The sequence below is a fragment of the Chanodichthys erythropterus genome, chromosome 14 (genome assembly GCF_024489055.1).
Source record: "Chanodichthys erythropterus isolate Z2021 chromosome 14, ASM2448905v1, whole genome shotgun sequence".
NCBI classification, from domain to species: Eukaryota; Metazoa; Chordata; class Actinopteri; order Cypriniformes; family Xenocyprididae; genus Chanodichthys; species Chanodichthys erythropterus.
Window position 1 is genome coordinate 22,496,068 of NC_090234.1, and position 72,089 is coordinate 22,568,156.

The following is a 72,089-nucleotide window of genomic DNA, read 5'->3' on the forward strand; positions in this document are numbered from 1 at the left end:
AATCATCACATGCAGTCATTTGAATCCCAGTAATATGAAATGATTGAGTTCGTATTAAAATCTTGCCGATTTTAAAACATTTCTGTTAGATTTTAAAACATTTGTCATTGATTTAATGATCCATTTTCAACATTGAAGGTATTTAGACCACTTTGTAAATGCTCATCACAGTAATTTGGATCTGCATACCAAAATGTAGCTTTTTTTTTTAATTTATTTATTTTTATAACTTTCCAAATTTTGTATATTTGCAGATAAGCAACAGAGATAAGAACTTCTGAGAATTTCAATACGTGAAACATGTATGTCAATTTACAGTTAAAAACCAAAGAAGCATTTCGTTTCTCACTTGATAGTGTAACCTTTATCCTCTCTACCATGAATGGATTGAACAGCATCTTGATCTGTGGCTAACTGGAGGAGGATCGTGACTCAGTACTAAACTAGCAGTCCAAACCAAGTAATGAGCCAAACTGTTCGAAGCCGATTACCTTTAACACAAAGAAACCCACCTCTATGAAAACAATAGGATTTCTGTGAATAGTCTTACAATGAATGCACCGAGCTTTCAGGGATTCCTGTAAACTTCATTAGTGGCCACATTTAATGTTGGAAAGTCCATCTGTAGTGTAATATGTGTGTGCGCGCACGTGTGTGTGTGTGTGTGTGTGTGTGTGTGTGTGTGTGTGTGTGTGTGTGTGTGTGTGTGTGTGTGTGTGTGTGTTTTTCCACGACTAAGACAGTGAAAAAAATGATGTGTTTGAAGTCTAAAAGTATGATGGAGTCAATTCGCAGAAATATAGACTGTGACCACTATGATTCATAATGTTTCACTTTACTGAAACTAGCTGTAATATGTGCAATTTCAGTCCTTTACCCCTTTTCCTTAGCCCCTGAGAGACAAAGATTCACATATAAATGAGAAAGAAAAAAAACACACACATACCAGGTTTTCATTCAATTTAACTTCAATACAAAATTGTGATTTGCCATTCAATCAATGAATAAAGGTGGCAGGTGGCAAAGACTAGACTGAAAAAAAGCATTTTTATCTCATCAACAACAGTTTCCTGAATTCCACATGTCACAGCTGGACCTGCATTTCATTACACACTGTAATATCAAGAAAAAATATGAGTGTCAAGTCTTTCCTTTGGGGTGTGAGACCTTTAGCCTCAATAAATGTACTGACATGTTGCAGAAAGCTTATAATGCTGTTAGTAGGATTAAAATATCATAGCCTCTTCACCACCATAGCTGTACAGCACATTTAAGTTAGTTAACATGCTCACTTGAACTCACTTTAGGAGATTTTACAGAGAAAGGGAGCACTCACCTGGGAGTAATTCCTTCTTTTGCCATTGCCAGTATACAAAAATGAAGAGTGCTGACCTTGAGAAAAGCTGCCCTTGTTTTAAAGATTGTGTCAGTTTGCTACCTACTGAGCACATGTATTTGCCAATTACCCTGAAGGGAGAAGTCATGATTTCAATCACTTTTTGATGCTTGTAATGTTCTAATTATTACCACACATTTAAAGAAAAAGTTCAGCTTGTAAATAAAAGTTGTACGTATGACTTGTGTGCTGAATTCCGAGTCTTCTGAAGCCATATGGTAGCTAGACTGAAAGGTAAGTAATTATTCACTTATAGTCATAACTAGTCCCTCCAGTGAGCTGTTAACCACTGCGACTGAGTCAATGAGTCAGTGAGTTGTCAAGTCAAGTCAACCTTTATTTTTATAGCACATTTAAAAACAACAAAAGTTGACCCAAAGTGCTTTACAGAGCAAGCAAGAATAAATAAAAATAAAATAGAGAATAATAAAAATAATCTAAAATAATAAATATGACATTCTTCCAGCTTCAGAACTTACTCAGAGAACCAGATCTGTGAACACGAATCGGACATTGCTGATTGTTTGCAGTCAGTTTCTCATATAAAACTATTATATATAACATATATATTATATTATATATAACTATATATATATATATACAGTGCCCTCTGTAAGTATTGGGACAGTAAAGAAAAAATTGCTCTGTTAGCTGTGATGTCAAGACATCTATAAATTATTAAAAGATTATTATGAGGAAGAAGTACAGAATGTCACATTTTATTCGTGACTGTTTCAACACAAAATGTTTTACCAACTAAGAAGTACAGCACTTTTAGAATTGCCTAATCTGCCTAATGTGAGCATAAGTATTGGGACGGTTTAACTTAAAGCAAATTTAAGCTAATATTTAAATGTAAATCCCTTGCAAGCAATCACAGGAGCGAGTCTGTGACATTCCCAGACTCTTAATGCAGCCATTTTCAACGGTTGCTTGTTTTGGGGAGTTTCTGCCTTTAGTCTCCTCTTCAGCTGGTGAAATGCTTGTTCGATAGTATTTAAATCTGGAGAATGACTTGGAATGTCCGGTTTGGAATGTCCTGAATAAGATAGATACCACAAGGGCTATGAAAAAAACTCTAAAATAACTGTCAGTAAAATCACCAGCAACCTCCAGAAAGTCTCACAATCTGCTGTTCTCAGGAGACTTCACCAACAGAATTACAGGATACACAGCAAGATCAAACATCTGTACCAAAAAGAGGAAAGCCAATTTGAATTTGCAAAAACACACAGAGATGAGCCAGTAGAGTTTTAGAACAGAGTTTTATGGACAGATGAGATAAAGATCAACCTTTATCAAAGTGGGAAAGCAAAAGTGTGGAGAAAAAAAGAAACTGCACGATTATGCATTAGGGCTGCACGATTATGACAAAAATCATAATTATCGATTATTTTCTTGAAATTGTAATTGCATTATTAATTACTATTATAACAATTACATTGAATGATGTTTTGAATAGCTTTATATCATTGTTTGAAGCAACTGCATGCCGTACATTTATGTAAAAATAAAAAACAAGCTGAAAACACTCTTCCTGAATTTTTTATTGCTTTTCTATAGCATTAAGCCTCAAATGTCAACTATACATTGGTTTGGTTTCTTCTTTTAAAAAAAAAAAAGTAAACATACACATGTAATAATAATAGGGGATTTGGCACCATGTTGTTTTAGGAACTTAGTTATAGGAAATAATAGCCATCAGGGTGATTACCCAAAAACTAATGTTCCACTATGGCCATTTTCACCCTCAGTAGGAACTTTAAACTGCGCTTGTTGTTGTGACTTTTATTTTGACGGCACTGAGAACAGCTCAGCCAGAGCACAGAGTGCTCGCATTCTCCATCTTCATTAGTTTACGATCTGTTTAACAGTCCTGTCTAATATGTTATTAGATAGAACTGTTATACAAAGAAAGTAGACAGTAAGTCATATGAAAGTTAGCAGATTTTGCCGTGTGGTTGGTGCCCAATGTGGCAAGTTGAGCAGAAATACATAATCATGTTTCGCTTGTTCTGCTCAAAGTCGTGCTGGATTTTCTCCTGAGTGTAAGATTGAAAGGTCCATCTATCACTGTTTTGCATGTTTGTAGAGTTAGTTCGTGGAGTAAATATATTACATATAAATATAGGCTGTGTGAACGGCTTTTTAAAAATGGCAAGTGCTGCTTGTTTCGCGTTCGTTCGACCAATCAGCGTACACTTGCGTCACTGGCAAAGTTTCTTTTTTCTCATCTGGAAAGTAGGTGGAGGTAGTGTCATGTCATGCGTGTGCATTTCTGCCTCTGGAACAGGCTCACTCATCTTTATTGATGACTTATTAAATGATGGCAGCAGAAGAATGAATTCAGAAGTGTACAAAAGAATCTTGCCTACCAGTGTTCAAGAAAATGCCACCGACTCACTGGGAAGTGCTTCATATGGCAACAGGACAATGACCCAAAACACTAGTACTGCCAACTCAATCAAGGAGATATGGTAAAGAAATTTTGGTTCTAACATTGGCCAAATCTCCAGATTTAAATTCTATTGAACAATCATTTCACCAGCTGAAGTGGAGACTAAAGGGAGAAACTCCACAAAACAAGCAACCGTTGAAAAAGGCCTGGAAAAGCATTTCAAAGTGTAAAACCAAGAGTCTGGGAATGTCTATAGGTCACAGACTCGCTCCTGTGATTGCTTGCAAAGTATTTACAATTAAATATTAGCTTAAATTTACTTTATCTTATTACTTTATTAAATTTACATCTAAGTCCCAATACTTATGCTCACATTAGGCAGAGGGATGAAATTCTAAAAGTGCTGTACTTCTTAGTTTGTAAAACATTTTGTGTTGAAACAGTCACTAATAAAATGTGACATTCTGTACTTCTTCCTCATATTAATCTTTTTATCATTTATAGATGTCTTGACACCACAGCTAACAGAGCAATTTTGTCTTTACTGTCCCAATACTTATTTATACATTTAAATACATCCAGCACTCAAATCTATCATATGGTTCCACAAGTTTTGGAATGTAGTCAAATGGTAGAATTAATATCCAATACATCTGCTTCTTATTTGATGTTTCAGTCCTCATTCATCGTAATTGGATGCTTCAGAATCAAATTTTTGTATTTCATGAAGAAAGTCATATGGGTTTTAAACGACATAATAGTAAATAATGACAGAATTTTTGTTTTTGTGTGAACTATTCCTTCAAAATATCTTTACAATTTGAAAACAACTAGTCACACCATATGCAAACCTATCATGTGCAATCTTAGTATTTATTTTTATCTGTCGATCAATGTTTATCGCCATAAAATGAGTGGTCTAATTTCGTGCGCTCCATCCTGGTGTTGTGTAGCGAGCTGAAAATGATCTTGGTGTAGGTCTCAGGGGCAGTTGCTCTAAATGTGGTGCTGATAAAGTCAGCAGGCGATGGTAATCATATTTTTTGTGGTCCCAATGACTCAGTGCAGTGCCTGTGGGTCAACTCATGACTCCTACGTATGATCTAATAGAAGTGTAGGTAACCCACTTCAGGCTCATGCTGTGACAAATGCTTGACTTAATTGTATCAATAGCATACTGAAAAGAATGGTTTATAATTTTTACTCCTTTTATGCAGTGAACTCTATTGTAACAATAGACCCACGCTCAAAACCGCTCACACTATTTGGAGCTCATTTACAACAGTGGGAAGAAGTTAACTAAAAGTAGCCATGCTACGAATGCAAATTATCAATAGCATTACAGCTGTTTTTAAAATAGTATAACTTTTCTCTTAACAAGCTGCTTTATCCAGTGAGTACTGACATAGCGTTGCAAAACGCTGCAACATCATTGTTTTTGGTTGCATTGTGTTTCATGCTTGTCTTTACAGAAAAGCAAACTGATTTAATAAGCATGTCCTTTCTCGCTTGTACACAGTGTTGGATTGCGGAATTTGTTTGACCAATTCATGTCAATGGACCTTGCACAGCATTGTCCATTTTGTTATGCTAGCCTAGCAGATCAATTTTAAATGTTGAAGACTGTGCAGCTTTGTTTCTAAAAACCATGATACATTTTTTTGGGGATTCTTTGTTGAATAGAACATTTAAAAGAACAGAAAAATCTTTTTTTTTTTTTTTTAAAGATGCATTTACTGTCACTTTTGGTCAATTTAGAGCATCCTTGCTGAATTTTTATTCAGATATTAATTTCTTTAAAAAATACAAATTGCTCTGATCCCAAACTCATATACTTCTTCTCAACACTGCTCATTTGTAATTGCTTGCACAGAGCACTGCCAAAAAAATGGTTTCCTCTGCCACTTGACCTGAGCTCGTCAATAACTCTGTCATGACCCTGGTCCTCCTTACCAATATGATCAATGAAGTTACATTTGCATAAGTTAAGAGCCAAAAATATTGGCAGCTGCATATATTTGATATTTTGTAACATCCTGGCTGTAAATACGCTTTCCCTTGCTTTTGCATACATTATGTTCATCTTGTTATCTGTGTCTGCAAGTTGTTGACTGTAGAATCCATCCAGATTGTTCAGTCTCTTACATGCCTTCGGGCGTAATGCCAGCCACGATGCAATGTATGATTTGGGTTTTCTTAACCAACTATTTCTTCTTCTTCCCGCACTTAAGTAGGGCAGATATATGAAGGGTGCATGGGGGGAGGGGGTGTTGTGGGGTTGATATCTGGCTTGAAATCTGGTTTGAAATCGCAGGGGCCACTATCGTCACCGCCCCCGGCCAGCGACAGCCCTGGATGCATGCTGCTGTGGCACAGGTTGTAGCGTGCAATTCACAATTCTATACATCATTGTTCATTGCTGTAACAAGGTTCTAAGGAGCAACTTATTGTAGGCACTTTTTTCTGGTGTCTTGTTTTATTATATGATTTTCAAACAGACATATTCAGCCCCCTCCACTCACAGACATTAGGAAACCTGGGATGGAGGAGGCTTCTGGGAAATACGTCTAGATCAATAAGGCAGCTATGAGAAGTCAGGACACATGACAGTCATGAACAAATATCACTGTGAATTACAGTGCAATCCCTATTGCTCCCTAAATTAAATAAAAAGTTATATTATTTTGTGCTTTGATACCTGGTTTCTGCTTTGAATTTGTGAAATTATGAGGGGAAAAATTGTTTATTTCATCAGCATGTGTTGGATCTATATTTCTCTGCCTTGGGCAAAATGACAGGAAACATTAACGTAAGATTGAGCAAGGTTTATGTTATATTTTAAAATCAAGTGTGCAAGCATTAGTTTAATGTTAATGTTTAATTTTTTTTTTTTTTTTTTTTTTTTTTTTTCATCATATCTATGGTTCAGTCGTGTTTTAAGAAGAGAAAGAGGGTCAATTAATTAATTTATCTGATGAAATCTGTAAGATGTGATGAGATTGAGTTAGAAAAACAGGCTTATTGCATAACATGTTGTGCGAATATTGAATTTTGCTCAGCTGGAAAATCTGGAAGACCAATAGTGCCATCTAGTAGCTAACAAAAGATACATATCCTTATCCTAATGGAAAGTACAGTGGATATAAATAGTCTACACACCCCTGTTAAAACAAACTGTTAGGTTAAGTTTTTCTTTTTTTTCTCTGAAATGTGTCGCTTTGATTTTTAGTGGCATTGCATATGTTGTAATTTTTATATCAAAAGGCACATGTTGTGATATGATTTATCACAAAAACTTTTTATATCCAATGTATATGAAGCCTCCACTCACTTTGAAAATGGTTTTACGAAATGAAGACATTTTGATGGAATATTCTCCACTTCAGAGGTTTTCAAAGGAGATCTCAAGGGCGTGTGTGTGTGTGTATGTGTGAAAAAAAAGTATTTTCTTTCTTTTGTTTGTGATGTTAGGGTTAATGTGTGAATTTTAGATTAAAATGTAGCTGCCTTTATATTTCAAAGGATGTCACTTGCACGAGGTACATCATATTTGGAGGACCTAGGCATCAAAAAGAAGTTCTAAATTTTTAACCTTAGTGTCACACAAGTAAATTAACCCTACATATTCTTTACATCACATTTTTGAAACCTGTGTCAGGAGCTGTACAACCCAAACTGAGGGGAGCATAGATGGAGCAAGTTAGTGATGGGAAGTCTGATTCTTCAGTTCACAAAATTATTTTGTTAAAGCACCTAATAATGATGTAAAACATCTATCTTTTGCATGTCTAAAACATATGTGAAACATCAATGTTTTAAATGTGTAAAGCATATAGAGTGATTAGCTGTTGATGGGAAGTCTGATTCTTTTACACAAATTGATGTTTTTGGACTGTTTGGACAATTCTGTTGTTAAAGCACCAAATAATGATGTAAAACATCTATGTTTACATGTCTAAAACATATAACGTGAATACAGTAATCTTAATCAGCTCACCTTTTTACATAAACCAAACCATAAAAAAAGCCTTTCATTTCGCCCAATGTTCCTTCTAAGCTGCACGCATGCGCGGCCACGCAGAGAACAGACATGAAAATCACGTGTGGGGAAATCCATTTGATTGTAGTAGTTTAAATGAGAAATAATTTAAGTGCTCTGGACAACAGCTATAGAGTTATTGTCGCTATAGAGTTAGAACTGGTGAATGCGGTTTACAGGTTTCATAGAAAGAGAACGATTGAGCGCATGTGAGCTGGCTGGCCCTGAGCCAAAACAGTTGCGGTAAGAATACTGTAATGTTTGCGGATTAATAAAACTTAAAACCTATTAAAACTAAGCAAACATGTCTCATTCAGAGCCCCGAATATATATGTAAAGGGCTATATGACATCTAGTGGCTACAGTGTGGTATTACAGATTATTTTTTTTAGTCTTTGATAAAGAAAGCATTTTGCACTGTGTAAGCATGTTATTTGCATTTTCTTCTTTGAAAACAAAATAGCAGTGACATTTCCATGAATTGAAAGCGTTTTCCCTGTGGGAAGCATCGTTAACTGTAGCAGTGATTCAATCTGCATCTGAGCAGATTGTAGACGGATGCGCATGCACCAGCGGGTGGCTCGCGTGAGTCATCACTGGCAACAGAACCAGGAACTACTGTATAATCAAGCAGTGCTTAATATAGTGTTATTATGGCAAAATAATGATTTATTTAGTTTTAAATGAAAGCATTGTAATCCTGATAGTATTGCCCCTTTTTTCAAAATGTAACTGAAATCTGATTACTACGTTTTTTAATGTACCTGTAATGAATTACAGTAGAGTTACTGGATTTTTGCATCCTGATTACGTAACGCCATTACATGTATTCCGTTACTCCCCAACCCTGCTCACACTGGAGTGGCTCAAAAACAGAAAAGCTTCATGTTCTGCAGTGGTTCAGTCAAAAGCCTTGTACACAATTCAACTTAACATCTGGTAAAAATAATAATAAAAAAAAAAATGTTTGGAAATGGTTTCTTTTGAAATTGATGTAGTTTAGGAAACACAGCAATAGGGAGCCAAAGTGATCAAATTTGCCAGAGGTACTTTGAGAGGGTTTGTGGATGTATTTGGCTCAAGATATTTAATTTAAAATCTAGAAAAATGTCTGGATTTTTTTAACCTCTAACAACCTTCAACCTGCTTGAATGAGAATGGCAGTTCCTGACTAAAGTCATTCCACAGATGCTAAATTGGATTGAGATCTGGGCTTTGACTGGGCCACTCCAGGACAGACATTTATTACAGGTCATTGTCCCATTGGATGATGACTCATCCTCTAAATCCCAGTGATTTGTGGATTTCAGCAGGATTTCAGTTGTCTTTCAGGATTTTTCTGTGCTCTCATTCATTCTTTCTTCCATCTTTATGAGTTTTCCAGGCCTTTCTGAAGAGAAACACTCCTAGAATAATGATCACCACAATAATCACGAAAGTGCTGCGTGGGAAAATGTTTTGTTTTTGTTGTCGTCAAACACTTAAAAACAAAATTATATATATATATATATATATATATATATATATATATTTTTTTTTAATATTTTTAAATTATTACTTTTATTCAACAAAAGCACATTCATTTGATCAAATGTGACAGTAAAGATATATATATATATATATATATATATATATATATATATATATATATATATAATGTTACAGAAAGATTTAGATTTTCAAATCAACTTTCTATTCATCAAAGAACCTTAAAAAAAGTGTCATGGTTTCCACAAAAAATATTAAGCAGCACCACTGATTTCAACATTGATAATAAGAAATGTTTTTGAGCACATCAGCATATTAGAATGATTTCTGAAGGATCATGTGACACTGAAGACTAAAGAGTAATGATGCTGAAAATTTAGTTTTGCCATCACAGGAATAAACTGCATTTAAAGAAACATTTAAAATTGTAATAATATTTTGCAATATTACCATTTTACTGTCTTTCTTATTAAATAAACACAGTCTTGGTGAGCATATCCTAATCTTAAAGTCTTACTGACCCCAAACTTTAACAAACGTTAGTATATATATATATATTATATATATAATGGTTTTACTACAACATAAGAAACAGAGTAGGCATTTTGTTTACATGCTGTCCCTAGGCAGTGAAATGCTTCCTATGTTCAACATTAATATACTCGAGGTGCCTCATTTAGTCAAAAGCAGGAAATGGCTTTCTCCTGTGAAAGACCTTGGGTTGTTTCCAGTGATGGGTATGAAGATGTTTCCTGTTTTAAAGTGCGTCAGTGGCTGTAAGAGAAGCCAATGTGCACCCTGCACGCTCTCACATGCTCTGAAACATTTTCACATCTCTGGCCATCCATCCTCAGTGCAGTGCAGATATCCAACCTCACTACATGTGATCTCAGTGTGGGTGTTTGAAACTCAAGCCTATCTGAGGTTGCTTTGGTTCTCTTTCTGTGTGTGTAGAGAGCATAAGTCTGGTGACACAAGTATCTGTGGTGAATTAGTACATGTTGACTATGTGTGTGTGTGTGTGTGTATACTACATTTGTCACAAACCTCACTTTAGACCTTTTCAATTTAAATAAAACAACTTATTTTTATTATAGAAATGCAATTTTAAAAAAAAATACAGTATGTGTGCTTGTGTATACATAGATGTGCATTTATTCTGAGTCCATCAGAACAAGATACTAGGGCAAAAGAGTAGCTACATCAAATATAAAGATCAGAAATAAAGTGCAAAACATTACAGCGAGTGCACTGACTGCTGTTGTACGTATGTGTTTGTGCATACCAGTATGTTTTTTGTGTGTGTGTTTGCGCTTTGGGGTACAAAGGGGTGGAACTGGGGGAGGTTAATGCAAAAAAAAAAAAGAGAGAGAGAGAGAGAGAGAGAGAGAGAGAAAGAAAGAAAGAAAGAAAGAAAGAAAGAAAGAAAGAGAAAGAAAGAAAGAAAGAAAGAAAGAAAGAAAGAAGTTAAACATTCTCAATTAGAATATGAGGAAAACGAGGCCTGTGGTTTAGGCTGTTTTTCTAATCAGTGGTTTTGTGACACATTTAAATTTCTATACGCAAGATATATGCCAGATGAAGATGAAACAAATTCCTTCGTTTCGGTTTAGAGACTCGCTTCTCTTCTCGACTGAAACCAAGGCAAGTTTTTGCAACCATGATTGTCAAACTCAATCATCCACACTTTGTCAGATTTTCTCAGGTATTTCTTATTTCCAGACTTGTATCCTCCTCTTTTTTTTTCAAATGGAGAATAATTAAATGATTTTAGAATCATAAGGAGTCGTTCCACAAAATCATTCTGATTATAAAAACTAAAGACGACATTCATATGGAAATCGCCCACCATAATTCTGCTATAGAGCATGTGAACAGAGGAACCATATATCTGTGAGATTATTCTGAATCATATTGAATTAATAGGAGATGGTTGTTCTGGAGAAATCGTTCATGAACCAGCCCTATATTTTTGTAAAATACTTATCCTGTCTTCTTACCCTGATTGATAGAGACAGTAAAATCTTCTTTTATTTATAACAAGTTATGATTGTGTTAGTTGAGTAGAATAAAGGGTACCCAAGAGTAACAGTATTGAAAGCTTATTATAGAGCTGTGTGCATGTGCGTGTGTGTGGACACAAATTTGTATAATGACATGGGTATTATACTGGTATTACGAAGTAAACATGTTTTATGAGGACCTTGCATGAGTCATATTTAAAATAACTTTAAAAACATACTAAACAATGTTTTATTAAAAATGTAAAAATGCAGACAGTTTTCTGTGATGGGTAGGTTTAGGGGTAGGGGACAGAATGTACAGTTTGTACAGTATAAAAACCATTATGCCTATAGAATGTCCTCACTTTGACAGCAAAACAAACCTGTGTGGTGCTGGTAAACCCTACATTATGGGGACAAATCCTTGTCCTTGTGAGGACATTTTTGGTCCCCATGAAGAAACTACCTTATAAATCATACTAAGTGATGTTTTTGAAAATGTACAAAACAGTTTTTACAGTATAAAAATTATGTCAATGGAAAGTAGACATATCCCCATAATAGTAAACACATAGTAGACAGTATCCCCATAAAACATGAAAACCCAACATTTGTACATGTGTGTGTGTGTGTGATGACCAAATGGTTCCCACTAGGCATGTGACGGTATCAAATTTTCAAGTTGCGATTAATTGATGAAGCTTTTATCACGGTATATGGTATTATCACGATATTGAAATAAGTTGCAAAAAAAAAAAAAAGTGTTGTCAGTATAACAGGTTTAAGAACACTTTTTGTAATAACAAAAATAACTCTGAATGTTTAAATACAATAATAAAATACACACACAAAATATATATAAAGTCAAATTTTCAAATTAGGCCATAAAGAACAACAGGTAACACTTTACAATAAGGTCTCATTCAGTGCATTAACTAAGATTGAGCAATAGCTACATTTGTTACAGAAAGTATCATTTTTTGTTAATGTTCGTTAAGAAATACAACTGATCATTGTTAGATTTATCTCAAGTCCGTTAAATAAATTCTTTTGATTTTAGTAATGTTATTAAACAGTAAAAAGAAATTAACACTAACTAAGAATAATTAATACTTTACAAGTATTTTTCATTGTCAGTTTGGTAATAATCAGTTAACATGTTAACTAATGAAGCTGTATGTCTTTAAGGTTTACTGAACAATAACAAATAATCAGAACATTTCTAATCATTAGGGCATGTTGTAGTCCAGATTAAAATATATGTTTGAGGCATTTTAAAAACTTCACCAGCGCAGTTACTTTGTTTATGGTGTTTCCGGGGTAACCGTTGCACTCTGTTGTTCCATCAGCGCCCTCTGCTGTCAGAGAGTGAGGGTGTTGTGCATTTTATACGGTTGATGGGGAAAGTATTTTTTAATGCATTAAAAAAAAAATAATAATAATTGGTAATAAATTATTATTTACGGTATTTTGAAATGCCCACGATAACAATATTGTGCATATTCATTATCGCGATATATCGCATTACCGAATATCGGCACAAGTCTAGTTCCCACAAGGATAGTAAAACCAGAGATCACATACATTGTGGGGACCAGCCAGCAGTCCCCATTGGGAAATGGATTAATAAACATACTAAATTATATATATTTTTTGTTGTTTGTTTGTTTTTTTGTTTTTGAAAATGTAAAAATGCCAAAAGATTTCTGTGATGGGTAGGTTTAGGGGTAGGGTTAGGTTTAGGGGATAGAATATACAGTTTGTAGAGTATAAAAAACATTACGTCTATGGAGAGTCCCTACAAGGATAATGAACCAGACCAGTGTGTGTGTGTGTGTGTGTGTGTGTGTGCTTTTGTTTATATTACATTGTGGGGACCAAATGTCCCCATGATGTAATATAAACCTGAGTTCACCTACATCGTGGGGACCAGCCAGCGGTCCCCACAATGTAAATGGGTTTATAAATCATATAGAATGAGTTTTTGTGAAAAAGTAAAAGTTTGCACAGTTTCCTGTGAGGGTTAGGTTTAGGGGTAGGGGCAGGGTAGGGGGATAGAATGTACAGTTTGTTCAGTGTAAAATGCATTGAAGTCTATGGAAAGTCCCCACAATTCACAAAAACAAACATGTGTGTGTGTGTGTGTGTGTACATGTTTTTCTATCCCGTTGGGGACTTCAAGAATGCACACAGACTCGTGAGGACTTGTCACCCTGGGGATCTAAATCATAGAATGAGTTTTTTTTGTGTGTGTGTGTGTGTGTGTGTGTGTGTGTGTGTGTGTTGCTATTTGCAAAGTTTGCATGCATGAATCCATTGGAGTGAAAGAACAAAAGATCAATTTTGTGATTATTTGATCTACATGTATGTGGCTAATTACAATCCCTGAGATTATCACATATATTTTCAGACAGTGCACTTTATGATTTTCAGTTTTAAGGTGAAAAAATGTAAATTTTTTCAGTAACTGTTGAATTGAACCCTACCCTAAAAATGTATGTTTATTCATAACAAACTTTATTTCATAATTTCTTTTCAGACAAATCACACTTAATGTAGATCTTAATACACTTTGGAACCAAAAAAACAAGCACATTTTCTTTAAGGAGGCCCTTTAGCTCCATTACACACTAAGCGAAAACTTGCAATGTTTGTTAACCTCTCACGAATACAGCCTAGAATGAAAAGGTGGAAATTCAGCCCATGTAATTATAAGACATTATATTGTTTGAGGTTCTGCTGAACATTACAACACTGTACATGCATTAGATGAACATTGTTACCCATGATTAAACCAGCACAGGATGTACAATGAACTTCATGCTTCAGTTGGCAAATTTGCTTTTCTATTGTCAATACTGTATGTAGCCTACCCTTGCTGCTGACAGAGTGTATTTCATATCATCTGGTTGAATCTCGTTTTCATACTGTAAACTTAACCGAATTCATTTATCCATTTTACATGGATTCTTTTTATGTTTTATTGGGTGACTGATTTGTTTTCTGGCTTCAGTGTCCATTGTTTAACTTTACAAGTTTGTTTCTGCCAATAATTTAGTTAGATTTTTTTTTAATTCTTCTAATTCTTTTTTTTTTTTTTTTTTTTAAGATGTGCAACTAAATAACTTGTGGTGAGCCTATAAATCAAATCCGTTGAATATAATTTTAGTCATCTTCTGACCCGTGGTCACGTTTTCGCGAGTTGCGAAATACGTACCAGTGAGTACATATCGCCGCAGTTTCGATGCGAAATGTCCACTGAGCGGCGCCAAAAGCATGTTCCTTTTTTTTTTTTCTTTTTTTTTTTCGGAGCAGAAAATAGGGTGAATGCTGTACGCTTTTATGATGTTGCTTTTTAGACGAATCGCCGCGGTTCTTGATTTGATATTTGCGCTCCATTTCGTTTTAAAATAACGTCCCACCGGCGCTACGCCTAAACCTACCCGTTGGCGTTAACAAAAGCAAACGTGATGTAAAAAGCGTCCGCGATCGTGTACCATTTTTCTATGGAAAGCTGAGAGGGGCAAATGCACATGAATTTTAACACGTCAACAACACGTTAAACAATGTTAAATGGTGGCATCCTAGTAAATGAATGGTACACCCCCTTAAGCCCACAGAAATGGTTTGACCCAAGTTCTCAGCAGCCAATGACACCGACCCGTTCAAACAGATTTTTAACGCGTATTTCACGCATGAAATAAACGTCAAATACATGTACTTAACATGTTGATTTTTTATGCGTGAAGTACACGTCAAATACAAGTATTTAACGTATTGTTGACGTGTTAAAATTCACGTGTTATTTGGCCCTTTTGGCCTTCCATATTTTTCAGCTCGTTAAGATCGCTTTTTTTTTTTTGCCCCAGTCAGTCGCCTTTTACGGGATTCGTACCCAGGCAGGGGGGGTGAAGGAATCGACTCCTCGTTGTAAGTCCAACTTCATATCGGCTGAGCTACGGAGCAAGCTTGTTTGCAGCAAAAAAAGCGAAACACGTAGAGCCGGAAAGTCAAAAGTATATTTGCTTACAAATCGGGCACTCCGGTAAGAAGCGATATTGCGCAAGGAGACGTCAAAACGTGTCTTTACGAATCCATAATCCGACCCCGGCCGTCGTCAAAATCGTGTGTGAAAACGAGCCAAAGCGCCCACTGACGTTTTACCGGCCTCTAGCGTTTCTAGGAAACTGCAGCTAGACGTAGCCTACACGCCGCTACGTAATTTTGTGTCTCGCGAAAACGTGCCCACGGGTACCTCTCTCCCATGAGACCAGGTTGGTCATAGCCTTACTAAAATGAAATTATGCTGACACTCACCTGAGAATCCTTGTTAAGGACTGGGCTTAAATCTACATCTGGGAGACTGTCCATTTACTGGCACTAAATGTATTAGGATCATGTAAGGACTGTGGAAACCATTACAGAATGAATGAGGTAATTCATGGATGGCTGAAACCTTAAAAAGGGGAGGAAAGTAGACAGTAATGTAAAAAAAAATTAAAATAAATAAAGACATAAAAAAAGGTAGGGGAGAGGGTGGCAGAGGAGGGGGCGTCTAACGGTTTCCCCTCTACTTCAAACAGTGCTCTTTAAACCATGGAAAGTTAACCAGCAGCCTCTGAACAAAAGCAACTGATTGTTATCTGAGGATACTTCTACAAATCAGAGTGTTGATGGTGGAGTAAACAAACAATGTGGCCTCAAAGAACACAGTTGAACACATGCAAATGGTGACCTTATTAAAATGCTCAAAGAAAATCAACTTTTGTTCATTCTCCACCAGATCACTTTTATAAATATTTGTGGGTGAGAAATGATCTTTACCTATTTTTATAATTGCTTTTGTGTTTTCTTTCTTTCTTTCTTTCTTTCTTTCTTTCTTTCTTTCTTTCTTTCTTTCTTTCTTTCTTTCTTTTTTTTTTTTTACACATTTTAGGTAATATAATCTGACTACTTTTGATTACTGTTGACCTAATTCATTTATCACATTGAATTGTACAATATTTATATAAAAATACAAAGAGAAAGAAAATATATTGTATTCTTCATCATCAACATGAAGTGCATTAAACATAAAGTGCATTATATTATGTCAGGGTTTCCCAAACTGGGTTTGTGAAGGAACTATATTGGGTTTTTGAGTGTATAAACAATATTCTTTTTTAGAAAGGAAAATCAATAAATTATAAATGACACTTCCATTGTGTGAATAACATGTAATCATGTTTTAAAACATAAAATAAACCAAGTACTTAATTTTTGGAATCTGATTACATAATCCAGATTAATCAGTGTATGTGTGTGCGCGTTTTTGTGACATATCTGGACACAAATTTGTATAATGACATGGCTATGACATAGGCATTACAAGGAGAAGGTGACTTGTGAGGACATTAGCCCATGTCCCCATTTTTCCAAAAGGCTTATAAATCATACAGAATGACATTTTTTGAGAAAGTAAAAATGTGCACAGTTTCCTGTGATGGGTAGGTTTAGGAGTAGGGGTAGTGTAGGGGGATAGAAAATACAGTTTGTACAGTATAAAAACCATTATGCCTATAGAATGTCCCCACAATTCACAAAAAACAAATGTGTGTGTGTGTGTGTGTATATATATATATATATAATTTTTTAGATTGATCAAGGTGCTGAATGGGCACATTTCAGTTCACATCATCAATCAAATAGTCAAGGAAAGAGTGCTTAGTGAAACTGAAAAGCTATTTTCCTGTTTTTTTTTTTTTATGTAACCCTCTTAAAGCACCTCACTTACAGTAAGAAATTTTAATATCCACATGTTCAATTTACTGTAAAAGAAACAATGAAAAAAATGGAAATGCACAACCTTTCATGACTAATATGACCTGCTTCAGTTCCTCAGCCATTCATCTAAGTGAAACATCTCAATAACACTTATTCTTATTCAGAACCTAATGATAGCTCTGATTCACTCCCCAGGGATGATATAGAAATGACAAGATCATTAGTGGCTGGTTTTCTCTGAATATAGTTAGAATGTTTGTTTCTTTCTTTTCTTTTCTTTTCTTTTCTTTTCTTTTCTTTTCTTTTCTTTTCTTTTCTTTTCTTTTCTTTTTAATATGAAGTCGGTCTCGGAATTGTATCTGATATGTATTGTAATAATATGACATTTAATAAGTTGCAAAAAAAGAATTGTTTCACTGACATCACCGTTCTCCGCAGTTCTGACAGGATTCCAACTAGGTCAATGGTGTATTTCTCTCCTCGACCAGTAGAGGGGGCGCAAGAGAAATATTACTGCCATTTAAAATGATGCCCACCCTAAATCAAATCTTTTTATATATATATATACATAAAAATCATTTTACCTGTAATAACTGATTCATTTCTCCCCTTCTTCCTCCCCATTATAAATGTAATTGAAATATATATACATATTTAAAACGAAAACGGTGGCTAAATGAGACCATTAAAGAGGTTGAGGATGTGTAAGGACCGCAGTCCATCAGTGGTCTTTACTGGAATTATAATGAATAGATAGTAGTAATAAAGGCTTATAATATTAATAATTATATTAATATAGGATGTGAATATAATAATAAATATAAATATAGGATGTGAATGTATTATAACATGCCACCGGGTTGCAGCTTTAATTCCAGTGTCTCTTCTTTGTGTTCTGATAGATACCTAAATAGTGGAGATCACGTCAAACGCATTTTAAATGCAGTGATAAGGAGTCTAATCGATTACCGAGTGGCACTGATAGATCCGTTTCTCTGAGTCAGACGGTCGCTGCTGTCCGTTCTGAAGATGGAGGAAGCAGGCGAAGGGAATCACTATTTCTGCGCGTCTATCGCACTGCAGTGGATACGCTATCTGTAACTCCATATCAGATGAGATGGAAGTGTGTCACCCCGTGCATTGCTAAAGGTAAGCTAAAATGTCCGTTGCGAGTGCTAAGGGTTCCCTTTCTTTGTTTTAAGGGTTGATGCGTCTGTATATGCTGTGCTTTGACAGGTCCAGGACGCGTTTGGATCAGGGTAGGAATTATGGGGGAGTTTGACCCCACCTAATTAAGGGTGTACCCCTCAAAACAGGTCAAAGGAAAAGGTGTGGGTCTTAAAAGTGTTTATTGATGTTATATGTAAGTATACTTGCGTTTCAACAGCGTTTACAAACAACGTTTCAGTAACTAATAAAGTTATATTTCAAGTTAGAGTGCGCTAAACGTATCGCTCGCGAACAAATTTACGGCGCCTCTAATTGATGTAACGTAACCATAGCAACAGGTGTCCGCCTGCTCACCGTTTGTCCCGCATGAAACATAACTAGCATTATTTATCACTTAAATAATTAGTACAATGGCCTGTATCACTTGTTGCGATTGTGAAATTATCCAACAGTGAGCAAATTGGTAAAGGAATTTTAGAGGAATGAAGTTTCTTCAAAATAATTTCTGTAAGGTATGTATTTGAGGTAACGTAATGTTAGTGTTTTGGCGCCCCTAGCGCGCGCGTATAGCTAATCCTAATCGTTCTTTTAAAAAGAAGTTTTAAACATCACTAAATTTATTTATGATATATTTGTGACGGTTAAAATTGTATTAATGTGATAAATTAGGCTAAGCCGGTACTTATGTTTTGTAGCGATAGCAGCTGTTGCTATGGTCGTCTCCTAAGCATAAGTGTTATTTAACTTGATATCAAACTTAGTAGTTAACAAAACGTTTGCTTAAATTTTTTTTTTAAACCTATACTTGTATAAAAACAGTAATAATGCTTCCACCCCCCACAAGTTAAGGACGCTTCTGCCAAGAACCTGTAATAGACGTATGTGTCACATGAATACTGAGCTGCACATGAAGCATATAGAAAACATGCACACAGTCATCCCACAACCTTTGTATCAGACAGGTGGAAATATTGGGCTCTATGCCTGTTGTAGGCAGTTCCCATCATTTCCTTATTTATGGCTTAATTCCCTTGGAACCGGTGGATCCAGTTGAGTATTCGCCCCAGCCTGACATCGATTGACCCAGGTGTTGAACAGGCACAGGTTTCACTTCACTATGTCAAAGCAGTTTCAGATCAGAGGAAGAAATCTAATAGTCAGGGGGAAAGCGCTTAGACGCGTGTGAAATGGAAAAGCTGACGGGCTTGCTCGGCGCAAAGGAAGTCACCAAACGATAGAAACTCAAGAAGCAGCTTGCTTCCTAAGTTTTTTTTTTTCTTCTTTTTTTTCGTTTTGGTGCAAGATCGTCCCCTGTTTGTGACCAATATGAACTCCAGTTGAACATGACAGTCATCAAAGGACTTCATCATCACTGTAGACTCTGAAAAGCCTCTGTCATTGGAAATAATTTCTCGCGTTTCTTTTTTTTTTTACGCAAGGATTTCTTTGGACACTTACTTGCGTTTTCACAGGGGGGAGAACAAACAAAAAGGTAAAAGTTTCATGCAATCATCTTTTATCGTTAACATCTCGTAGAGTCTTGTAGTTCAATTAAAGTAAGGAAAGACTTTATCTGTATTATAATGCTGATATTTATATACTTATTTTGTCATTATGTATTAATTCTGCTACATACCTCAAGTGACACTTATAGCCTAGATACTGTATAATATCTTTATTAACATCGTTTATGGGTCAGTGATGTGACGGTAAATTTTGTCCCTATTTAATAACTTTTTTAAAAAATTATTGAGTGCATATCCTCAATGATATACATGTTAAAGTGATATATATATATATATATATATATATATATATATATATATATATATATATATATATATATATATATATATATATATATATATATATACAGCTATGGAAAAAATTAAGAGACCACTTAACATTGATTTCTGAACTTGGAGTGGTCTCTTAATTTTTTCCATAGCTGTATATATATATATATATATATATATATATATATATATATATATTGGGGCTTAAAGTAAAAAAAAGATATTGTAACTGTAAATTGTGATATGTATCGGAAGTGTCATTAAAAGGTTAACGTTCTTGAAAATGTTTGAAAATACAATCTATAGTATCTATAAAAACAGTAAAGAAATTATTAAATATTATTAATAAAATTTGTAATATTATTAATATTTTAAAAACAATTAAGTCAGGGTGGCATAACTGGCGTGCAGGAAGCCATTTTGTTTTTTAATGTCACAACCATAAAACAGAGACCCCCTGTAGACCCTCATGACTGTGTGTCGTGTTTTTCATGTTGTTTTGTTTTTTTGGGAGGGTGGGGTTTCACTAAAATATTTTTGTTCAGGTCAAATAGAGTAATTCTAAGAGAACGTCTTGATATTCGTGCCTCAATTAATACATTTTGTTTTACTTAAAAATGTGTAAACAATGATATGGTGTAGGTCCTTGGTCCTTTTACTTGAGGTTTTTGTAGAAAATGGTTTAAATGACACCCTCTCCCCACCCATCATATTATCATGAACACAAAGATTACATTTCTAAGAACATGGTTCATGTGTTTTGCATTCTATTTTTAACGGTTCTCTTTTTTCGGACATCCTTATTCGTCATTGGCTGGTATATTGCATGTAACATCCATTTAATCTCAAAGGGTTTAATTAGCTGAGGAAAGTTAGTCTACTGATATTCAGGAATTGATCGGGGAGGGTAGTGTTATGCTGTAGTCCTGGATAGTGAAGGCTGTGTGCACTCATGTCGTGATCGGTGTGTATGCTGGGGCCCCTGGAGAACCGCAACGCCATACATAAGACCAACTTCACTCCTAATGATTTGCATGACATGACTCTATTATTGTTTAGTGCTTTTAATTTAAGCAATCATTTCTTGTACTAATTTGGTTGTATTTCCATATCAAGCAGCTTTTTTATTTCAGAAACTTTGATCAGGGTCAGAGTATCCAGGTGCACTCTTGTGTAATGTCAGATTATTCCTCGTAATTTATGGTATTTCAGGAAAGCTGGTTCATGATATTGTGTAGTTCCTGACTTGATGAGGGCTGATTAGGTACCAAATAGTTAACTTTATAGTTTACTGATTTATCTGTGTTTAATGTACTGTATGTGTGCTAATGTACTGTTACTAACGCTTTAAGGACCGTGCATTGCCACATATCATTATGGGAGAGTAGAGAGATCCAAATTATTTTATTATTCTATTAATCAAACTGTTATTTACATTCTTGTGCATTTAGCGTCTGTGATTTAATAAAGCACAACAGTGAATGTTTACTTAATAAGCTGCTTAATTGGTTTACGTGATATTTACTTAGGTATATTAGGTTTAGAAATACTGTTTTAACAGAATCTGTTTGTACAAATATTAATATCAGTGCTTTATGAACTAAATCACAACTAGTAATTGACTACTAAAAGTTAAAATAAAAATATATCACATTTCTCTTTCCAAACCTGGCTTGTATAGATGCCCTAATATCTGTCATAAGTGAGGTACTTTAAGGATAATTTGGGTCCAGGCCAAGAGAATGTATTTTTACACGTGCATTGAGCCTTTTTTGCACTTTCCATCCGGCAAAACATAAACAGCATACAGTAGCTCTTATTTGTGGAACTTCGCAAACGTCACGGAATTGCCAATTTTATCTGTCATCACAAGTGAAAATGACATTCCTCCAAGTCCGTTCTATAATAATAAACTATGAAAAGCATATTAATGCTGTGCTCATTTTTCTTTGTAACATTTTGATTTAATCTGATTGTGCTCTAATATAAGCTTTAGATTTGTTGTTTTAGTTTACGTTAATTAAACCTGTATAGTTTATAGAATCAGTTATATCGTGGCTAAACGTGTTTCTATCCAGCAATGAGGCCAGCTTGATATGATCTGATGGACGATATGCTGTACATCAGAAGAAGCACTGCTGATTTTTACAGCTCACTTACTCCATCCAAGCATTTAATTTTAGACTTATTTTTCAATATAAGGACCTGAAACTCAGTGAAAACATGGCAATTTTCACACTTTGCATGTATCTTTTTTTGCCTAACCAGGAAGTTGTCACTTTATATGTTACTTCCCTAATACTTAACAAGACAATTTAGATGTTTTATACAGTATAAAACCGGTTTTATTTTTAAGAGTATACACGGCAGTGATATAGACAGTTGCATTGAGCTCAGAAGAGCTAAAAACTGTAACAGAAAAGTTAAACATTGAGGAATCGTATATTCGTGTGTTTTTTCACAGCAGCGTTATGTGCCAGAGACACTGGTGTACTGATTTTGAATTGAAAAATGTATTACAAATGAACTGTTGACATTGAACGTCGAGTGTTTGAATATTATTATATAATTTCTTGCTTAATCTTTTTTTAAAGACTATTTCCTATATTCCCTTTCACAAGATATTTAAAATTTTACTGCAAACATTTAAAGAAACCTGTGCCAGTAATGTTTGCTAAATACAGAATAATACAAAATCCCACATCTAATTTATAACTCATGTTCATTTCACAGCTCTGCCCCCTGAATATGGACATGGAGGCGTCGAATGGCTATATTGCGAGTAAGTAAAGTCTTTTCAAATATCTCAATGACCACTTTCAAAATAAAATAAAAAAAATATATAAGCATCCTTTATTTAGCATATACAAGCTTGTTAAATGGCCTTTTTTTTTGTTAGGGGTTTCAAGTCTGTCAAGTTCATTCAAAAACGTTTCTTTAACCTTTATAGTGAAGATGGGGAGTGTTTTGTATGAATTAATGATTGCATTTAAATTTAATCTGTGTTCCCAATCGTATAATTCTGTTATTCTAGAAGAAGGCTAATTGAAGACAATTAAAGATAAACAGGAAAATAATAGTACAGTAATAGTTCTACTATAATCAATCAGAACAGATGCAGACCTAACATAGTCAAGCAGTTCCGTCATTTGTATCATGTCACCTGCTTCTCTGTTTCTCTCATGCTGAGTGTGACACTTACTTCATTGGGTTTAGACTATTGATAATTGTCTTTTATCTGACTTCTTAAAATGAGTGACACATATTTGGACCAAGGTTTATTGAGGAATGCTTTCCGTAAATCAAATTGGATAACCTGGTCAAGTAAAAGCTTATCTATTAATAACTCTTTTGCATTGTAGACATATTTTGTTGCTTGTTTTTGAAGATGTGTTGATTTATTTTAGATATGCTATCTAATTCCAACAGCACTGTGGGAGTTTGTCTGCAGCTGTAAAGTCAGTTCTGCTTTATGAATATGTGCAGTAGTCAAGCACACTAGCTGCCCCCAAGATCCAGTTGAAAAGCATCGACTCTTGGCTCCCCTTGAGATTTGTTATCTGGACGGGGCTTCAGTACCAGGTGCACAGTGGTACCTTCAAGCCCGTTAACTCCCCCGGCAGATTCCCTCAGATGGAACATGCTGATAAAACGTCCCTCATCTAAAAATTCTTGCAGGTGTCTTGGAAAATGAAAAGTTTACAGTTTAACTTGGTTCCATAGACTCTTAAAGGCATTTTTCCTTTCTTAAAGGGCTCGTTATATTTTAAAAACATGAATGAATGCCAATCCACACCTTGTTTTTGAATAGCATTATCACATTTCAGAAAACATAACTCTTTAGTGTTCAAGATTATGAAGTTGTTGAAACTGTTGAAACTGGACTTGAAACTGTGCTCAGATGTGTCAGTGTGTGTTCACAGCAATATTTTGCGTATTTTCACATCATTTACACGTCTTTTTTTCTTCAAGTTTTTTTCTTTTATGGTTTAAAACCACATGCTAATAGTTTCCCTCAAACTAGGAATCAACAGCTTGGTTTCTGTTTCCTAAAAAGACAGTCTTAAGTTTGTCCATCTCAGATCACAGGCTAATACTTCAAGCTTTTGTGCAGTAACTGCTATTGATATGCTAATAAGACCTTGTCCCCTTCGGTGTGTCCTTTTAAAGAAGAGCAGTTCAGCAGTGGCAGGTGGCAAGGAGCGTGAGTGGGAATGTGTTTTGTGTTTGATGTGGAAGGATGGTTTGGAGGTGTGTGGACGGACAGGATAAACCTGATCCATGCTCGAACTTTAGCGTCTATGACATGCCACAACCAATCACTCGCTTTCCTAGGAGAAACGATCCTGTTAAAAACTCCTCTTTTTTGTGTTTAGTATCGCCACTCTGGCACAGAACCTGCTTCCAGGCTCCACCCCCACTAATGCAATACAGCCAATGGCTACCATGATGCACAAATCACTTCAATGCTCTATAAGTCATTGAGTTTAATGAAAATATTTGCACAGTAACATAGTCCTTTTTGTAACCAGGGTGATTTCAAAGAGTTTCTGGTGAAGTCAACATGAAATCCAGTTTGACCATTTAAATGTATCACTTATCAAATGATTCATCAATTTAACAAAAAAAAAAAATTATATATATATATTTATATATATATAATTTTTTTTTATTTTATTTTATTAAAATTGTATAACTTTTTCCAGTATTTAACACCCACTTTTTATGATTCAGTCAATACCTCATGAATAAAAATATTTTTCTTTCTCATTGAATATCCCATTTTGCTCTAAAAATATATTACAGAAGTCATACGTGTTGCGTTTCACGTTGACTTTAACCCGTGGGCAACTATTAAAAACACCCCCAGTGATTTTCCTCATCGATCCACTAAAAAAGTGCATGGAACAGTCCATTCTGTAGGTTGCTGTTTGATTTGTACACACAGTCTCAGCGAATGAGTGAATCGGGATCTGATTCTGACTCAGCACTGTCACAGGCCAGACCTGTAGTCACTCCAGTAGTCTCCAAAGGGCCTACGGATTTTCAGCATGCATCACTACATGGGGGCAGATGGTAGCCTTATTAATATAAACCGTATACTGTAGGCCGTCATTACAATAGAGCTCTAGGGCCATCAACAATCATATGTGTAGGAATGTCAATGTGATTTATAGAACAAATTAAACAAAGTGGAATCATTCTAAAACTGAGAAAACCACATATTAAAGTGCGTCAGAGATTGTTCAATTGATAACAAAGCCAAGTGCACACTGCAAGACTGCATAGTTGGGAAGCAAGACCCATAAAGGAAACGAATAGCAAAGAATTTTAGCATAATTTAGAATACACCACCATTCAAAAGTTTAGGGTCAGCAAGATATTTTGTTTTTATTTATTTATTTAATTTTTTTTTTTTTAGTAAAATAATAATTTTATTCAGAAAGTATATGCTAAATTGATCAGAAGTGACAGTAAAAAAGTATATATCTATAATCCATTTATTATATATTTATAAATACTATATGCATTTCTATATAAATCCTGTTCTTTTGAAATTTCTAGAATCCGGAAAAAAATTTATCATGGTTTCCACAAAAATATTAAGCAGCACAATCGTTTTCAACATTGCAGATAATAATCATTTAAATAATCAGCGTATTTAAATGATTTTTGAAAAATCATGTGACACTGAAGACTGTAGTAATTGCTGCTGAAAATTCAGCTTTGCCATAACAGGAATAAATTAAAAACATTTATTTTAAACTGTAATAATATTTTATAATATTACTGTTTTTTTTTTTTTTTTTTTTTTTTTTACTGTATATTTGAACAAGCAAATGCAGCAATAAACGTTAAAACATCTTACCCCAAACTTTTGTGTGTGTGTACTTGTGCTTGTGCATGTGTGGGTGGGTGGGTGTATAGATAGGAAAGAAAAATATCTAATTGACTTTTAAGTCAAACTGTGAGTCTAAATGTGCACAGGGTGATAAGCTTCAGTCTTGTATGCGCTTGGCATTAGAAATGATATTTATCGCGGTTCTGTTTAGATGTGGGATAAGAGAGCTCTTTCAGCCGCTACTGTACAAGAGTTTAGTTTACTCTCACAGATCTTTTTTCCTGAGAACCTCTATCATGCCGGGAGGCCATCAGACACAGTGCTCTGTTATGGAAAATCCTCCCCTCGGCCGTCACTCAAATCGAAGTGGCTGCTTGTTTCCCGTTGCCAAGGGACTGCCGGTTACCTGAGATTTCCCTCAACCCCGGCACCGTAACCGGAGACAGGCTTTGGGATTGTGTCATTGGCTGCGTCTCCCCGAGTTGCTCTCCCTGTCAGAATGACAGTGTCTGTCTGCCAGCTTGACAGCACAAATATCCGTCGCCTGCTGTACCTCAAAGGCCCTCATTTACAGATTGATTTACTTTAATCACAAATGCAATGTTTTGAATCTTTTTAAAACCTTTATAGTTCATGAAGGGTGATGTTTATTGTTGTTTGGTTGGTTAAGGATTGAATAAGGACCTGTTGATTCACAAGAAGAACACAGACCAATTAATCTTTAAAAATGCCAGGAATACTGTTTTAGAGCCCTTTGGCAGACTCACTCTGCTACCTAACAAACCAGTTTGAAGGAGGGACTGACTAGATTTAGTGCATTGGTTAGAGTTATAACAGCCAGCTTAACTGTGACATCCAGGGTACTTTCCAGTCATAAATGTGGAGTTCAAGGAATGATCTGAGCTGTAATACCGCCCTTGGTGGTTGTGTGTATGCATAATGCAAGCATTAAGAGCTGTCTAATGCCGTTGCCGTTGTATTGAGTGTTTGGCTCTGAAGGGGTCAGTGGGTAACGGGATCAGGGAGCAGGAATCGCTCCCCCTGAGTGGATGCTCTGAAGCCGTATTATTTCCCGAAGCCGGTGCGCGGCGAGTGCGGAGAGATGAGGAAATCCAATCTGAATCTTAAGGATGTGGCTGAAAGCTTAACAACCTCTCCACAAATGAGTTGATGGCTCACCATCTCTGTAAACTGAAGTGTTGAGCTGGTCATTGACCCTAGAGAAATGTCAGCTCTGGTAACAGAGACGGGTGCTATTAAAAGCAGTTAGTGTGTACAGTACCTGAAAACCATGGGATATCCTTTATCAAGGTATCAGCGAGTATTATACAGGATCGTAGGACATTTTAGATGGACTTCTGTTAGAGTATTAAACAGTAGAGTTCAGTACTGTGCAAAGTGAATATAAGCAGTTGTGAAAACTAATCAGTCAGATTAATTCTGTAATTATATTATATAAATACTATTTTAAATGTTAAGTATAAATATATATATATATATATATATATATATATATATATATATATATATATATATATAAAATCAAATTTATTAGACTACCTGACTAATAAAGAGAAAACACATATTTTCGGAATATTCAAAAACTTGTTTAAAGCTAAACTTTATATTGTCATTTATTAGGCAAATAACAAACTGAAACAACTAAACAGTCTTTATTCAACATAACAACCAAAAAAATTATATATTTTATTTTTATTTTGTATGGCCTCCTTTGGCCTTGATAACAGCTTGCATTCCTGCTGGCATTGTGTTATGTCCCACAGTCTCTGTTGTTATTGACTTTCAAATAGTTTCTAGTTGTTCTCAAAGACTTGCTTTTGATTAAACTTCCGTGCGTCCATTAAATCCCAACAATAATTATATTTTAGCTTTAGAAACACTACTATGACTAAAGAGCTTACACTGTGGCACAAACCTTACATTGGGTGGTGGTCTAATACATTTGTTAAGCACTATATATATATATATATATATATATATATATATATATATATATATATATATATATATACACACAAATATACACATTTTTGGTTCCCTGACAAAACATTTTTACATTGTTGGGAGCATATCAGAGTTTTAAACTGTATGTTTGAGTATAGGAAATAAAAAGTATTAAGAAGTACTCAACAGTAGGAAGTAGATTTGTGATTTAAACAGAAGGCTACATGATTTTATTAAGCAAAGTTCATCTTTGCTCTAGAATTTAGTCCCTGTTGTGTTAGAAATAACATTATTTATGAGCCATATACAGTATATATAACAAAGTGAACATGCATTTTACTTCCTATCTGTTACTATATTGTGTTTATCATGGCTAGAACTGTATTAGCCAGTCAGCATCTCAGACCTAAACTGTAGCATAGTTTTAAACAGTAGATTGCAGTAAAAAGTATATTGAACAGTATTCAGTATGAAGCATTAAACTGTAGAGTATGGTTGAAAGTAAATTTGAGTAGTAAATGACAGTAAGAAATGAACCTAGAAGAGTTTTTGTTGCAGTTATCCTTTATTCTGTTTTATCTTTGACTGATAATCAAAAAGTGTGGCTTTTATAAGAGAGTTGTTCCTTGAACTGTCTGCTTGTATAGATCTGAGTTCAGAGCTGCATTTAGCCATAATAGCTGTGCTGCCTGGAGCAAGGCAATGTCCTCAGTGCACTTGTTTCTGTCTGTCTCCTAGGTAACGGCGACTGCTCTCCCAGGAAGGAGAACTCGAGAATGCTGGTGGACCTGTCGACCAGCACACCCAATGGCCAGCGTTCCCAAAGTCCTGATTCCCCTGCTGGTAAGTAGGCCTGTCGTCTAATAAGTCCACTCCCCTCAATGCTTGTTCTCATTTGACTTTCTTAGATGTGGTGCATTGATTAGATTAGCTTAAAGGGATAGTCCACCCAACAATGAAATTTCTATCATCACACCCTCATATTATTCCAAACCTGTATGACTATCTTTCTTTCTTGGAATGGAAAAAGAGACAATTGGTAACACTTTATTTTGATAGCCCACTTTAGACATTCTACTGGCTATAAGTAACTTTGCAACTGCATGTCAACTTCCAGTCATTAGAGTATTAGTAGACTATCTGCTTAAAATATGCTTACACTTTATTTTGATGGTCCACTTTAGACTTTCTACTGACTATAAGTTACTTTGCAAGTAATAATGTGCTGGTCATAACTGGAGCTTTCAAGCTTCAAAAAGGATGCAAAATAAAAAAAAAATTAAAAAGTCATAAATTTAGAACAAAGACCTTGTTCAGTCAAAACATTGTAATTTGTTGATTTATTAGGGTGTTTTCACACCTATGGATCGCTTGTTTTGTTCCGAAACAGGGACTAAATTTGTTACAATGTTGCTTTTTTTTCTTGGTTCGGTTCGCTTTCACATGGCAAAATTTCAAACCGTACCAAAATGCGTCTTAACGTCACATGGGAGTAAAACTGTCCTCTTATTGGTCAGAATTTTCTCTGCGTCATCCATCAAAATAATGATTGACAAGTTCGCTCCATGAGTTTATTGTGGCTTTATTTGTAACTGTCGAGACACACACAAACACTTTATAAATGTAGCTCTCTCCCGCAGTTAATTCATATTTGCTGCGGCAAATTCAAACCCGCACTCTTTCTCTCTCTCCATCTCTGGATTTCCCAGCGCTGTCTAGTAGGCGACCTGTTGTCCGTGTGTCTGTCGAGAGAGACCATTTGAATTTTATAATGAAGCAGAGCGGAAATTGAGACTTCGTCGGGATGCACGGAGAAGTGTAATTACACACCAGAGGCGATCGTTGGCTTTCAGATATTGTAAATAATGTGCTCACTCACAGAATCAGACATTAATGATTTTTATATCATATTTTCCGTTATGAAAATGATATAATTTGGTTCGTTGGTCCGTTAACTGGGTCGATTGCTTTCACATCTCAAGCGAACCGCTCCAGAGTTCGCTTGAAAGCGTACCGAGACCACCTCTTCAAGCAGGTCTCGGTACGCTTGTCCGCTTTTGGTGCGCACCCGAGTGCGATTGCTGCTTTCCCACCTGCCCAAACGAACCGCACCAAAGGGGCAAACGAACTCTGGTATGATTCAACCGAACTAAATGAGGCAGGTGTGAAAGCACCCTTAGGGTGCGTTCACACTTGTAGTTCGGTTCGTTTGGTCCATTTGATCCGGACCAAAGAAGAAAAAAAAAATTTAGTCCTGGTCCGGTTAGCGTTCACATTGGCAATTTTATCACCGAACCAAAAAATACCGAACCTTCAGGCATAGGGATACATTCACAACGTGATTGGTCGGATTTTATGACGTATCGCCTATTTTCAGACGGAACTTACCGAACATCCAAAACAATGCTGTTTTCTGAGGTAAATACGCTCGTTGTGTGTGCGTAGCGGTGCGTAGCCTGCATGTGATGGTATTTTGGCCAGCTGGGAACTCGTGAAGAGCTTATAAAATGTGTAAAGTAGTCAAAACACCGGCGGGAATCCCTCCGTCACACACACAAATGATCTGCTGCGTGGAGACGCGCATCTGATGCCTGTGATGGGCAAACTCGCGACTATGACAAGAAAAACCGACATGCGTGAGGATTCTGTCCTTTTTAGGGTCTCGTCTTCCTGTTTTTGGTTCGGTTACATGTCTTTGGTCCGGGTTGCGTTCATATATCATTCGAACCGCACCAGAGTTCGTTTGGAAGCGGACCGAGACCCATCTTTTCAGCGGTCTCGGTCCGCTTGTTTGGTGCGCACCAGGGTTCGGATGGCAGCGTTCACATATGTTCAAATGAACCGCACTATCCGAGCAATCGCACCAGGGTTTGTTTTAATCGAACCAAACATGACAAGTGTGAACGCACCCTTAGTTTCATGGGAGCAGATGTGCAATGTGTCATTTTTTACCTTTTTTTTGACCGAGCACCTGCCCAATTTTGGATGTGCGCACACTACGTCTAAATGATATGTATCTAAATTTATCCAAAAAATCATGTAATATCTCTATATGATGAAAGAACAAAATTTCAGCCATTATTCAATGAAAACATCTCTCACAAATGCGCTACGAGAGCTTTGGTTTGCAAGTGAATCATTCTTTGAGTCAGATTTTTAAATGAATCACTGATTTGGTTCATAAAACTTGTTTTAAATGATTTGTTCATTTGAATCAACTCACTGACTAAATGATCCCTTTGCAGCAGCAGCAGTTGTCATGTTAACAGCTTACTGGAGAGGAAGATTATTAGTTTATAGTGAATTTAAATTTTCACACAAAGCTTTCATGTGGCTTCAGAACATTATGCATCATATTTAAAATATGACTAATCTTACACTATTTTATAGTATTTTACTGTGCTTTTGTTTCCTTTTCTAAGCCTGAAAGAGTTTTAAAGCTTGAAATACAGGTGAGTAAATTATGATAGAATTGTTATTTTTGGGTGAACTATCCCTTTAACATTAGAATATGAAATACAGTATCTCACTGTCCATTGCAAAAGATATGAAAAAGGAGAAATGAGTGAGCATCAGCTTGCAAGGGACAGAGGAAGGACCTTTATCTCTCAGTTAGTTAAAAAAAAAAAGAAGTTACAGCTTTATCTCCGATCTGATGGGATAGGCCCAGTCTGTGACATCTCCCTTCCTCAAAATCAACTGCTGGTTAGATGGAGGGCTCGTCAGCATGAGCGTGCATACTGAGAAAAGGGAAGCGCTCGCCGCTGAAGGATGGAGGCACAGACCATGATCCCAGATGGAGATTGTTCTTCTAGATAATTTATTGGTCATGTTGCACAGGACGTTGAGAAACATGTTACTGGGTAAAGAGAAGTCTAACCTACACATACATGGTTTAGTTAACCCCATGCTTGCACTCAGAGATGGAGGGATGCACAGATGATCATTTAATATTCTGCAAAGGTGAAATTTTAATAGAAAGAGACCTTCGAGTTTGATTGGCACATCATTTATGCATCCGACTATGTTGGTTTACTTTGCTTTTGTACTGTGCCTGTCATGAGAGCCTGTTAGTCGCTGACTCAGGTGTATGCATCCCCAGCACTGAGTGTGTTTTGTTCTCATTCATCTCCTTTGATCATATGATGATGAGAATGCTAAAGGATTCTGTATGTTGTCCCGGCAACCATTTCAAGTTCACTCAGCTGCAGCCATCATAGACACTCCATACCGTGTACGCTAGAGATCTGATGTCATGATTGACAGAATGGACAGAGAAATAGGAAGAAACGTACGTCTCGACACATTGAGGTAATGCCGTTCGACTGTGATGTGTTGACAGGATTGCCCTGCATTTGCTGTGGTGGGTATAGAGTTTTTATTTTGAGCGCCGAAGCTTGCAATTGTTCATGTGAGTTATAAGTGTTTCTTTGAAAGTGAAGATGTCTTGTGCAATATTAAGCAACTACGCCTGTAATACTTAGTTGGAAGTGCCAGTGAGTGAAGTGAGGGTTATCTTGTGGCACTGCCACACAGCACTTATCTTTCAAAAGCTCTGTGAACCTGCACGTCACCGTGTGTAAACAGTCTCTTAATGGAAATGGGATGATTTTAAAGAGGTGTTTGAATTTAATTTTACTGTAACTTACTTGCTAATCAGTGTTTTGTGTGTATAGTGCTATTGAGATGGGATTTTCTAAACAACTATACTGGTTCGAATGGGATTGGAGTCTTATTAGTTGACACAAATCTGGGAGAGTGTATTGGAAGAGGGCGTTTCAGTAGGTCATGTGCTCCTGATATGTACACCACAAAACCCACTGAAATAACCATCATTTAAAAAAAAAAAAAAAAAAGTACCTTTTTATTATTTACAATTTTTATATGCCAATTATGATCAATTATACCTAAATTATATACAGTTCTTAACAAATGTATTAGACCACCAACTAATGTAAGGTTTGTGACACAGCTGCCCTAAACTAAATATTGGTGATTACCAAAGTAATTTTTTTATGTTTCTGTAATGGTTAATCCACTCCAGTATGTGTAAGCTCCTTAGTCACAGTAGTGTTTTTAATGCTAAAATATAATTATTGTTGGGATTTAATGGATTCTAAGATAGATCATCAAAAGCAAGTCTTTGGGAACAACTAGAAAATATTTAGACGTCAATAACGTCAGAGACTGTGGAAAAGTACATAAAAACAAGGCCAATGGAGACCATACAAAATAATAATAAAGTCTGTATTTATTTATTTATTTTTTTTGTTAATATTAATAAATGAGAATAAAATTTTAAGTTTTTTAGTTTTAGTTTTTGACAGATTCCTAAAATATTTGTTTTCTCTCTTTTTATGGTGTTCTAATACTATATATATATATATATATATATATATGTTATATATATATATATATATATATGTGTGTGTGTGTGTGTATATATAATAATGGATAGTTTAATGAAGCTTACCTCACACTCAGACTGATCAGACTTTCCTTGATTTAATGTTATTTCTATGTTCAATAAGAAGAGTACCTGAGTCATCAACTGTTTTACCCAGAACTACAAGTTGGCAAAAATATCAAAATCAATAATAAAGGTCCATTAGGGAGCGCAAATTTTGCCTTGGTTACGGTATTCAAAGGTCAATATAAACCAGGAAAAGTAAAAAAAAAATGGTGTTTAGTTTGATTCAGAGGTTCTACGAAGATTGAGCGAGGAGAAAATACAATTTCAACAAGATTAAAATCTCAAAGTATGTTTGTGAAACACACATTTACCTCCTCAGGGAAAACTAGTCCCATCAAATAGTGTTTATGAGTGATATCATTCTGATGTGAAAGTCCGTTAACAGAAGGAACTACTGAGCTTTTTAAGGGGATCAGAGAGATTTCAGTCATACTCTCACTCAGACTGTGACTCAAATCTAGCGAAGCTGCAGAGCGGTTTGCCTAAGGGACAATACTCATATGGACGGGAAAGACGGAGGTGACTCAAAGCTTAGTCTCAAGCTCTCGCCCAGAGATTAAACCCACGGTAAAATTACAAACAGGTTTGTCTGGATGGTATAGAGAGCTGCCTGCCCTTTTTCCACCTGCCGTGAAACCTGGAGAGTTTGCGTGGTTGAGACGGAAAACTTGCGGGCCGGGCTGTCGCGTGTTTACGTGTCGCTATGTGTTTATACGTCCCTTTGCATGTCTATTTTTGTCACGCTCTGTGTGTCTCTGCATGTGGGGGTGGCCTCCCTGGAGGTGCTCGACAGCTTGCGCACTGAGATAAATGGAGAGGCCCGCTCAGTCCAGACCAGAGCACTGGCCCACCTCCTCTTCTCTGTCTCCCACTGTCAGTCATGTAGAACTCCACCTGCCCACTGTTTGCCTCGCTACCCTAGAGACTACAGCTGCGTCGGCCTTTATTTTCCTGTTTGATGTCATCCCAATGCTGTTATCATGTTGGAGAACAGATTTCTTGGTCAATGTGCTGTCATAGTAACCAGTGACTTCAATAGAGTCTTGTCACACAGTGCTTGATCATGTGTATGGAAACTATTGTAGTGCAGTGGGTGATGAAGTTTGGCTTTTGTGTTTTGTACTGCTTAAAAACTTGTTTAAAGCTTGAATGTTTTCTTGCAGCCCGCACAATCAAACAAGAGGAAGGTACTGAGGAGGAGACGGAGAGAAGGCCCAACGGTCCAGATGAGGCAGGTCACAGCGGTGAGGAAGGCTCTGGATTGGAGGAGCCCATGATTGACAGCCCAAACAACTTACAAGATGGTGGGCCAGGAACAGAAGCGCAGAGTGAGACAGGAATAAGACTGCCAAATGGTAAATATAATGGTAAATATTAAGATTATTTTAATATCAGTTATTAACATGTAAAATGGAAAAAGGTGCAACACTCACTCTTGAAGAAATCCAATTTTATTGATAAAAAATGTTTGACGTTTCGGCCATTGTCAAGCTTGACAATGTCCAAAATTAATGTCACATGTTTTTTTTAATCGTCACACATTTTTTTAATCAATAAAGTTGGATTTCTTTTTCTTCTTCTTTTTTTTTTTTTTGGTTACACTTTTCTTCTGTTAGTAGAGCATCTCCTTTTAACATTTTTTATAATATCAGTTACTAAGTCATGGAAAAAATACACATAAGCTTGAGCTAGAATAAAACTTGCTCACAAGTCAGCATACATACATTAGCATAATCATAAAAGACATGAAAAGGTTATGGGAAAGTCAAAGAATTAATAAAGTGTGGTAACCCTAAATAAATGGAAGCTTAAAAGAGAAGATATATTTTAAATATTTTAATATTATTTAAAAAAAAAAAAAAAAAAATATATATATATATATATATATATATATATATATATATATATATATATATATATATATATATATATATTTTTTTTTTTTTTTTTTTTTAATTACATATATCATCATGGCACCATGATCCAGCAATTCAAAGTGCAAATGATTTCCCTTAATTTATTGTGACACTTCTCAAGTAAAGTTTCGACAGAACACATTTCACTGACTTCCCATTAAAATAGCAAAACCCTTTCGTGACCAGGGCTTGTCACTCATGCGTTCTTCCTTTTTTCAATGTTAAAAGGGTGTGGAGCATGTGGCTGTTCAATAAGAAGACAATAGTTAAGACTAGGAGTTATTCTCAGGGAAAGCATCCTAGGAATCCTCCACAACCTGTTCCCAAGCCCTAGGCTGACGCTGATTCAAACACGCTAGCAGGACAGTGTCATATTTCACTTTTCCAGGGTTTCATCTCTGCCCATAAAATAAAACATTCACCTAGAACTGATCGTTGCAATTTCTGTGTCCATTAAACGTGTGTTTTAGAGTTGCATGCTATTTTTAGAGCAGGTGCTCACGCAGCAGGTCTCTGATGTATGACTAATCCAATTAATTAAACATAATTAGGTTCCCAATCAAAAAATTGTATCAAAGAGGCTCAGCATATTTATCATAGCTGTAAAAGGTACTTTTTGAGATGAAGACTCATGAAAAACAATTATAAGTGTAGTGCTTATAAATGGCAAAAATGGCAATCATGGTGGTATCATGGTATCACATGGTATGTGATACTATAGTTGTGTCCCAAATAATACACTATGCTCTTATGCACTGTGTACTTATGCACTGTGTACAAACTGTGTAGCGTTTGAATTTTATAAGGTTGTTTTTATCATTCAGCACCAGAGTCTGATAGCCCCTCCCCCCCACTACATAATTAAAGCTGCGTCAGTTGAGTGCATGAAGTGTCCAACATTCCACACTTAATTTTTTTTCGGTTAATAAAGCTCATCATCCAGGTATTTAAAGTGTACTTTTTCCTTTTGAAATTTTCAGTGTGAACACACTACTCTCACTATTAGACTACAAAATGCCATAGAAAAGGGCATAAGTATGTGATTTGGGATGCACCTTATGTTTAACTGACAGGTAGAATGCGTTTTTCTGTGGAAAAGTGTAAATGGGTGCAGGGTTGCCAGGTTTTCACAACAAAACTCACCCAAATGCTACTCAAAACTAGCCCAAAACTAACTGAATCACATTTCAAGGGGGGGGTCCCCCGGTAAAAATCGTGTTCGGGGGGTAAAATCCGTATTTTTGGTGAGGGTTTCCCTGATAAAATTCGCATTCCAGGGGCTAAATATCATTTTATTTGGGGTCGCTTCAACCCGCGGACATGAAAAACAACCTGAGGCAACAGTATTAATCTAGCCCAATTCCACAGGAAAACCATGGACTTGGCAGAACTGGCTGGGTACTACATCTAAAAATTATATATCACTGTATTTTTCCGCTTTCCAATGAGATTATACTATATTCTAATAACAGTTTTCTATTTTAATATATTTTACAGTTGTTGTTTTTTTTTTTTTCTGTAATGGCATCATTACAGAAAAAGTGTCACATGATCCTTCAGAAATCATTCTAAAATGCTGATTTGTTGCTCAAGAAACATTTAATATTTTTTCAAAAGAACAGCATTTACTTGAAATAGAAATCATTTATCGAATTTTAAATGTCTTTACTCTCACTTTTGATTAATTTAATGTATCCTTGCCGAATAAAAGTATTAATTTCTTTAAAAGAAAATCCTACTGATCCCAAAATTTTGAATGGTAGTGCGTGTCAACAAATTTAAATAATTTTCATTTATATGCACTAATATAAAAAGCAATATGTACCAACATATTTTAAATAAAACGTGAAAAACGCCTTCAGGCTTTGGTTGATGACAACTGAATCATTGAATCAGAGTTTTGATTCGATTCATTGAAACAGACAGATTAAACAGATTCATGAAAATGAATCAAAGTAAGATACGTATACATTTTGGTTTGAAAAATGGGCCGATGGTTGAATACATTTTAATATGAAAAGGCCACACTGAGACTTCCACAAACATTTCCGATTATGGCACGATTGAGTCTTTTACATAGACTGATTCGGGCAAATACTTTTAACACAGTCTTACACCGTTTTTTGCTTTTGAAGTTTATATCAAAGTCACTATTCAAATGTCTTGTTGCATCATTTTATATTTTTACATTTAATATATCAGCCAACCATGAGTAGAAAAAGCAGTCCCTGTGTGGTGAACGGTCTGTATAAAACCTGCTACACTGAAAACACTGCCGTATTTATGTTTATAAACATTAGCTAAACCGGTGATCAGTATGTGTCTCTTCTCTTGTTCGTGACTCTGTCCATCAGGTGACCGGCCGTTCCAGTGTAACCAGTGTGGGGTTTCATTCACTCAGAAGGGCAATCTGCTGAGGCACATCAAACTCCACACGGGAGAGAAGCCCTTCAAATGCCCGTTCTGCAGCTACGCTTGTCGCCGTCGTGACGCCCTAACCGGACATCTGCGCACACACTCAGGTCAGGCCACCACGTCTCTATGCAACTGCTATAAGAAGACACATGTATGGGCAGTAGTGTGCTATTAATGTGTGCCATAGCCTACAAAACGATTGGTGTTCTGTGGCCGCAGCTGACATGTTCTGGAAAAAACGTGCAGATCTGTTCTGTCCTGAGGGACGTGTACAGACAGCCTAGCAAACACTGCGGTTAGGCCACCTAGGACATGCTGTTGTGTTGCCTGCAAGTTGTGCGCTCCACCAAAGGAAATGCTCTCTGTCAACCAAAGGGAAGTGTCGCTTTGGTGAAGCATCACTCTCTAACCCACTTTCATATCAGCCCACCATCAGTTGTCTAGTCCTCATCGTTGAAGATCCGGGTCATACGATACCATCAGTGCTCAGCTCGGGACTTCACAAGCTGTCACTCAGGGACAGTCTTGTTGAAATGCACAGGGAGAGCAGGAGAGGCCTATCACTCTCATCGTGTTTTGCTGCCTGTCTTCGACTTTTGTCATTTCCTGTTTTGCAGCTCTAATCACAGCGCAGGGATAGTGCAGTTTTATAGGCCAGGCAGCTGATGTCTGTGGTGTCCTGTTTTTGTGGGCAGAATATATGAAATAATTCTTAAAGGCATAGCTAAGGTTTGGTTTCACATAAGCGCTGATGGTCATGGTGGGAAAGCTATTTTTGTCTTCAAAACAATATAATTTTATATTAAATATGCTACCATTTAAGAGTTTGGGGTCTCACCAAGGCTGCATTTATAAGATCAACACAGTAAAAACTGAACTATTGTGAAATATTTCTTTAATTTAAAATAACTGTTTTCTATTTGAAAATATTTGAAAATGTTATTTATTTCTGTGATGCAAAGCTGAATTTTCAGCATCATTACCCCAATCTTCAGTGTCACATGATCCTTCTAATATGCTGATTTGCTGCTCAAGACACATTTCTTATTAGTAGTAATGTTAAAAAACATTTGTGCTGCTTAATATTTTTGTTTGTAATTATTTTCAGTAATGTTTGATGAATACCATGTTAAAAAAACAGCATTTATCTGAAATAGAAATCTTTTTAACATTATAAATATCATTATTGATCAATTTAATGCATGCTTTAATGCATCCTTGCTAAATAAATGTAGTATTTATTTATTTTTTTTTTACCTTGCTGACCCAAACTTTTAAATGCCAGTGTAAATTGTCTAATTTTTTTTTTAAAACTTACATTTCAGTGAAAAAAGAGATGGATGGAATTTTGTGATCTGTAATCTAGACAAAGACGTTCTAGACAAATTTTTTTTATATATATATATTTATATGGAATACACTTAGTACTTCCATTTGTCTTATTTCATAGTTTTGACGACTTAACTATTACTTCAAAAATGTCATGAATAGTAATGAGACAGGAGGAGTTGGTGTATCCATACTGATTTGTATTGATTCTCCATCATTTAATCAACAAACTATGCAAAATTTGTGGTGTGTGTGTCTGTGTGTTGTGGTCTATCATATTGATATCAAATGTCAGTGTGAGAACTTTTACCACTAAAGCCTACGCACCCAACTACCTCAGCATATAAACGTTTGTGGCCGATGAGAGTCATTAACTGATTTGCATATCCATTTCTATAGGCATTGTTAAGGAGTTGCCACAAGAAAGGTTTGTTCTACCACAGTGTGAGACGTGTAGTTGTTGCTGGAGTGCTTTTGATTAGTAATTTAAGGACTTAAGCAGCAATGTCACCTGTGGCGGTCTCGCCCTTTTTGCAAGTCCATCCCCACTCCTTGGTGACCTGTCCGCCTTCCCAGCAGCCACTTCAGCTGGAGCGGAATGCAAGGAACTCAGCAGGTTTGACGACTTCTTGTGCAACAAGCGCCACATGAAAGGACTCATCCTCTTTTGGCCCTTGGTAACAGGAGGATTGGTGACAAACCGCCCAGGAAAGTTACGCTGAGAGGGAGTAAAAACATGCAAACACATCCAGTTGTTTACAAATGGCTGTCGCTAAAATCCATATGCATGCACGCAGACCACAGCCATGCTCCAAACGTTGAAACTGAAACAGCATATATTGCACCACAGTTTTAGGCATGATTCATAATGTCGGTGACTTTGCTTTGGGTTGCTTTGGCTGTTTTAGGCAGATTAGTAAAATAAGAAATGTGAGGTGAGTGGCTAACGCTTGATTCAGGGAGTGGACGGTTTAAGCTGGGTGCATGTTTAACTACCAGTTGAGTAAGTCGAGCACTTTTGCTGATGCTCTAAAATTGATAGGCATTTACTTGAAATGAAATGTCATCCTCATCTCACTGTTTCCTGTTTTCAACCCGAATGGATGCGGTTTAGAGGGCTTTAATGCATCACTATGTGCATGAATTTGCATTTGAATAAGTGCTTAGAAAGGGATTTTTTTTTTCTAAAACATCCAAACTCTGCTACAGGAACTCATAGGGTTTTGAACAGTTGGTATTAATCGATAAAACCATTGCATTTCTTTTGCCCCATAACAGTTCGCATCTTTGTCTCCATCACATATTAGCATGATTGCCTGTCCCAGACTTTGCAGTTTGCAGGTGTTTTGACAGTTCATTGAACCAAACAGTTCAGTTCTGTTTTTCCATTTATAGTCTATATTTGTCTGGGTGGATGCACTGTATCCTGTAAAATGTCTGCACCAAATCATTTCTGATGTGCTGTCATGCACACACCCAAATTTGAAAAGCCTCCCATTTATTAGAAATATTGAAAGTGTGACAACAAATGTCACTTTCAAGATCTCCCTCATTAGGTGAAACCGTTTCCAAAACAGTCACCAACTGACATATAAAGACCCCAAAACTACTGACGTGTTAGAGTCTGCCCTAGATCCCTTGATTACCTGACCTTTACAGAATGACACAAAGACCAAATTCATGAAAGACTACTTTAAATGTAATAATAATAAACAACTTTAGTCAATCTTCACAGCTGACATGGTGTGACAGTTCACGTGAATGCCATATAATCATATATATTTTTATTTTTATATTATTTGAATACTTTTTAAATTGATTTTTAATACATTTTATTATATACTATTGTAATATAAAGTTTTTTAAAAAAAAAAATAAAATTTAAAAAATGTTTGTTTTATTTGCATTTGATACTAAAACAAATTTAAAATATTATAATATTAAAATTCTAAAATATATTTTGTTTATTTTATGAATAAAATATTTTATATTATTATAATTACTTCATTTTATATTATATTAGATATTTTATTTTAAAATAATATTTTTATAATATAATATTTTTAAATATGTATTATAAAAATATTTCTATATTTTAAATAAATATTTTAAAATATTAAAATTATAATATTAAAATATTGTTTTCTTTTTAAATTAGAACTTAGCTACACTGTTCTTGAAACATTTTCTTTAAACATATTTTATGAGACATTGTATTCCAAGCAAACTAAAACTTTTTTTTTTGTTGTTGCTGTAATCCATCCTTTCCCACAGAAGTGACAGGGCCTCCGTTGTCTGACATGCGTTCTACATGTGAAAGGTCACTTCACAGCGTCTCAGTCAGTAGCTATCTCACTTTCACTCTTTGCTTCTGACTGAAAAAGCACTATGGTGCTTTGAAGAGGGTTACCGAAAAGTGTAGGGGGTATTTTTACAATTGGCACACTTTACAGGTAATCCCACAGGCTTGCTAGTAACAGGTGTGAATTATCATTATTTTCTCACGTGCAGTAAGAGACTGGTTAACTGAGTTCATACAGGATGACTCAATTCGCTAGGCTGTTTTGTTTCACTCCTGCACTCTTTATGAATAATTCTGAAAGTCCCTTACACCAAGGATTGACCACAGAGCTGACAGCCCCTGTCTCAAATTAAATTATACTTTTAGCTGACATAACAGAACAGCGCACACGTAATGGTGGGCTATGTTCCGAATCGATGAGTGAATGAGAAAATCATGACAGATAAATGAATGACTCAACCAATTGATGAATGAAACACGGAATGAATCAATGAACGAATTGTTCCATTAGCTACTGGAAAACTCACATCTGTTTCTGGAGGCTAAGCATCGTCCTCCTCCTACTCTTCTCTGCCTACAATGGAAGGACAAGATGCTTGTTTCTATTGCATCTTTCTTGGGAGGTTCTGTCCCGCATTATCGCCCTTGCACTGACCTAATCTTAGTGGAACTGACTGTGAATCACTTCACACCTTATCCGGCTGAGGAGAAACACTCACTCGGTTTCTGTTTATTGTTCAAAGAGACTTTCCAAGTCATCGCTCGTGGTGCCAATTACAGATTGATGACGATAAAACGACATCAAATACAACTACTATAGTACGTAATTCTATCCTCCTCTGGAGCAAACCCCCTCACTGCGTTGTAGTGGTTGCATCATCTCCAAATCTGACTTTGCCCACTTTCTCGCTTACTCAGTCGGAGACTGAAACTCATTTGTGTGAGCGGTCTGAATGAGTTATTTTACATCTTAATACTTATTTTACTACTCTTTCATATCTTTTAGTGGGCAAACCACACAAGTGCAACTACTGTGGGCGGAGCTACAAGCAGCGCACATCATTGGAGGAGCACAAAGAACGGTGTCATAATTACTTGCAGAGTGTCGGAATGGACTCCGCCTCCAATCCTGGCCCTTATCCAGGTGAGTGGCTGATGACTTCATTGAGATTGTAAGATGACAGTTTTCCATATCATCGATCAAGTGTTATTATGACTTATTGTGAAATCATTTTGGTGTTGGATGACACAACGGTGTTCCATGAGCTGGTATGTTTCTTGGAAACAAAACAATATGAATTACTAATATAGAATTGCTACACTAAACATTTGTGGGGTACATTTTGGTGACACCAAAGGTACAAGGTTTTCTAGCTAAAATTAGTCTTGACTTGACATTATTCTTACTATTGTCCAAAGAAATTAGTTACATGGCATTTATGGTTCAGGGGCCTCATTTATACGATTAGATTTGATCCTAAATACCATGGATTTTATCCTCCATAGAAAGTGAGGAACAAATCAGGATTTGTAAAGGCAGAAACTAAGGTGGAAAAGTTTTTTTTTTTTTTTTTTTGCGTGGAGTTGATGCATTTATGTTGCATCAACATAAGATGTTTTATAAATCAACTGCTGTACGTTCACATTTATGATCATGTCTTTATAAATGAGGCCCCATGTGATTGGCTCAAAACAACCCTTACAAAAAATAAGTATTCTTCAGTTTAATTTTATTGAGTATACTTAAGTAAAGTTCAAGTATATTTTTAAGTATACTTTATGTAGCAAGTAGTATCAATGTACTAGAAGTATACTTACTGTTTCAATATTACTTGGGACTAAACTGGCCTGCTTTAATGTATAAATGCATACTTTTATGTATACTTTGTGTTACTGTAGGAAAGTTTGAGTACACAACTAGTTTACAACTAAGTTTTCCGTTTGTACTACAACTATACCACAAGTGAACTTGGGTATACTGATAGTTCACTAGGCAAATACTTGTAGCAGATTTGTAGTTTATGAAAGTACACTTTGAAGTATACTCTCAGTAGACTACTAGTTTAGTAGTTTTATACAGCAAGTATACTTGTAAGTTTTCTTTAAGTGAACATAATATCATAATTATACTTTTTGTACTTTAAGTATACATCTATGTTCCTATTTAGGTATTAATGTTTTATATTTGAAATATACCTTTAATTGTACTTTAACTCTTTCCATTTAAAAAAAAAAAAAACATTTTATTCTAGCTTCATGTATCCTTTTTTATCAACACTTGAATGTGGGTAAGTTTCATGAAAAAAAAAAAAAAGTAAATTAAACAACATTTAAAACAAAAAGCTGAGAAAATCGCATTTTTGTCAAAGACTATGTCCAGATGGGATTCAGAACGATGACCGTAGATGGAGTAGATCGAGTCCATCAGCTCCCCCAAAACTTCAGAGTCGTTAACCCTTCCTGGGTTGACATTTTATTCGGTAACATTAGGCAGTTTTCAACTTACATGCTGTTTAATGTTTGATGATTGTGTTTTATTACATTTGCGTAAGCAATCTTCTATCGCTTTTTTCTGCTTCTTCTTCACCTGTGTTTTGATCCGATTTCAGAAGATGCTTAATAGCATCCCCTACCGTATAACAGTGAAAACATGGATAGCTAGAAAATTCAGTCAATGGCGGGAAAGAGTAAAGTAGATTTGAAATAAATTCCTATGCACACTACTGGTGGACTAGCCTACACAAAAATTCAGATACTCAGAATTAGGAACATCTGTTTTCTTTATAAATCAATGGCCGGGTTTCACAGACAGGACGTAGATTAGGCCAGGATTAGGCCTTAGTTCATATAGAACATTTAAGTAGCTTTTATAAATGTGCCTTAGAAAAAACATTACTGATTTGCATCTTGAGACAAAACACTGTCACTAACATATTTTAAGAAATGTCAGAGCAAGTTTCTTTCAGTTAAGACTACAAACCAAATATACCAGGAATACTTAATTATACTTTTAAGCACATCTCGATCAAAAGATTAAGTACATGTATAGAACAAATATACTTAGACTTTTCTGACACTATGAGTCAAGTATACCTAAGTGCAATTTTAAGTATACTTCTGAGAAGTATATAAAAAGTAGACTAAAAGTATACTTTCTTATTTTTAGTTTAAAAGAAGCATACTAATAGCACACTTGAATAAACTTCTTTTTCGTAAGGGTACCTGGCTGCAAAAATTTGAGATGAATGGAAATGCTATTGAATAGTTTTCTTCATGCATTATGGACCAGCTTGGTTGATATGCTGAATGGTTTTTATCATTTTGCCCAGGAGAGGTTCCAAAGGAGCAGAGGTCGCTGGAGTCCGCTGGCATGACGGCTTTCGACCGGCCTCCTGTAATTGAAAGACTGGGGAATGTGGGTAAACGGAAGAGCACCACGCCACAGAAGTTTGTGGGTAAGTGTCACCTCAGCAGTAAGTGTGGTTGAATCTACAGTATGCAACAAACTGATCTTCAAAGTTCTAGCGGTGCTAATGAATGTAACGCAGGTCACACGATGGAATAAACATTTTCAACCTCACACATACAGTCGCCCTGTTGCAAAATGCACATTCTGTCTGCTTTGTTTTAAATCAGGGACCGGTGCATACACGGACAGAAATATAAACCGCAGGTCAAGATATATATATATTAAAACTTTTCCATAATTTAATCAACATTATATCAATTACTTCCACCATAATCATTACAAATGAATACAAAAATCTCTTTTTAATGATAAAAAAAAAAAAAAAAAAAGAGTACCTCCTACTTTCTGTAGAAACAACGGCAAAGAGAGCTGGATGAATAAGGCACAAGCTATACTAGGTCTAAGGAGGCGTATTTGTGCTTACAAATAAAGACAGTTACTTATTTAAATACAGCACAGCATTGTTTCAGAGCATTTAGCGCCTGGTTAAACTGGATTGCGGGTGGTTAGTGAGTAATACGCAGGTTTTTGAGCTGAAATACCACATGCAACTGTTAAGTGAACACTTGAGTTTCCACATGAAGGAACAGAGAGCAGAACTCACATTAAAAAAGTAAAAGCATAAATACAATAAAGTTGTAATGGAAGATCTCTTAAGGAAGATAAAAAAAATATTATTTGAAGAGAGAGACAGTAAACATTATTTGAGAGGAAACTCATTACATGTCTATTGACAATATCTGCGGAAATCAAACTAAGTATTAAAGTGAAAGAGAGAGAAAAAAAAAGGTTTGAGTAGGAGTTGTTTTTTTTTTTTCATTCTGTGGTTTTTGCACACCTGTATCTTTGCCATTGCTTTTACTGACTACGCCAGTGCAGTTTACCGCATCCATATTATGCAGGGGTTAAATTTTCTCACTTCAGTCTCCAAACGGGGCTTTCCATCATTAATGCAATGAAAACATAGTAGCAGATTTTTAAATGCACCTTTTACAGTAAATTGTGAGGTTTTTATTATAATGGAAAGTACTTTGAGGCTATTTTTAATGCATCTTTTATTGAATTGTCTATTAAGGTGAGAAAATGGTTCGATACTCGTACCCTGAGCTGAACTATGAGATGGGCCTGAAGTATGAAAAGGAAGCTGAGTTGATGCAGGCCCAAATGATGGACCATGCCATTAGCAATGCAATCAACTACCTGGGCTCTGACTCATTAAGGCCCGTGGTCCATCACCCATCCCTCTCCATGGCCGAGGTGGTACCTATGGTGAACCCGCTATTCCATCCGGTGTACCCGCTTGGCCCGCGCATGGACCGGCCCAGCAGTCGTGAGGCTCCTCAGCTGCCCCACCCAAACCCAGAGTTCCCGCACCCAACCAATGGCGCGCTTTCTTTGGTCAGGCCCAAGAATCCTCAATCGGCCCGAGACGGGTCGCCGTGCAACAGTGGACAGGATTCGGCTGATTCGGCACGGAGCAGCCCTCGGGACAAGCTCAGCGCTGCCGGGCCTAGGTCGAGATCCAGCCCAGGGTTTGGCCGGGCAGAGGAAGGCAGGGCGATCGACACCAGCCGCATCGCCGCGAGGGACGGCGTCCGCGTCTTCAGCCGCGAGGGCCAGGAGCTGAGGGTGTTCCAGTGCGAGCACTGCCGCGTTCTGTTCCTGGACCACGTCATGTACACCATCCACATGGGTTGCCATGGTTACAGAGACCCGCTGGAGTGCAACATCTGCGGCCACTGCAGCAAAGATCGCTACGAGTTCTCCTCACACATCGTTCGCGGAGAACACACCTTTCGTTAGCAGTCTCTTGCAGTCAGTTTACTGCAGACGGCACGAGTTCACTGCCGAAGCATTACGTGAGCACCGATCGGCAGATATATGAAGGTTTGAGTCCAATAGAAATGTTTTCATTTTGGAGCTGTTTGAAGATTTTTTTATTCTGGGTGAGGGGATGAGAAGTTTATGTTGTGAATTTTTTGTTTTGTTTTCTTTTCTTTTCATTTGTTTTGTTTTTTTGTACTGAACCTTCCAGCAGAGCAGCTATGTGTTATCTAAAGTTGTGAAGTTCTTTCTCTTTTTTGTCATCTTTATTACCTCGATGCATGCTGTCATTCCTGTTTCATGGACCTCAATCAATATTACAGGTGAACCAAGCAACCAGAGGACCACTGGAGAACTAAACCGTTTAGTTTTGTGTATAAAAAAAGACTTTAATTCATAGCTTCATGCTGCTGTGGCTTCTTAGTGCCTTGCTGATGTTTTGAACCGCACAATTTTGCCTTTTACGGAGCGCTTTGTATCTTTTTAGCGTCTTTTCTCATCACTTGCTCCATTTCGATGAAGTTCCCGGGGCGTGTGGACCGAAGCTTCGGTTCTCGTGCTAATTTCCTGTTCCTCGTGTCGGTGCTACTATGCTAGTTTCGCAAATGCAGTTCTGCAGTTGGCGCAAAGTCTTTCGGACACATTACAATGAAGTGTTGATGACAATCCCCTCGGAAGACCGAAATATTTTTGCCACGCTAAGGACAGATGAGTTTTCCGTGCTGTGTTTTGCTGCTGTTGCACACTTACTATCATCTTTGATTTCTTATGCACTTCGCTGAAAACAGCACTGCGACATGCCTTGATAAACCTGTTTTTGCACTATTAGCTTGAGGCCTTGGGCGAAAATATGCTATATCCATGCTATTGATAAAGGGAACAAAGGTCATTGTGTAGTTTAGCTAGTCCCAGTGCAGTAGTTTGTCATCTGTGTTTCAACAGGGAACAAGTCTGCACCTATTTTAAGTATAGACATTAACTACAGGTCTTTAACAACAGGGTTGCCATACTTTTGATTGAAATCTGTGAATTTCACTCAGCCTTTCAGACCGAATGCCTCATTATTGATGCCTCATTAAATCAAACTCCTCTGACTGTCTTCAGTGTTACAGCACAAACTCTCTTTCGATTTTTTTCTTTTCATTCCACATATGTTGTCTTTTTTAGCCCACACACGGACCTTATGAACTTGCGCTGCATATGCATTTTTCGTTCGACTCTAGTTAGCTAATGCATTATACCATTTTTGTACATGGAGAGATAAATAAATAACCTATGCGCAGTTCAAATCTGCCTGATAATGGAAAATTGTAGATCTTTAAAATCAAACAACAACTTTTATAGATGCTAGAAGATTGCTGTTGAGATTTCATCGCTAACCCGGACTGCACAAGAGCTTTACAAGATAAAACGCGGTTTATAAATCAGACAATGTTATCCCCCCCCCACCCTTTAAAATTTTCCCATGCTTGATGCAGAGAACTTTTTTATTATTTTCAGGGCATTAAAATTAGCCGTAAAAATTTAGACTATTTGTTTTAATGTTCACAGTTGTTTATTTTCCCTTCCTGTTTCTCTTCCCTTTTTATTTTCTCTTTCTTTCACACTCTTTTTTTTCTGTTCGATGTTGTTGAATATTTACATGAAGCATTCTGTAGCACAACCATAAATCCAGCTTCAATCAATGCATATGGCTCAACTTGTACAACTGCAGCCTTCACAACGTTCAGAACCTCCCTTGCACATTTGTTGGGCTTTTATGTCAGTGCTAAAAGAGCCTTGCATCACTATCAGACTTTGTTGTACATATTGTTTTAAAGCTTTGCTTTTGTCTTCTCTGCTTTGAGGAAAACTCCAAAAAAACTGTGAATATGCCCTTTAAACGGTATGAGGAAAAAGACTTTAAAGGCAACCAAGAGCACTGATAGAAATGCATTCATATTGTTTGAACGTCATTTTATTGTTCTTTAAAAAAAAATAGCTTTGCCTTTTTTTTACACCTCCAAAAAATGACACAAATCGCACACACATACCGCCTCTTAAATCCTGAAACATTTTGAAGAATTTTATTTGTTCTTGTGAAGCATGAATATCTTTATGCATTTTAGATTTTAGTTTTTTTGTTTTTTGTTTTTTTGAGGCATGAAATTGAATGTGCTCCACAATTCCAGGGCATTTTATAAAATGATTATCAAAGCTTATTGTATATGTATTTGTTTAGTTTCAAAAAAGGAACAAGGTGAAGGAAACATTGATGTAAGACTATGTTTACAACCGAATGAACAAGAGCACATGAACAAAACGTGTTCTTACGACGAGTCCACGCTTTTGGGAGTGGAGAGTACTTGAACTTACAAGAAAGGCACTCTAGAGTCAGGTTTCACTTTTTACCTTAAAGTGTATGGGACTGCTATTTTCTCATCTGTGTAAATATATATTTTTTGTGAGAGAAAGGTGTTTTTTAACTGTTCTTATTCACTGTGGACCACCTTACAAACAGTAAAACAAGGGTTTGCAGTGTATTTTTATAAGTGAATAAATGTATGAATTATATACAGTATATTTTGGTAAAAAATGTTGAAAGGGGGTTATCTTTTGCTGTGTGTCGGTTCGCTTTTTTGGGTTTTCTCAGGTACAGTGTTGTCAAAAATCTTCTTAAATGCATTTGTATGGAACTGTAGGAGAGATTTGAATTAATATTGAATTTAATACTATTTGACTTGAAATCCAAAGTCAAATATCCAAATAAATATATAAATATATATTTTTATTTTTAAAGAAAGAAATCTAATGAGTAAAACCAAGGTTTACTGATGTATACTGTTATAAAATAGACTTTTGTAACCTTGGCATCTTTAAGGAAAGTGTGTCGTTATATGTTGGTTTTTAAAGCATGGGCTTTTCTGCATTAAATACTGTCATCATATGAAACTGTTGCTGTCTGTTCCCCTCCTTTCCTCCTCATTTTCACACAGAGCTGTTGTGTGGTGTTTATATTCTTGCTTGTGTGAATCTTTCGATCTTGTATACTGAGAATAGATATGTGGTCTCATATAGAATGAGGCCCCCCCTTTTTTTAAGGACTTGTGGTTTTAGTCAAAGACCATCTCTTTTGTTTCCGCTGTCCTTCTCCAGTTTGCAAATATGCAGAATGAGAGCATATGTCAGACCAAGAAACACATGCAGTGTTACAGGAACAACAAGCCAGACACTGATACTACTATTACTGGGTGATTAAGTGGGCGCAAAAATAAGAAAATCAAGTGGTTTTTTATTTTATTTATTTCTTTCTTAATGTGAGTTTTGTCAGTGTCAGTAGTAATTTATGGAAGTCTGTTTCTGCCGTGCAATAAAAAAACCTTTTAAAAATAATTGCACCTTTTTATCTCACAATTCTGACTTTTCTCAAAATTGCGAGTTTATATCTTGCAATTTTGACTTTTTTCTTGCAATTCTGACTTTTTTCACAATTGCAAGTTTATACCTTCTTTTCTCATAATTGAGATGTAAACTCGCAATTGCTTATATAGTCTTATATATAGTTATAAAGTCTTTTTTATGCGAAAAAAGTATGAATTGCGAGAATTGCAATTGCAAAAAAAGTCTGAATTGTGAGAGAAAAAGTCGCAATTACCTTTTTTATTGTTTAGTCCATGGCAAAAACAAGCATCCATAGTAATTACTTTATTTTGCATGAATAATTTTCATGTAATATACACTGCCATTCAAAACGTTTTTTTTTTTTTTTTTTTTTTTGCAATTTTTTCGCAAGGACTCATTAAATGAATCAAAAGTGACAGTAACAATGTATCTTACAAAAAAATTCTATTTCTGATCAAATGTTATTTTGAACTTTCTATTGATCAAACAATCCTGAAAAAAAAAAAAAAGTTTTGTTGCTGTTTTCACCATTAAATTGTTTGAGCAGCTATTTACCATATTAGAATGATTTGTGAAGGGTCATGTGACACTGAAGACTCATGGCATTCAGCTGTGCCATCACAGGAATAAATTGCATTTTAAAATATATTAAATATATTATTATTAAATTGTAATAATGCTTCATGATATCAATGTTCTACTGTTTTTTAATCAAATAAATGCAGCCTTGCTGAGCATAAGAGATTTCAAAAACATTAAAAAATGAAAGCAACCCCAAACTTTTGAATGATAGTGAATATGTGTCTGTATTTCTATTGAATCCTTGTGTTCAATTAAATAACATTAAATAATTTAAGTAATAGAAGTCTGTACAGTAAGTTATTTTTACAATTTGTCTGTGATCCAGTGGATACTCGCCAGGTTTTTACGGTCCCTCCTCCAACGGACCAACCCTCCTCCTTTCAACCCTCTTCCGGCATCGGGCCCAAAAAGCAGACCTATAAAAACCTTTCAAATGCGGTGCCTGCGGTGAATACTAGGCGCCTCTCTATGCGACCAGCTTCAAAATGACACCATCAGACTGAGGCGCGAAAATCGACAAGTCGAAGAAGTAATCCAAAGGCGTTTGCTACAGTGGTTCAGCCTACCTTACCAGCTACTCAACTACTCCAACTAATGGTGCACAAGAAAACTGTGCAAAACAGATCAAGGCTGACCTCAAAAACCAAAGTCTTAGCCTTCCTGATGCCAACATTTCAAAATGAGTGTGATCATAACAGATCTATTGGTAATTCGTTTGATTAAAGGTACAGAAATTTGCAAGGTGTTTTAGATTGTGCTTTTATGTATGGATGATTAGTATTGTCATTTTTACTGATTCATTTTTAAATCAATATTTAAAAGTTATTGTAAACCAGATACTTCGGGTCCCGCATGCTGATTGGTGAATGCTTCCGGTGTGCTAAAATGCACAATAGCAGAAGGATGCCAAATTTACTTAAAATAAAGTTTTACAGAAAACTCCCTAATATTTTTTATATTATGACGTTTTTACATTTTATAATATTTTATAAAAGCAAGGCCCTCAAGTCTGTTTGTAATGTCTAACCATGTTCTTTTAAACTTAATTGAACACCTTCTTTTGAACCGTATTGCTTAATTTTAATTGCTATTCTTTACTCCTTTAAATACTTTAATCTTTCAAAGCGTTCTGACTGACACAAGTTTGACTGACAGGTAAAGGCAGGTATTATCTGCCTGCAAGCGTCTGCTGGAGCAGGACGTTTAAATGTTTTATCTGGACACAGACATGCGATCCTGTTTATTTTACACTGAATGTGTTCTGAGAAGCCCTCGAGGGACCTCTAACAGCACTGAACCCGCCAGGGCTCCACCAGCATTGCAAAAAAGACACGTCTTGTCACAGTCTGTGACCTTTGCTTTGGCTCGTGTGTTTCTTAGGTGATGCTCCAAATGCCAGGAGGCGGTGGGTACCTCCTTGTCTGTGGCTTTCTATGCAGCAACATTGGCATCCCCTCTACCTCTCAAAGTCCACATGCATCAAAGTCCTGGCCCTGTTCACATGCCCACAATGTCAAAGCCCCTCTGAGATGCATGCATTTGCAGAGAGATGGCAGAGATAAGTTCACGTTGAAGGGGCTTGTGTTGGTTAAGACAAGATTGCAACAGAATATCTCTAAACCTCTACTCAGCCCTTCCTATTGTTTGGGGTTTTGTCAGTTTGCTACTGTCTCTCTCTCTCTCTCTCTCTCTTTGTGAAACGTTGTTGGCCTGATCTTGTCTGAACATGACTCATATCCTTAACGGTGGAGGTGAGCTTTATCTCGTCAACTGTCTTTTTGCTTAGCTTTGATTTTAGGAGTGCTGCCAATGCACCGGCTCATACAGGCCAATAATCTTTTAAAGACATAGCATGAGAGATCTCTGTGTATGAATCTGAAGGTGTCAGAGTATTAATTTGGTTTTATAATGTTTTGATATACTAGAAAAAGACAAACTTATCTTCCATGGACTGTTAGGGCCAGTGTTAGGGAAGCTCCTGCTTCACAAGCTAATCTTTTAGCTTGTTAGCTAAAAGCTACAAACAAGAAGTAGCTAACCACTTTGAAGATACTTATGGGGGCAATATATTTTTAAATATATAAATATCAGATTAAATTATTTTTTAGTTTAATCAGAGCCACATTTGTGGGGTGGGGGGGGGAGAACAATTAGGGTAACAGCATTGGACAGATACATTTAGTCAGTGCAGCTAAAAAAAAGCTAGAATACACCTTTATAGAAGACGCAGTGTTGTGATACCTCCGCTCTGTGACTTCTTAAAAAGCCACCGCTGAAACAAACAGCGAAAACCAGCTTAAGCTGGTTGGCTGGTCTTAGCTGGTTTGGTTTTACAGAGGCTTTGACTACTTCTTTAGCTGGTCAGCTTGACCAACCTAAACCAGCTACACCCAGTTTAAACCAGCTAAGATAAGCCAACCAATATAGGTTGGTTTTAGCAGCGTTGGTCCCACTTTATATTAAGTGGCCTTAACTACTATTTAAATTAATCATTTGATACAATGCATTTATTGTGTACATACATGTTTTTACATTGTATTTATAGTTTAAAAACACCTGCATGTAATTACATCTGTAATTAATTTCTGTAATTACATTTATAATTACACTGTTGACCCAACCCTTACACCTTACCCCTACCCTTAAACCTACCCATACCACCAAAGCTTTCCCTAACCTTACCCGTAACCTTACCTCAATAGCAGCAAAAGTGATTTGCAATTCAGTATGAACCCAATAAGTACATTGTACCTAATTTTTGATGGCCACTTAATATAAAGTGTGACCGCAGCATTATCTGTGCTATAAAACTACAAGTGCAAACACAGTAAACGTGACATTAAAATATTAATTTTGTCACATGAAAATGCTAATGGTTGGAAGGAGTAGATTTTTAGTGGAAAACGTCTAGGTTACTATCATAACCCCTCATTAACGTCAGTGACTGGCGAATTGGGATCACACCTGAGAGGGATAAAGGGATAGTTCACCCAAAAATGAAAATTTGATGTTTATCTGCTTACCCCCAGTGCATCCAAGATGTAGAGGACTTTTTTTCTTCAGTCGAACGCAAATTATGATTTTTATCTGCAACCGCTGCCGTCTGTCAGTCAAATAATAGCAGTAGATGGGAACTTCAACTATAACCGTAAATAAAACTTGCTTAGACAAATCAAAATTAAACCCTGCGGCTCGTGACGACCATTAATGTCCTAAGACACGAAACGATCGGTTTGTGCGATAATTTTTACCTCTAATACACCACTATGTCCAACCTCTTTCAGCTTCCTGTTAGTGAGGTCAAAAAACGCGTTCTGCTGACGGAAGTGATGTCTCGCCAATATACTTCAATGAGCGCGAGACATCACTTCCGTTGTCAGAGCGTGATCCAACCTCACTAGCCGGAAGTTGAACGAAGTTGGACATAGTGGTGTATTAGAGGTAAAAAATGATATAAATACTGTTCGGTTTCTCACACAAACCGATCGTTTCGTGTCTTAGGACATCAATGTGTCGTCACGAGCCGCAGGGTTTAATTTGGATTTGTCTATGGAAGTTTTTTCGACTCTTATTGTTCAAGTTCCCAATCACTGCTATTATTTGACTGACAGACGGCAGCGGTTGCAGTTAAAAATCATAATTTGCGTTCGACTGAAGAAAAAAAGTCCTCTACATCTTGGATGCCCTGGGGGTAAGCAGATAAACATAAAATTTTCATTTTTGGGTGAACTACCCTTTAACATCACTGACTGATGAATTTGGGATCCCTATGGAAAACCACAGCATCCCTATGGATCCCTATTACAAGAACGCTGCAAAGACCACATCCTGCCTGTAGGGAGGTACCATGTGGAAAATACTCATATGGACTGACAAGGGGCAGTGCTGCATATGGAAGATCTCTGTAGTAGATCCCACCTATGCAGGGGTGGAGTCAATACCGTTACAGAGATGGCAGAGTAGACTCTGCCGAGGGAAAGACACGGGCTCACCAACAGGGAAGCCTTACCGTGGAATACACATATGGGGTCACCCAGAGGGGGGAACCACAACATAGTCTAGTACAGGGACTGGACAAGAATGCTGCGGAGCCACATCCTGCTTGTAGGGAGGTTCCCTCTTGTTCTGAACATCAGGATTGATGATTGTAGAGCAGAGAAACAAACGTCAGCTAGGCTCCGAAGTAAAAGCTTAATGCGAGTATTTGCACGCTGCCATATATACCTGGAAGCAGAGGTGCTGCTCGTGTTGCAAATCTCACTCGCCAATGTGCATTGGCTTGTTCTGTTATCACCGGAAAGTTGATTGGACTCTCAGGCGAGATCCCAATTTGTCAGTCACTGACGTTAATGTTGAACGTGACTGACTGAAAGGGAACTATGCTGAATTTTAAAATAGCTTGAGCTACTGCCTATTGAAAATGTAGATAAAAGTTCTCCCAAAAATAAAAATTCTGTCATCATTTATTTCTACTCACCCTCATATTCCAAACCTGTATGACATTGTTTCATCAGTTGTTTGTTGACGACTGAGTTATATTGTATGGACAAAAGCACTCAAAATATATTATTTTATATTCCACAGAGAAATGAAAGAAAGTCACAGGTTTGGGACAGCATAAAGGTCAATAAATGATGACAGAACATTAATTTATAAGTGAAATAATTAGTAGCATTGCTTCAGCACCAACATTGGCTAGTGATGAAGGCTGTCTGTACATTAACAAGTGGGGATGTTCATGTCTCACATTTTATCTGTGTAAAATCTTAGGGAAGCTGCAGACCAGAATCCACCACAGTGCGAAGGAGAGCTAAAACTGATGTGTGACTTGTGCCATAAAATGCTTTTGGCCTTTAACCCTCATGTTGCGGCAAATGTACAATGAGCCCTCAGCTAGGTGTGAACTTACTCTGTGGCATTTTGTAGCTTCCTTATTTCAATATTTTCACAGATCTCGAGCATCAGAATGGAAAGAACTGTATAACTTTCTTGTAAGTTGCAGTATTAGTTTGTCATGCATAGATTTCGTTCAAAATATATATTATAAATATGAACCACCGTTCAAAGGTTTGGGGAGCCAAAAGCTTTGTTGAGCATAAAAGATTGCTTTAAAAAACATATTTGTCAAAAACAAACAAAAAAACAACATAACAACCCCATACCTTAGTGTATATAGTAGTGCAGAGTAACAAGCAAAAAGATATTTCTTTTGCATTTAGTGTCTTTCGTCAAAGATTAACTCTCATTTTTCAGTTTATAAATGGATGTCACTCATTACTTGAAACTTCCAGCGGAATTCAATGGAACATGATTTATATTTTGGAACACTCAACCTCCTTTTATTCTTCCCTCTTCTCTCTAATGATCAAAACCAATCAGACGAGTCAGCTTTATGAGGGCTCCAGTGAAGCAAGCTAATTTTTGGACGATTAGTGTTGTGTTGGTAGGTAAGAACTGATCACCATGACCCAGAAATATCTTCAGGATTGTTGTGCAATCATCACAGGTGACTCCTATTCCAGTTTTTCCAGCCTGGTAGTGTGGGGGTTGTCTTAGTTGGCCTTTGTGCCATCCATTGCACTGGAGAACACACCCTATTAAAAATGCATGCCTTTATAAGACACCTCCACCATCAGAGGCCATGCATGGATTTAACGTGTACTATGACAGAACATCCGAAAAATGTACAGAGCTCAAATCTTAAGTGTTATGACTGTCACGATGTCTATTTGCTAGAAAGAGAGTTGAAAATGATGTGGGAAAAACAGAACAATTGTCATGCTGTATTTAGCACTGGGAGTGTCAGGAGAATCCAGCTCCACTGGTGTGGGCAGTTTGCTGCCAGTGTCATGGAGTTCCAACAGCCAGTATCCTTTCTTACAAAGCCTCAGGAAAGCAAGGCCAGTATCTTAAGTGCCTAAAGCTACTGTTGAAATCCTACACAGACTCATGGGAGGTGAATATCTGTGAGAGAGGAAAAATATATGCTGTCAACATTGTGCCTGAAGCCACTTTCATGAGAACTAAAAAAAAAAAAAAAAAAAGCTTGGGTGTGATCTGCTTAGTTTTGATTAAAAATAATTCACCAAGAAAGTAAGCATTTTATCATTATTTTCATGTCATTTATACTGTGACACTGCTGGTTACCCAGCATGCTTTGCGGCCAGGAACAAATTAGAGTTATTTGCAAAACAACAAAAATGTGTGAAATGGTTTTAGGGGGTTATTCATAGCTTATTGTAGGTTTACATTTCACTGTCATATCACATGTTGTGTATGCGTGTTACCATTGTTGAGCTGTATATTCCCAGAGTGCCAGTCTATCGGTTGATTTTAAAGGGATGATTCACCTAAAAATAAAATAGAAGTTCAGCCATAATTTATGTTGTCTTGGGTATTTCATATGAATGACTTTTCTCTGTGAAACACAAAAATGTGTGTTTTGAAGACCACTGGAGCCTTTTTGAATTTCATTGTGTAAATAAAAATAAAAACGAACAAAAAAAAATACACTAATTTGTGTGTTTGTGTGTGTGTAATGGATGGGAGCGGGACAACGGAATTGGAGATCCACGTGCAGGCTTTAATAAACAGAATGAGCGTAGTCGTAAAGGCAAAGGGTCAAACACCAGCAAACAGATACAGGAAGGCTAAGCAAAAGAGTAATCCAAACACAGGCAGCAAACGTTCATCAAACAAGAAAAACGGTCCAGAGTCAAAACACAGGCAAGGACAAGGAACACAGAGACAAGGTAGAACACAAGGAAAAATCAATACTCAGTACCATGTTTGTGTGAGTGCTGCTTATAAAGGGTCACTGATGGGAAACAGGTGAGAGTGCATGATTGGTTCCTAAGCTGGGAATTATGGGAAATGGATAGCCTGACGTGGTCATACTCAATTCTAGTTCGAATATGAGTCTGATACTGCTCCACTGGGCTTTGATTATGGGGCGTATTTCAACCGACCCAGGAAAGACCTCAATTGGATAGACCTACAACCAATCAGAGCTACAGAGTAAGTGATGTATGTTGAGCGACGCATAGTTGTCAACAGAACTCAACTGCACACATGCTGGAACTAGTAGAAGATGAGCGTAAACAATATTTGCCGGTGTTGTAAAAAGAATAAGTATACACAGAGTACTTACCAATTAATGCGCTGTCGATATCTTCTATAACGGACGCGATGGCGGAATCTACACATCTCAGTTCTTCAACAACAGCCATCATTGTTGTAAACTAATTCAACCCAAGCGCTCTTTGATGACGTGGCTGATTACGTTTCTGGTGATAATCTGTCAATCATCGCCCTGACAAATGTGATTGGTCCGAACAGTTTCTGTTCGGGCATAATTACTCCTCTACGGATCGAGTCCAGACCGAACTCCCCGACCTGAAAATGTTGTGGGCGGGGCTAAGTTCGGCTGGCATCCAGGCTAGGAAATGAAGTCCATGTAATGAAAATAGAGCACGGACCCAGGCCATAAATCATTGACATGGTTAACAACAAACGCCATTGGTTCTTGCATGTCATGTAACTAATCAAAAAAAAGAAAGTTTGAAAAAAATATCAAATTTTCACGAGCTAAAAGGAAAGATTATCAGAGGAAAACAACTTTGGTCTGTTCCCCACACAAAGCTACTGAATTGGTTTTGGAGTGGTATGGACCTACAGAGCACGAGAAATGGTGAATGGGAAAAAAAATTCTAATCTTTTGCATTACCTCAAGAAAGTTTGTGCTTGCTCGCAAACCGCTTGCATGATCTTGTGAAAGCAAAGTTTTTCAGGGGTAGGAAATACTTTTGCGAGAGAACGCAAAAGCTTTGAGAGCGAATGCAAAGTTTCTTGGAGGAATGCAATATTTTTTGTGAGAGAACGATAAAGTTTTGAGAGTAAATGCAAAGATTCTTGGGGGAATGCAAACATTTGCTTGCTTGCAAAACATTTGCATTATTTTGCAAAACTGTTGTGTTCCCCCGAGAAACTTTTGTGATTAAAATAATACGAGGTTGGAGGAAAATCTATATTTCATCGCTTTTGTGAGTAAATGCAAAGTTTTCTCGGTGGAACACAATACTTCTTGTGAGATGGTGCAAATGTTTTGAGAGAGAATGCAAAGTTTCTTTGGGGAATGCAATACTTTTGCGAGAGAACACAAACGTTTTGAGAGTGAATGCAAAGTTTCTTGGGGGAACGCTATATTTTTGGGAGAGAAAGTTTTCAGAGTGAATACAATGTTTCTTGGGGAAAAGCAATGCTTTTGAGAGGAAATACAAAACTTTTAAAAGTAAAAGCAAAGTTTGTCAGGGGAATGCAAAACTTTTGCTAGAGAAAACAAAAGTTTTGAGAGAATACAAAGTTTCTTGTGGGAATGCTATATTTTTGTGAGAGAACGATGGGAATGCAATAATTTTGCAAGAGAACACAAACGTTTAGAGAGTGAATACAAAGATTCTTGGAGGAACGCAATATTTCTGTGAGAGAACGATAAAGTTTTGAGAGTAAATTCAAAGTTTCTTGGGGGAACGCTATATTTTTGTGAGAGAACTATGAAGTTTTGAGAGAATACAAAGTTTCTTGGGGGAATACTATATTTTTGTGAGAGAACGATGGGAATGCAATACTTTTGCAAGAGAACACAAACGTTTAGAGAGTGAATACAAAGATTCTTGGAGGAACGCAATATTTCTGTGAGAGAAAGTTTTGAGAGTGAATGCAAAGTTTCTTGGGGAAATCCAATGTTTTTGAGAGGGAATGCAAAACTTAAGAGTAAAAGCAAAGTTTGTCAGGGGAATGCAAAACTTTTGCTAGAGAAAAAAGTTTTGAGAGTGAATACAAAGTTTCTTGGTGGAAAGCTATATTTTTGTGAGAGAACGATAAAGTTTTGAGAGTGAATGCAAAGTTTCTTGGGGGAATGCAATATTTTTGCGAGTGAACACAAATGATTTGAGAGTGAATGCAAAGTTTCTCTGGGGAACACAATGGCAAAAGTCATAATTAATAGTTTATTGCGATATTGAGAATTGAACCCTAATCTAAAGTGTGACACCTTTGCAGGAAAATGCAAAAGCATTGAAATACATTTTTGCCTCATTTCATTCCCAATCATCGTGCCCCTTTAGAGATTTTATGGTGATCTTTGTCTGTTTTGAAACTTGGCAGTTTAAATTACCATTCACTCTCTTTGTATGGAAAACAGGAGCTCAGACCTTCTGCCTAAGATCTCCTTTTGTGTTTCCACATCAGTGTTGCATGCAGCATATTAAGTGTAAGTAAATGCTTTTCATTGTTCAGTCCAAAAGTTTACTTGATCCTACACGGGCACTACAGAGAGTCTCGGGCTGAATTCTCACAATTTTCCAAAATAGTCATTGCCTGACCCTCTCTACCTTATAATATCACAATTTTGCCTAGTTACAGGGATGCTACACCTCCATCTTGGTTAGTCTGAAGGGGCTGAGGAGTGCTATTTCCTGTGCTGAGTGTGAAAGAAAGAAAAAGAAGAAGAAAAAAGAACAGAGAAAGAGGGAGAGAGAAAGAGACTGCTGCAAAGGCCTCTGGGTATTGGTTTGTGGTTATGCAGTCGGAGAGCTACGTTCAATTTGAAGCGAGAGGAGGAAGGAGGAGCGGGAGGGGGGCTTCCACTTTCCTTCCTACCGCTCACCAAATTCATACAGCCACTGCCAAGGGGGAAACTCCCAAAGCAGGACCCATTTAGGGCAAAACAGCACAAAAACACACAAAAATATGATTACCGAACCCTTAAGCTTGCAAAGAACTTTGCACTCGCTCGAGGAGGGAACAAACTTTAACGGCATGGGCAGAAAACTGAGTGTTGTGTGTTTGCACCTGTGTGGAGCCAGGGTGAAAGGAGATGTGTGGAAAGAGACATCTGTGGAGAGGTGGAGGAAAGTGAGAGAAGGCTGGAGGGAGTATGTGTGGGGAGAGAGAGGCAGATAACTGGAGGAAAACTGTGAAACAGTGGTTTGATAAAAATGGGTGCACAGCTGTCAATAGCTGAAGTGAAAACAGGAAACAAATGAAGATGACATCTCCCAACACATCTGACAACCCCATGATGACATTCAGAAGGTATTTTAGGATGCAAGAAGGGGAGAGAATTCTTGGCCAGACGCCGTAAAGCATACGTTTTGACCTCTGTCTGATCACACAGACCCCCGGCGCGCGATATCACGGCATGCCCTCCTCGCGGGTATGAGGCACACATTAGGCCTCAGAATCTGAGTGTTAGCAACTTGCTCGCTCTGTTCACACTCTCACATCCTGAGCAGGCGTTTGAGCGTTGCGGACTGAAAAGGTCAGTGGAACGTAACCACAGAGGAGCTGAAGGAGCCGGTTGTGACAACCAAGGGCCTAACACTGGTCTCACATCTATGTATGGAGTATGGTGTCACTTACTCAGCAAACTCTTATCGCAAAGATGTCCCTGACACTGTGGAAGCATTTTCTTGACAACATAACAAAAAAGAAAAGTTTAATTGAATTCAATTGAGATTTTTTAATTTTATATTTTATTTTATTTTATATTGTGTTTTAAAATTTGTTAAATAATTTTTTTTATTAAATTTACAAAATAACAGCGAAAAATCATTTCCAGAAGCATGTCAACATAAATGAAGTTACATTTAATTAGATTCATATTTTATTTTTAATGTTGTATTTTTATTTAATATTTAAAATTAAATATTAAATTAAATAAGCAATTAAAACAAAATAACAGTGTAAGTGCATTTCCAGAAAAAAAAAAATGCATCATGTATTTCAGCTTTTATAGCCACCCTTTGCCAAGATAAAACAATCATAGTGTTATTTTAGTATTATTGAAGTATTTTTCTATTATAGTTTTTAATTCATTTTTTTAATTATTATATTTGGCATTTAATTTTCATTTTAAAGCATTACTCATTTTGTTTGTTTTTGTATTTTATTTTATTTTTTGTAAATAGTATCTTTTATCATAGTTTTACTCATCAAGATAAATGAGAAATGTTTCTTTGGCTAAAATAATTTGTTTTATTTTATTTCAAGGAACAAAAATTAACTTTAGTTTTAGTTATTATAACCCTGCATGGGTCCATCCTGGGCTATGTCTTTTCAACTGCACTGAAGTAGTTCTTTTGTATGGTGAGCATGTATTGACTGCTTTTCTTTCATCTTCATCAATATCATTTTTTCAATTGTATTTAATTTAAAAAAAAAAAAAAAAAAAAAAAAAAATATAGGCACAATTTATTTTATTTTCAAGCATTTAGGCTGTTCATATTTATATTCAAGCATTCAGCTTTAAAAGCCTTCAGACCAAAAATTTTTTAGATCATGAGAAACATAAATTTAGTCTAATTCCAACCTTTTGGTTCTGCAGTTCTTTGATTACATCACTTGTACTGTCTAGCCCACATAAACGTATGGTATGACAAATTTCACCTCTTTCATTTGGCATTGTGCCTGCTTCTCCAAAATGTCACAGAGACCACTGTTTCTCCACTGTACTGTAATGAGTAGGAAGACTTATGGTAGTAACTGTCTGAGGATAAAGTAGTTTGTGTGGGCTGGTATTGGTTGTCTGTGAATGGCGCGATCAGTGAGAGGTTAAGGCAGGTCAGATGTGAGACACTTCTCACTCAAGCACACACAGATTGGGTGGAGCATTATTTAAAAGCTATTGTTTCTGCCCTGACAGGAGGATCCAGATCTCAGATCCAGAGCTATGCTGTCAGCAGTGCATTGTGGGTTCAAAAATCTGATATTCCCAAATGTCTGGCAAAAGATGGATGCATGTTTAAAGGAGATCCCATATTTATGATTCTGCAGACATAATAATAAAGATGGTGCTAATGATACTTGATCTGACTTGGTAGCCTACTGGCAGACGGAATGAGCAACCAACCCTCACACATAAGGCCTACACAAACACACCACCACCTACTAGGGGCCTTGCATTGCAAACTCATCAGGAGGGAACAATATTAGCCTAATAATTAGCATTATTAATGTTCATAATTTAATTAATATGAATAAAAACGTCTGACAACGTCTCTTTTTTTTATTAGACATGCAGTGTGCTATATAAAAAGTATATAAAAGGTCTTTTGTGTGATGACTCTGTGAATCTTTTTTACCAGATTAATTGAAAGCAACCGTCCGAACGAACCAGTGCTCAACAATAACGTATAGTACATGTAAGGAAGACAAGCGAATCACAGTTTACACAGATGTAAATAGCGCCGCGACACGTCTTTCAAATTCGAACGCATGGTTTTATATTTTATTCTGAGAGGCAGCATTGGTTTTCAGCGTGAATGTCGTGAAAAACAAACAAAACACATCCAAAACGGGAGCTTTGTGATTGACTGTACAAATAGCTTTGATACAAAACTATAGCCTATATGTTTTAGGGCTGGACAATATGATGACATAACATTGATATAAGTGATTACGCGGATTTAAACCTACCGATATTGTAGTTATATAAAATATTCACAGGCAGATTTGCTTTATGTGTTTCCCCGCCGTCGAAATCAGGCACATATAAAGGTCAGGAAACACGACTCCTGGCTGCATGTCAGTATCCATGGATTAGGTTTATTTGACAAGTTGTAAGTAACACATTCAATTCCAACCTTTAGTGTAATTTGTTAGTTTTACTCGCGTTTTCACAGTTTCCCTGTTAAATCCAGTCACGCAGCAGGATCTTTTGCCACTCAGTCCAGCTGAGGGAGCGCGCTTTCGGCGGGAAAGTGACGCCGATGCATACCCTCTAGGCCAGGGGTTCTCAACCTTTTGCAACTCATGGCCCACCAATGACTGTATAAAAGCATTCCGAGGACCACATTTCCAAATATGATAGTATGAACAAAGAATAACAGAAAATTCAAAAAGTACAATGGTATAATCCACTGTTAATCTGTTATGCCACTGTAGCAGACTAGGTCAAATCAGATATATAGATGAAAACTGTCCTTGCATAAAAAAAAAAAAGACTTGGCAGGTTTACCATTTATTCTTGTAACAGGGCAGGTAGGACCAATGACTGGTTCAGACACACAAGGGGAACACTCTTTTAACAAATTAATTAATAATAACATCCATGCTAAAATACCTGTAACATTCTCTCTATTCATTTACATTCACCCAAATTTACGTAATTTATCAAATACTATTAGTGACATGACTGTGCGTATATATGAAGAGTTTATTTGCAAAAACAGATAACTCCATTTTTATGAATTCTCACAAATCATGTTTTTTTTTATTGTGCATTCCAAGTAATAACAATCAAACTGCAGTTGGGCTGTTTTGATTAAGTAATGATAACTCTAAAAAATACATGTAAATTAAAAAATTAAAATTCATTGAAAGTATGTTTTATATATATATTAAAAGTTTGTTTTTTGGCAAAAGCAGATAACTCCACATTGCATGTTTCATAGTTAAACAAAACCCAAGTAATTGCATTTAAAACACTCTCAAACACACATGTGCACACAAACGCACACACACACCCACCCACCCACGCGCGCACACACACACACACACACACACACACACACACACACACACACACACACACACACACACAAACAAACAGCTCGACACACACACACACAAACACACACACACACACACACACACACACACACACACACACACACACACACACACACACACACATGTTTGTTTTTGTGAATTGTGGGGACTTTCCATAGACTTCAATGCATTTTACACTGAACAAACTGTACATTCTATCCCCCTACCCTGCCCCTACCCCTAAACCTAACCCTCACAGGAAACTGTGCAAACTTTTACTTTTTCACAAAAACTCATTCTATATGATTTATAAACCCATTTACATTGTGGGGACCGCTGGCTGGTCCCCACGATGTAGGTGAACTCAGGTTTATATTACATCATGGGGACATTTGGTCCCCACAATGTAATATAAACAAAAGCACACACACACACACGCTCTCTCTCTCTCAAACACACACACACACACACAGATCGGCACACAAGTACACACACACGCACGTGCGCGCGCGCGCACACACACACACACATACACAAGCAAAAGGACAACCAATTTTTCAGCATGTAAGTCGTGTATGGTGTACAAGGACTTACAGGAGTCGAAATCATAAATCCTCGATCACTTTTAGTGAGCTTTGATAAAACTTTCCTCAGCTAGCGCGTCTTTTTGAAGTGACTAGAAGCCTTGTCACCTGACCTGAATACTGCGCGCTGATTCGCTAAAACGGACTTATCGGTTTCTGTCTGTACACAAACAAGGGCGCTTGTCGGCTTCTGCTGTAAAACGTGAACTTGCGATGCCTGAAAGTGGGCAAAACCGGCTCTTCTGACAAAATGGATTTAGGGTACAGAACGTGCTATATATGGAGAATAATGCACAGCACTTAGTTCATTTTTTTTTTTTTAAAAATGGCGTTTATCGGTTTTTGCAAATGAACTCTTCATATGTATACACATATACCTCAGATTTCATTAGATAGAATACAAGCTGGACCATACACAGGGTGTAATTACCGAGGTCAGAAAATGTAGTTTGCTAAGGGGGTATGGGGGCATGCTCCCCCGAGAAAATTTAGATTTCTTTGGTGTACATGTGCATTTTAAGACGTTTTAAGTCCAACAAATTGGATAACAATAGCTTTAAAACCATGTCAACAACATGCACAGTTTTGAGGCAGCTTTAATCGCATGTGTGGTAAATTCATGACTTAATTTATAACAGATACATGACGGTCATTGCTCGTAGTTTCTTTTGCGCTTTATATAGTAAGCTATAATAAAGTAATTATGCAGCGCGCGCCGGCGCATTTGCGCATGCAATTCTTGAGTGCGCGTCGTAAGCCGTCGTGTTAATTTTACCGACATAGGCTGACAACATCTCATCTGACCGCAGTTCATTTTTGTTCACTGAAGCTCCTTTTCTGCGCTCGTTTGACTTGCGCCTGGCGCTGAGGCGAACTCGGAATGCGCGTCTGAAAAGTGTCCCGTTTGTTGTGGTCGTAAAGAGACAGTTCTATATAAACGCAGTGTTTTACTAAAAAAAAAAAAAAAGATTTTTATTTTTGGTATTTTATATGCTCTGTTGGTGGTTTGTGTGGAGTAGGCCTAGCATAACACAGGGGAGATTTTTTTATCCCCACCGAGGATAAAAATAAATCAGCAGAGGCAGGGAAACATAGACCAGAAGAGGGGAAATCTGCATTTCTTTTCAGAAAATGATCCGTTTCATAGTAACATAATGTTACGGCATTTGATTGAACAGATGTTCAATTTGACATTGCGACGATATTTAAAAATAAATTACCTTTTAGATAATGCATCTTGACTTGACTGTCACATAATATTGTTTTTGGTCACATAAATTCATAAGAATAATTAGATAATTAGAATATATCAAGATTTGTCAATTAAAAAAAATAATAATAAAGTTTGGGTGTAGTCTAACACTGCTTACGCGGTCCACTAGATGGCGCTCCAAGACCCACTAATGGGCCGCGGCCCACCGATTGAGAAGCGCTGCTCTAGGCAGTACTTATTCAACCATATTGCGCGTTGCACTTTCTCTGATTCAAAACAATACAAGTGACGTGTCTTGTGTTACCGTGCATTCACGCCGGCGAGAGCGTCAAAGTTACAGGAACGGTAGGTGTCCACTGGCGCGGAGCAGAGCGAGCAATTTCATTTCATTCCTATGGAAGTTGAGCTTCACAATCCCACAATGCATCTCGCGAGCGTGAAGCTCGACTTCCATAGGAATGATTTGAAAACGCTCACTCTGCTCTGCCCGCTCCACGCCAGTGGACACCTACCGGAAGTCATTCACTTACAATGTGAGCCAGCTACAAGCTCTGGCTAGAGCGGCGCGATGTGTCTTGGACAGTGAGAGCACTGAGGAGAGTTGAAGTAAAGGTGCGTTCACGTGGCCTCGTAATTCCTGTAGTTACGAGATTCTAGCTTGTAAAAAGCGTTCACGTCCTCGTAGAGCTCGTAATTACAGCTTGTAACGCTCCACGTGGCCGCTGTACCACCTGACTGCTGTAGATTCATTTAGGCGTTGATAGTGGTGCCATGGAAACGCATAATTCCCAGTCCAAAGACCAAAAGGCTCTGAATATAACGTCACGTGTTGTCATTTCAAGATTCCGGTAATTACGAGGTGACGTGAATGCTGCATAAGGTCAGCTTTATGGTAATGAGCTTAAGATGCGATTCGGCAGCGACCAATTGTAATGTAGAGGTCCTCACCTGAGAGGATTCCAAATGGTTGCCACAACTTGTCATTTACTTTGACCCTCCTGCCGCCGGCGGTTTGAATGTACAGTACAGCATTGTTGGCAGGGCAGCCAGGGCAAATTTTGATGTGAACACACATTAAACTTGAACTTGAAAAATTGTGTGTAGGTCTTTCCGCAGTTGAAACCACATTCCTTCTGATGTTCATTCATTTTAATTTGATGCAATAAATGAACTATAATAAAGAGATGACCGGTTCATGAGCCGCTTGAACTGAAGCACTATCTTTCAAAACACATTAAAGAGACACAAAATGGTATTTATTGTTTAAAATTCTTTAAAAATGACAATATTTGAAATTTGACACTTTGTTTCATATCAAAAGTAACCTGCTCTGTCTTGTCTGTCGACGTGTTGTCAGTGTCCTCTTTGCTCCGCAATGTATTTATCACTGCCTGAGAACTTGATGTGTGGAGTGAGATCACCCTGGCTTGTCGGACATAGCAACAGTAACTAAAGGGGGCGGGTCTTTGTGAACGGTCAATTCACTTGAGTTACAGGTGTCGAAACTAATGGCGTCTCCTTCATATGTGTTGAATAGCATGGCTCATTTCCTGTATCTGCTGTTGAATATGTCATTGAGTTCACACAGGGCTGTTTCAGGCATGTTGTAAATTGATTTTCCGGTTTACATTCTATAGAGACTTAGTTGACCCTTTCTCTCTCCCACTATCACTCCAACTAATAAAAACAAAACCTCACTCTGTGTCAACCGCCTATCATAGAAACATCCGAGTTCATAAATAATGACAATAATAATAATAAAAAGAAAGAAAACCGTTGATTTGTGGTGAACATACAGTATGATGGCTGTGGTTATTATGTGCTGTTTAGTTCCTAACTCATACCGTTTCTTCTGTATGAGTATGTTTCTCTCTGTGGCTATGGGCCTTTCATCACATCAACAGAAGTAGGTTGAATAATTAGGAAATTGTGTAGAGTCTGGATGCTGCTGGAGGTTAAGTGGTGGGAGTGACTTAAGTGTGCGATAGTGGAAAGTCTTAGTGTACAGAAACAAACTGACACTTGTGCATGGACAAAAACACTCATGCACACACGTTAAAGTGCACGTGCATTGCAGGATTGCAAACACATACCGGTACATATCAGGCTGATTCAGTTTGTATATACAGGCGCATATGAGCATTCACACATGATGAGCTGGTGTTAACACTAACCCCCTCTCTATCTGTACAGAAATAGTGATAGCTGTTAATGTGAACCATCGTGTCCATACACCCTGAACCACTCGAGACCGCAGGACTGCACTCTTGTCTTTTTATAGAGACTCAGAGCGGGTTTCTCAGCTCTTTTATCTATGAGAACAAGATATGTGCATGGCCTCTCAGTGGCCCGCTTTACCTTAACGACAAAGATAACTTGTGTAATTATGTAACAAGCTGGAACTGAACTTTCAGTGTTTACCTGTCTCTGTGTCTTTCATTGTACCATTTTTATGTCTGATTTAAAAATACAATGGTGAATGGCATCACTACAAATGCAGCTTTCATACCAGCTGAAGCCATATCCAAAACACCCAGTTTAGACTGATGCTGCCTCCAAGTGGCAGAGGCTTTTTTTGTTTCGTTCTTCTGTTAAATTTTAGTCTGTTTTTTTCCACTCTAACTAGGAAAGTAGTGTTTTTCCCAACTGTCCAGCAGATGTCATCATTTCACAAACATTATAGGCAGAAGTACATTGTGTTTTGAATAGTTCATCCAAAAGGGAGTTCTGTCATTATTTACTCACCCTCATATGCGCTTTGTTTTTTTCTTTGCATGGAAGATACAATTAGATATTTTTTAATCTCAGCACTCTTCCATATGATTGCACTTTTATCTGCAAACATATAATGGTGTATGTCTTCTGAAGTCATACAATAGTTTTGTGTGAGAAACAGAAACAGTGAAATCTAAGCCTTGTTTCACAGATTAGGCCTTAGTTCAATTACGACATTATATGACATTATAGCTTTTATAAACATGCCTAGAGAAAGAGAGAGAGAGAGAACATTACTAGTGTGCATCTTGAGACAAAACAATGGCACTGACATTCAAGATATGTCAGTTTAAGTCGTTTTCAGTTAAAACAGCTCAATAATGCATAGGCTAAAGCCTTGTCTGTGAAACCAGAGGCCGGTTGCATAAACCACTTAGACTAGTCTTAAAAGTTAAGACACTATTGTTTTTCTTGAAGAGTGGTCCTAATTTTTTAAAGTCTGTTACTTAAAAAGGTAGATTGGTGTAATTTGAACTGGAAAAATAACATTGATTACCCCTTGGTTAACTGCTGATCTTTGACGCGATCACGGGCAGCAGTGCAAAGTTGATTCTGAGGTAGTTTGATCTAATATTTGATGTTTTTTTTTTTTTTTAACTGTTGTTGATTTAAGTAGCAAATGAGAATGAATTAAATTAAAGTTTGTATTTTCCGACAAATGTCTTCTTAATGATTTTCATTTTTGTTCAAGGTAGTAATGGAAGAATATGTAAAAGTATGGTATTTGGGGTAAAAAGTGCACCTGCTGTTGGGGCAAAAGGCACAATTATCATGATAATAATCAACTGACTGACTTTTACATTTGTTGACATGACATGGTTAGATTCACGCTGTCAGAAAAAAAAGGTACAGTGCTTGTCACTGGGGCAGTACCCTAAGGTACAAAGGTAAAAAGGTACTAATATGTATAATTAAGGTACTAATATGCACTTTTAAAGAGGTGAAAATCAAGTTTTTAATGTTTTAATATGTCTATGTGGCGTTTTTAATATGATTTAAGACAAACTATGTGCAAAGTCATAAGTCAATGCCATTTCTGAGTATTTTGTCCTTAAATCTACAGTGATAAAAATACAGTCTCAAAACCGTGGTTTGAAATCGCTGGTGTTCCTGACGTCATAAACTACCTTGTAACCAATCACGGTGGGCTTCAGCATATCACTAACAGCGAGCAGGTTATCCTGGTATATTTTTCTGTTGATATGAAAAATTGTGTAGATTTAGCAATATGGTGGGTGTATGGTGTATATTACAATATTATGATGAACTATGCATTTCTCCACTGACGTTCTGAGTTGTTCAAAGGGTTTGTAAGTGTTTACCTCAACAAGTTGAACAAGTGAGCTTGTGTGAGTGAGTGGAGGTGAGGATGAGGCTAATTAGCATATTCATAGATCCGTATTAAATAAGGCAAGGGAGTTACATTCAAGCTATTTTAAAGGGATAGTTCACCCAAAAATGAAAATTTGATGTTTATCTGCTTACCCCCAGCGCATCCAAGATGTAGGTGACTTTGTTTCTTCAGTTGGAGTTTTTAACTCCAACCGTTGCCGTCTGACAGTTTTATAATGCTAGTGGATGGGAACTTCTACTATAAGAGTAAATAAAACTTGCATAGACAAGTCCAAATTAAACCCTGCGGATCGTGACGACACACTGATGTCCTAATACACGAAACGAACAGTATTTATATAATTTTTTAACTCTAATACACCACTATGTCCAACAGCGTTCAGCGCTCGTTAGTAAGGTCTGATCGCGCTGTGACAGCGGCAGTGATGTCTCGCTCTCATTGAACTATATGCGCGAGACATCACTTAGGCCGTGGCTGCGTCCGAAAACCTAGGTAGCTGTCTTGCTGCCTCGCTGTCTTATAAGAGAATGACTTGTACGGAAGAAACAAAGTCACCTACATCTTGGATGCGCTGGGTGTAAGCAGATAAACATCAAATTTTCATTTTTGGGTGAACCATCCCTTTAAGGCATGAAGATTTTTATTTATTTATATTTTTTTACAGGAAAAACTAATCATTTTGGTGATCAAAGATGACTTTTAAGGGATAAAATTATTGATTAGAGAGGTATTTTAAAGTATTAATATGTACATTAATATGTACCTTTAAGGTACTAATATGCACTATTTAGGGGTAAGAAGGTACAGAGATGTACCTTTTCACTTTTGTACTTTAGGGTACTGCACCAGTGACAAGCACTGCACCTTTTTTTCTGACAGTGCAGATGGTAAATATCATACATCAAATTGGGTATCCACCTTAGAAACAATACATATATTTATAATTAAACAATCATATTTAATCATTTTATGATATTAATCATATTATTCATTGTTACTACTGTAAATCTATATTAAATATGTGATTTCCTTCAATGCTCTCAGAATGTTTACTTTTAAAAATATTTTGGTTTCTGTATTCTTAAAATATATTTTGATATTAGCATATTTTAATGATAGTATATTCATTGAACAAAACTGAATTATTTTATTTATCAAAAATAAACATAAAATAGTACAAACTTTGCTAAAGTGATTTTTTTGAACAAGTATTAACCTAGACATTATTAAAAACATTATTTTAGCTTAAGTATTTGTATCAATACTGTGTGCCTTTTTTACCTTTTGTGTGGGCACCTCACCACCTCACACACACACACACACACACACACACACACACACACACACACACACACACACACACACACACACACACACACACACACACACACACACACACACACACACACACATGTTTGTTTTTGTGAATTGTGGGGACTTTCCATAGACTTCAATGCATTTTACACTGAACAAACTGTACATTCTATCCCCCTACCCTGCCCCTACCCCTAAACCTAACCCTCACAGGAAACTGTGCAAACTTTTACTTTTTCACAAAAACTCATTCTATATGATTTATAAACCCATTTACATTGTGGGGACCGCTGGCTGGTCCCCACGATGTAGGTGAACTCAGGTTTATATTACATCATGGGGACATTTGGTCCCCACAATGTAATATAAACAAAAGCACACACACACACACACACACACACACACACACACACACACACACACACACACACACACACACACACACACACACACACACACACACAAAGGGTTGGGAAAAAATACTTGAAAATGTATTATAAATAAAATACCAAATAGGCTACCTTAATTTTAAGTGTATCAAAATAAACTACAAAATACAGCAGCCACACCATGTAGCACACTACTGTATTTTAAAAATACTTTTACAAGGCAAGAAATTTCTTCGCAAACCTTCCATCAATTGGCCTATTTGATCTAAACCTTCACCATTACACTGACTCAGTTGACTAAGTAAACAATGTTTGATAGCAACAGCTTTTCTCTGCCCGATTAATGCAATAAATCAAA

General features: G+C 36.8%; 1 protein-coding gene across 6 annotated transcripts; it reads left to right on the forward strand.

Annotated features, from left to right (window-relative positions):
- Positions 1-19,405: 19,405 nt before the first annotated feature.
- On the forward strand, positions 19,406-49,909 carry ikzf2 (IKAROS family zinc finger 2). 6 transcript variants are annotated; one of them, XM_067409885.1, is made up of 10 exons: positions 19,406-19,749; positions 22,787-22,835; positions 28,599-28,703; positions 31,283-31,312; positions 34,497-34,700; positions 37,604-37,771; positions 42,302-42,439; positions 43,665-43,775; positions 44,625-44,750; positions 45,840-49,908. In XM_067409885.1, exons 5-10 carry the CDS (start codon positions 34,607-34,609, stop codon positions 46,565-46,567), a joined length of 1,365 nt encoding a protein of 454 aa, XP_067265986.1. In that variant the 5' UTR covers positions 19,406-19,749; positions 22,787-22,835; positions 28,599-28,703; positions 31,283-31,312; positions 34,497-34,606; the 3' UTR covers positions 46,568-49,908. The 6 variants fall into 6 exon arrangements, with proteins under 6 accessions (XP_067265986.1, XP_067265980.1, XP_067265981.1 ...); XM_067409879.1 differs by lacking the exon at positions 31,283-31,312 and having other exon boundaries at positions 45,840-49,909; XM_067409880.1 differs by lacking the exon at positions 31,283-31,312 and having other exon boundaries at positions 44,628-44,750; positions 45,840-49,909.
- Positions 49,910-72,089: the final 22,180 nt, after the last annotated feature.

Bases quoted from the DNA above. Each gene is read 5' to 3' on its own strand.
- ikzf2 (XM_067409879.1), top strand. From the start codon at position 22,802: ATGGACATGGAGGCGTCGAATGGCTATATTGCGA. The intron at 34,701-37,603 runs GTAAATATTAAG...TCTGTCCATCAG, and splicing joins GCCAAATGGTAAATATAATG to GTGACCGGCCGTTCCAGTGT. The intron at 37,772-42,301 runs GTCAGGCCACCA...CATATCTTTTAG, and splicing joins ACATCTGCGCACACACTCAG to TGGGCAAACCACACAAGTGC.